Consider the following 68,799-nt stretch of genomic DNA (forward strand, 5'->3'; position numbering starts at 1 on the left):
TGTATGGGGTGAACTTCTTACTGAGATAATAAATGGCTTGCTCCTTCCTCCTGTTTCATCGAGCTGCCCCAGAACGCAACTGAAAGCTCCATCTAACACTGCAAGGTAGAGTAATAAGGGTCTACCTAGCTAGGGCGGGACTAAGACTGGTGGTGTTGACAGGTGTTCCTTGATTTTGTCGAAGGCCTTTTGGCATTCATCGGTCCATTTGGTGGCAGCGTCCTTCTTTAACATCTTAAAGATCAGCTCACAGATAACCGTAGATTGTGCTATGAATCAGCCGATGTAGTTAAGCCTTCCCAAGAAACTCATCACATCCTTCTTGTTCTTTGGCGGTGGTAGTTCCTGAATGGCTTTGAATTTTGATGGATCCAGTTCTATTCCTCGGCGACTCACAATAAACCCAAGCAATTTCCTAGTAGGAACCCCAAATACACACTTTGCGGGGTTTAGTTTCAGGTTATATCTCCGCAGTCTATTGAAGAACTTCCTCATATCTTCTATATGGTCAGTGGCCTTTTTGGATTTGATAATAACATCATCCACATATACCTCTATCTCCTTGTGTATCATATCATGGAAAATGGTAGTCATGGCCCTCATGTAGGTGGCCCCTGCATTCTTCAGGCTAAATGGCATCATCTTGTAACAGTACACTCCCCACGGCGTAATGAAAGCCATTTTCTCAGCATCTTCCTCATCCATCCAGATCTTATGATAACCAGCGAAGCAATCTACGAATGACTGTAGCTAATGCTTGGCACAATTGTCAATCAGGATGTGTATGTTTGGCAAAGGTAAGTCGTCTTTCGGACTGGCCCAACTGAGATCTCGGTAGTCGACACAGACTCTGACCTTCCTATCCTTCTTTGGTACTGGAAAAATGTTGGCTAACCATGTAGGGTATTCTACTACCCTGAGAACCTTAGCGTTGATCTGCTTGGTGACTTCTTCCTTGATTTTCAAACTCATATCAGGCTTGAACTTTCTGAGCTTTTGCTTTACCGGTGGAAACATTGGATTGGTTGGCAGTTTGTGAGCCACAATAGACGTACTCAGACCAGTCATGTCATCATACGACCAGGCGAATATGTCCTCATACTCCTTTAGAAATTCTGTGTATTCTTTCTTCTCTGATGGCGATAGGTGAATGTTGATTCGCGTTTCCTTGACATTTTCTGCATCTCCCAGGTTGACAATTTCGGTCTCGTCCAGGTTGGACTTAGGTCTGTTCTCAGAGTTCTCAACTTCTTTAACAATCTCGTCAGGTATGTCATCTTCCTCTGAATCCATGTCTATTTGTTGCGTTGTCTCATTGCATGTCATAGTTATTGGTTCATCAAGACAAGTAATAATAATGTTGTATTGGTAAAGCAAGGAAAGAAAATGATAGCAATAAATATTAATTTTTAAGAAAAAACAAAAATGCTTTTGATAAATTGAATAACTGTTTTGAACATCGAAGATCTTATTGCGGGAATTGAAAAATGCGAAAAGAAAATCATTTAGTAAAAACAGTGAATAATACTTGTTTTAGCCTTGCTACCCCGAGGCTCGTCGGGCTTTGGTTGTCTTGATGGTCCAATTCTTGAGATGTGCCCCTCTGCTCACAGCCTGTATGGAAGGGCCTTTCTCCCCCTCCTCCTCGAGAATAACACAACAGTCCATATCACTATCCTCTAGAAACAAGTTCTTCACTGCTGCAAGTGCTTCTTCTTCATCCGACCCATAAATAATGTTGGCATGTAGGAAGGTCTGCTCCAAATGCGGTATTGGTTGCTCTAGTGGGTAGTAAGGACTGCGCTATGGTGGCGACCAGCTATTGAATTCTTCCCAGGTGTATTCATATCCCAAACCGAAGGTAGTGCCATGTTTCTTGAGTTTTATGGGTTTAGAGATTCCTTGGAGGTTCTTGCCGAGCCCTTTGCCAGGTTCGTACCCACTCCAACTCAGTATACTCTCGATTTTGCTATCCCACCATTTGTCTTTGTCAATAGCATTGACCCTCTCAATGTGGTGGTAAGTTTCTCCACCCAGCTTCCTTCTTCCCTCGATCACCGGAATGGTCTGGCGACTGTATATAGGGTTACTACCGTCGCCGTAAATGATCTCTTCCTGGTGATTCCATTTGAACTTTACTACCTGATACAACGTTGATGCTACGGCCCTAGCAGCATGAATCCATGGTCGTCCCAGCAGCAAGTTGTAAGACGCTAGTACATCTATTATTTGGAAATCGACCTCGAACCAGGTTGGTCCCATCTGCAGGCATAGACTAATGTCACCAATGGTGGACCTCTGAGAACCATCGAAGGCTTTCACATTGATTGCCTCATCCTTTATCTCATGCAACCATTTACCCAACTTCTTGAGTGTTACCAGCGGACAAATATTAAGACTAGAACCTTTATCGATCAAGATTCTAGTGATGAAATAATCTTCACATTGCACGATGATGTGCAGTGCTTTGTTGTGCCCCAGCCCTTCAGGTGGTAGCTCGTCCTCATAAAAGGTGATCATATAGCTTTCCAGCACTTTTCATACCATATTATCCACTTCTCCTCTAGTGATGTTACTTGGTACGTACACTTCATTCAGCACCCTTAACAAAGCATTCTTGTGCGCTTCAAAATTTTGCAGCAAAGAGAGAATGGATATTTGTGCTGGAATCTTGTTTAATTGGTCGATGACTGAATATTCCTTGGCCTGTATATTCCTCCAAAGGTTGTTAGGACCTGTCTCAATGAGGGGTGGACGATTGGAGACCTGCTTGCTTGATTCATCTATATGTTTAGGGGTATAGACTCTACCAGTTCTCGTCATACCCTGTGCTGCGATAGTTTCTTCAATCCTGACCTTGTTTCCTTCTTGCCTCAGTTGTATAGTCCTATGGTACAATATTTGTATAGAATGATGGCATGGTTGACATTGCCACTGGGATCGGCGCGGCTATCCTTACTTCGAGTGGAACATGTGCTTTGGGTGGCAAAACTGCAACCTCAAATGGTGCGGGTGCATTTGCCGGAGATATGAATTCAACCTTAATTGGTATTGGTGTCTTTGCGGATGGTGCTGTTTCAAACTCAAGAGGTACAGACATATTCACCCCAGCGTCCTCAGACGGTTGGATCTGGACTATGATTGGATTGAGAGTAATTGTTGGTTTCTTCGGGTCATCACCTTCCATGATCAATCTGATTGATCCTTTGGGATCCCAGTCATCTTGTACTTCAATCATGTGGATACCTCCACCCTTATGGTCTGGCAGAGGGTTGTTTCGGATGTTTGGAGCGGGTTCCTTTGCCACAATGATCTTGTTATCAATCAAAGACTGTATGTTGTCTTTCAAGGAGCGGCATTCATTGATGGTGTGCCCTTTCATGCCAGAGTGGTATGCATAAGACTTATTTGGGTTAACCCATTGAGAAGGATTCTCGGGTGTTGCAGTAGGGATAGGGGTGACATAACCAGTAGCTTTGAGCCTCTCATACAGCTGGTTGATGGGTTCAGCGATGGCTGTATATTGTTTTGGAGGTCTGCGATCAAAATTAGGTTGGGGCCTAGGGAAATTTTGGCGTGCAGGGGGTGATTGATAATGGGATGGTGGAGCATTATAAGTTTGGTAGACATGAGCGGGTTGGGAGTATCTGGGTGAAGTAGGTTGATATGTAGGAGGTGAAGATGACTGATAAGTTGTGGCGGAGCTTGGTATGAGGGTGAGGGTGCCTGGTAATTTGGGGTTGGCTGATATGTGAGCGGAGGTGTTGGGTAAGCTTGGTATTTAAGGGGAGACTTGGTCCTTTGTGCAACCATCACGGTCCCTATGTCCCTTTTCTTGGATACACCACTAGACTGTAAAGCCTTATTTGTAGCTTGCAAGGCTTCGAAGTTTGTAACCATACCACTTTTAATACCTTATTCGATTCTTTCACCTAGTTTGATGATGTCGGAGAACTTATGGTTCTCAATTATCATCAGCCGTTCATAGTATTATGGGTCCTGAGCTCGGATAAAGAACTTGTTCATTTGCTCCTCTTCTAAGGCAGGTCTGACCTTAGCAGCTTCCGACCCCCAGCGAGTAGCATACTCGTGAAATGTCTCTATGGGCTTCTTCTTCAAATTTTGTATATAGAACACATCTGGTGTGTTCTATGTATTAAACCTGAATCTGTGCATAAAGTCAGACGCTATGCCTACCCAGCTTGACCACTTCTTGGAATCTTGGCTGATGTACCAAGATAATGCATCTCCTTTCAGACTCCTCATGAACAGCTTCATGCGGATCCTTTCATCCTTCCCTACTCAAACCAGCTTGTCGCAATATGTCCTCAGATGGACCCTTGGATCACCCGTACCATCAAACATTTCGAACTTAGGAGGTTTTGTACCACTCAGGCAGTTCGACATCAGGCTGTATGCAAAGATCCTCATAGTTGAGCCCCTCGATTCTTTTGCTTCCCTCAACGCCCTGAATCCGGCTGGTCAGTTTCTTAAGTTCCTCGGCCAAGTTCCTGATAAGCAGATCCTTTTCATCAGACTCAGGTGTGCATGAAATAGATTGGGTGGAGTGTGGCATGGTCTCCACGTAGATAGGAGTGTTATGGTGGCCTGGTGCATGGGTGTGGAAATGGTCATTTGCGGAGTTCTGAGGTTCTGGGATGAGTAGTGGAGTGTTGTTTGGGGTATGGCAGGTGTTACATTGGTTCTTTGGTAGAGCAATGTGATGGTGAGGAGCGGGATGATTCTATTGTTATGGGATATTTTGAGGAGGTGTAGGGTCTTGAGTGTTGGGGAAGTTGATATCTGGGGTGCTGAGGGAAAATGACTGGCTTGCCAGATTCCGAACCTGATCGAGTTCTTCCTGGAATTTCAACAGTTTCTGTTCAAGTTGTGACACATTGTTGTTAGGAACCCGAATACCCTAGCCATCAGTGGCCTCAACCCGTCAGTTGTGTTCTCCTTTCTGATGTTGTTTAAATCTTCCATTTTGCCTTTGTTCTTGCCTTTAACGGGACTAAGATGAGGAGTGGGTGGAGGGCCCATGGATCTTATGAAATAAGATGATGATGCCAAAGTGCACGAACTAACCTTTGGGGATGAGAATAATAAAAACAAAAACAAACAAAAGGTAATCAAGTCAGTGAGGATTATAAAAAGTATTGCAATATTTAAACACATAGTATGGGAATGTAAAGCGTGTCCTAATTTGGGAACCTCTTTGTGACCGAGGTAGGCCTAGCGACAAATAGATTTGGAGAACTTCGAATGCCAATAAATGCTTCATTTCATAATATAAAATTAGACAAATCCCAAAACGATACTAAGATAATAATAAATCACTACTGGCGCTTGGCCTTATTACATTTGGAAAGCGAGTAAACCTAATCTATTTGGCCTCAGAAGGACCTTCCTCAGGTTGAATGCTCTCGTTGATCAAATCCTCCAGTTTGCATAGGTTCACCAGTAAAAATGCATTTACCAGGTGTTCTCCTTCATTTCCCTCAGTGTTCTGGCAGTCGGTGACTCTCTTCCTCACTTTTCCTTCCAATTCTAGCAGACTATATTCTAGATATTCCAATTTTTCGCTAGCTTTGACGGCCCTCTCTTTTCACTCATTCATTTGCTCATTCGATGGAAGACTCCTCCACCAGTCTAGCAAGAGTGGGGGCGTGCTAACCATACCAAAACTGGGGACCTCGTACCTCTTTTCTGCAAAACAAAAGGGTTAGACCCTACCCCACACCGGACTCGACTATTTATATATTTATGATCAGCACATCGACATTTAGTTCTCCAAATTAATGCACAAAATGTGGTTGCATCCGTTGTGATTAAGGAAAACCCGATGGACTTTGGATAAGTCTTTATCTTAAAGGATCATTATGGGGACAACATAACTGATCCAACTAGGTTTGACCATGATGCATGCACAACTCAAGGGGAAGGCACGGAACTGTCGACTGCACCGTTGATTGACTAGTTTTACTGCAAATAAGCCTTTCCGAATTTAGGGGGTAATGATATAGGAAGAGCGCAACCACTCATCAAGCGTTGCTATAGTATTTGTTTGGCACGAGTGGAGTATGATGTTGAGCATGATTATGCAATAATTAAAAGCATGTTGACATGTATTTGCACGTTAAGAAAGCGATAAATACAACAGTTTCATAATTTAAAGTAGTTATAAAGGAAAGAAACAAGAAAGATATGTCAGTTTTGCTTTTTAAGAAGAAATTAAATGCTTAAAGAAATTAAACAAGTAATTGCACATAGGGAGGTTACAAATTCACAAGAACGGTATGAAATGGTAAAAGCCTAAATGTCCCCAATAGAGTTGCCATGTTGTCGCGCCCCCTTTTTCCTCTGCGGAAATTAGGTTTATGACATTTTGGTATGGGACAACTCACTCCTTTTGGGAAAGGGGGTTTGCAATTTTGAAGAGTCACCACCTAACGATTTTAAGGTGCGTTAGGGCACCTATAGGGTTTGTTTATAACTACGTTTGGTAACCAGAGATAGGGTAAGGGCTTGAAATTATTCTAAAGGAAAGGTGTTAGGCACCCCTCAGGATCCACTAGTGTGGTTCCCGGCCAAACAGTTTTTGTGAATTTGTACAAGTAGCAAATAAACAAGTATGGCTCAAATAGTAGGGGATTTAAATTTAAATACACAGGTGTTTGAAAACAATTAGTGAAAAGCAAAATTTTGAAAAGAATTACAATCTAGCAGGCTTATGAATGTAAAGAGGGGTGTCCTAGGTTTGTTTATAATATGGATCACATCAGTGCAATACACGGTATGACATTCCTCAAAGAGGGGCTACACGTGGTATTAACGCACTGGTCATCATATCCATATCTACCCTTTCCCACCCCGTGAAGATAACTAAAGTGAGGGTTGGTCTCGGCCCCTATTGCATGTTGTTACCCGTCCCTTCCTATCAGTCCCGGAGGAATATAGGACTCCTATCCTATAAGAAGGAGGTTCTAGGCAGACCCTTAGGTTTAAAGGCAAAATACTAAGGCGACATACAATGACAAGTAGGACTTCAATTAAGGGGAGTAGGGAAGACAAACAAAAGGCTCAAATATACCTTCACAGGCAATGTACATAGACATCATGACTCATACACAATTAAAATCTGAATTTAAATCCTATGCATGGTATCTAAGTGATAACAGCAGAAGCACATTTATTATATGACTCAGAAAAGAAGTCTGAATCAGGCTTGCCTACTGATTTAAGAGTTGATAATTAAACACTAATCACATAGACGGTTCTGGTTTTATTTAAAGTTGATTGCCTAAGGCTTGCCTAGGCGTAAAATAATATGCAGCAGTTATTCAGAATTATTAAAACAGTTTGGAAATTATTTTACCACAAGAGCATGTTGTTCTAATTGATACGAATCTAAGAATGCAGGGATTATTACCAGTTTTATTCAGAAAAGCATCACAATGTGAGATTACTTTTTTTTTTATTATTTACCTTTTCATGAATCAATAACTAGGCGTCTTAAACAAAATACAAACAGGATCCTAGAACATGATATTTAATATGCACATGCAGATGGCAGGATTGTTAAAAAATAGAATCCCTAAGGCATGATTTCTAAATGCACTCAAGAGTTGCAGAATTATTGAAGTAAGACTTCTTAAAGTACAAGAGTAATAGCATTTATGCCAATGTTGTTATCGTCCTAGGAGAAGGATTTCTAAGTGATAGACATAAATCATAGATTAGCAAGAAATATGGGACCTAAGAGCATGATTTCTAATGCATGTATGAACCCTAAGCATGGTTTCTATTGCGCAATTAAGAATGTAACCCTAATAACATATTTTCTACCCTTGACAACTATAGCATGCATATTTACCCCATCCCTTTTCACTAGTCAACCCCAATACTTATTTACAACAGGTTATTACAGACCAATATCGAAATGAATTACAAAAGTAGCAATGAAAAATAAAAAGTTACACTATAGAAAGCCTGATTAGGACTTCCTCTCTGAGTTATATAATCAACCACCTCAAGTGCCAAGATGGTTTCATAGCTTTTCCTCGTATCTAGGTGTGTCAGAGTTCCCTAAGGACCTCAAGGGATCCCGGATAGTGCTCACACTCAGATTTCATAGCGAAGACAGAGTAGGTGTAGTGTGAAAAGGCCATCTTTCATGTGTCCAAGTTCAGAGGGAACTCAAGGGTCCCAAGGCAAGGCTCACACAAAAGGGGCAGAACCTAGTGTTCTAAGAGTATAGTGAAAGTGCAAGACACATGTTTGAAAGGAGTTTGTTTAAAAACAAAACTCACAGGTCCATTTTGAAAGAAATCAGTAACAGAGAGGGTTAAAAGAAGGTGTATTAGTAAGACAGAGTTCAAACACTTCAGGGTAAGACCACACATAGCAAGTGGATGAATTTAGTAATCGCACATGGGGAAAAGGGGATTTTGGGATACATATATATTGACTACAGACACCTGACCTCAGCAAGAGTATTAGGACTAGTAGGGACATGCTTAGGGATAGTTGGACACTGGTATAATCACAACCCAGTCATGAAACACATAGAGAAGGGTAGGGGATTTGGGATATATAAAATGGCAAGTGCACAGTGGGTAAAAGAATACAATCGTCCATGCATACTTGAATTACATGAATTTAAAGGTAGGGGAATCATATCAGCATGCTTAGATACAAACTTCACAACAAGACCACAAGTACAAGCAGACCAGAAATAAAAGAAACTAAAGCAGGAATAGAAACATGTTGTTGTTGAGGCTTTAAATTAAACTAGGACATACCAGTGAAGATAGAGGTAAACAAAATGAAGGAACCAAGATTTACAGATGATTATCCTTGGCCTGCAGCCGGTCAATAGTAGCAGAATAACACAGAATTTTTCTTTAAGTAAGAGAGGGGTTTTTGAAAGCCAAGTCTGGTGTCTTGTTAATGAAAGACTTAGGGTATTTATAGCTTTGAAAAATAGGTAGAAAATAAGATAACAAGTAAAGGTTTAGCACAATTATGGAAGTAATCACAATTAGAATCCAATTAATACAAGTACTCCCCTTTAATCAAGGAATTACAGCTTAAACGGATACCAACAGGGATAATTAAGGAAAAAAAATCAATTTGAGAAAGATTGGTTTTTACCAAATAAGGGGTAGTAAAAGTATAGAGCATATGATTGAGTCTAAGTACAAAATATATTAATTTGAGGAAAGGATTCAGCAAGAATGAAGCACCACAGCAAATAAGGGAATGGAATCAATCAACTTAAACAAACGAGTAAAATTTTAGGGGTTTATAAGAAAACCTTGCAATCAAATTGTAATTTAAGGAAATCAGGATCAATCAAGAGGGAGTCATGATTCTGCACTTCGACATATAAATAGGGAAGAATGCACAGGCGTATTAGACATGCAAGGTCAGCCATATCGACAAAAAAAAAGCAAGAGATGAAAAAACTAGATGAACACAATTATACAGAAGTGACACGAGTAGGCTAAGGACCAAAAAGAACCCACTCGAAGCATGGTAATCAATAGAAACTTAACAAAGTCAAGTAGTCATGGCTAACACATAGAACCAGAGTGAAGAAACCAATCCAGCATATAGCAACAGGTAAAGAAGGTCAGGTCAACACGCAGAAACAAGTAAAGAAAACCTTTAAGACTCACAGTAACAAATGAAGAAAATCTTTAAGAAATTAAGGCTTTTAACAGAGTTGAGTTCAAAGCGGTAAGAACTTAGAATTGGTCAAGATAAACAAAGAAAATGGTCTAATCATTAAGAAATCGATCGAATCAAATAAATAAAGATAGTTCTAGAACCCGGATAAAACCAAAATAATTAGTGTTTTCAACATGATGAATCATGTAGAAGAAAAACATAAATAAACCATTCAAACATAGTAAAATCATATGATAGTACTAAAAATCAAAGGGGAAGTCATAAAAAGAAAGGGGTTAAGAAACCCTAGTCTTGAAGACGAAAAGTCGCTTTGAAAAAGTCGGGAAAAACCTTTGAGAAAAACACCAAAAGCCCATGATATATACAGATCTAAAAGAAAATCAGAAAATCTTTAGAGTTAGGGTTTCGAAGAACCCAGAGAAGGTGAGAAAACCTTAAAATTTTACCGGTTTTAGCCGGAAGAGTCCTAGATCTTACTCGAACGGCCATGGATGGCCGGAAAATGGCATGAGAAACCATGGGAGGCGAGTGAACCACCTCTGGTTCACTTGAAGGCCTCAAAACGATGACATACATTCAAGAGAGATCCATAAGGCTGGTAGGTGGCGAGAACACCATGGATTCCAGCAAGGAGATGACCGAAGAAGGTGGATAAGGTACATCAGAGAGGATGGGAGAAGAGGAGGTGCTAGAGAGAACCAGAGATAGAGAGAGGGAGATAAGAGACCGGTTGAGAGAGAATGAGAGGGAGAAATGAGAGATGGGGGGTAGTCTTTAGGGTTTAATATGGTAAGAGTGAATCCGAACCGTTGATCAAAATTGATCAACGATCAGGATTAACTCAGGTCTGGGCCGGGAATGGTTTGGGTTTGGGCTTGGGTCCGGTTGTTTTTTTTTAATTGTGTTAGGGGTCTATGGGTTTGGGCTAGAATTGAAAGCCAATTTTCGCTATAAGTTAAATAACCAGTTTTTCCCTATTTAATTTATAGAAAATAGTAGATAATTTCTAAAAATAATTTTAAAATACTAAAATAATTTATAATACATAATTAGCAATTTAAAAAATATAGGATCCAATTTTATGCATATAAAATATAATTAAATCCTAAAAGGGCTAACATTGCAATTATGTTCAATTTAGCTTTAAAATACTAAATATAATTATAAAAATATGTAAAAATTATCTTAGACATATTTTGGCATAAATATAGAAATCTAATAGATGAATTATCAAAAAAATAATTTTGGAAATAATTATTGGGGATTTTATGGATAAACAAAGAGAAAATAAATCAATTTAAACCTTTAAAATTATATGAGAAATAATAAAAACCTTGGACATGCTTATATATGCTATTTTGAAGGTATATTTCATATTGAAAACATATAGGGAAAAATTGGGTATCAACAGGAGGCGAGTTCCATAAAGGCATCTTTTATTTCATTTTTTGTAGCGATTCCTTAGTTGTCGAACGAGGTCTCTGATCTGGCTGAATGGTCCCACAAGCTGGAAGCTTGTTCGACCTATGATAAGCGTAAGTGGCGAGACCTTTCCAAGGGGAGATGGGAGGCAAAGCGTCACGGTAGGTGTTCAGTGGCTCGTTTCCTCAGTAAGGTACTTTCTTTTCAGCGCACTAACTCTGTCGCCGCAGGTGTTGGAGGTTTTTCCGAGATGAGGCCGTGCCCCTTGGGGGAGGAGGAGAGATTGCCGACCTCGGGGTCGAGGATCGATAATAAACGGAAAGAGTTTTTGAGGTGTGAGGATGCTCACGGCGGCGCGAGTCCTTCTCTAAGGTTCAAAAGAGGCGAGTCGGCCGATCTTTCGGCTTCGGAGGCCTCTATTTTTGAAAGAACATTTCCCGTCCCCATTGAAGGTACTTCGAGGGACAAGGGTCATACGACACCTTCCTCTTCTCTTACCAAAGGCACTTTGGGGGACACTAGGCCATCGGACATTGGCTCGGCCTTTGGTGAGGTTGAGCGGCTTGGCTTTATGGTAAGCTTTGGTAGCTAGTATAGGCTTACCTTGCTTTCACGCCCTCCCTTTCTTATTGAATTTTCTTTTGCAGGCCTTTGACAAGCTTAAATCTGAGTTTTTTCGCCATGAGGCCAGGCTGCGGAAAGCTTTGGATAGGGAGAAATCCCTTAGGCTCCTTTGTACGAGAAAGGAAGGTGAGCTGGTATACCTGCGGCGTAAGGCGGATCGAAGTCGGAACTGCGAAAGCTACCTCGAAAGACAGGTAACCTGAATTTTGTGTTGATGTATGCTCCCCCTTTCATTTTCGGAGATTAATATTTTGATATTTCAGTTGGAGAGCAAAACGGAGGAGCTGGAACGACTTTGGGGCGAAGTTGGTCGGGTCAGACGTGAGTTTAATGAGTTGAAGGCTCAGGTAGATCCCAAGTTACAGCCAGGGAGGGTGTTTTGGCTAAGGCTTCTGCCCTCGAGGTGCAAATTCGGAATGCTCGTGCGAACGATTCTGTCCGAGCAAATATGATCACAAGGCTCGAGTTTGAGCTCTTGAAGGCGAAGGCCGAGGTTGTGAATGCCCAGGCTGAGGCTGTAATGAGCCGCACTAAGGCTGACCAAAAAGTGGTGGCATATTTGAAGGGCACTGCTAATGCTAAAGTTGAGCTGAGGAAGGCTCTTGATCGTGAGAGCAATAATAAAGAGTACGTGAGGTGTAAATCTCGGAGGGAAACCCTCGAGGAAATTCATTCCAGGGGCTTCGACCTCTCGAAAGAGATCAAGCAGGTGAAGGCGGAAGAATACGATGGTAAATTCCTTCTGTCCGATGGCGAGGATGGCGAGGATGGGGCCATCGGGCCATAGTCCCCAAGGGGCACGTATATTTCTTTTTCTGTTTCTGTATATAGTACTTTCCAAGTATGTAGTAAATGGAGCTCGTATTTTTTCGCATGTATGTATAAAGAGGAAACCTCACGGTTTTGTTTATCCTGCATTTCTTTTTGCCTTGATTTTAGCCAGATGAACTAGTCTTTGAGTTGAGAGGAATCCTTAGATTCGTGGTATCCCCTGGGGCTCGTTAGGCTGGCCCGTTGGCTCTTACGCGCTTGGTCGATGCGACATATTAGTATAAGTTGGTGACAATGGCTCTTACGCTTTTGCTCTTAGGCATATTTAGTTAACTATTTTGGGTTCAGTCTCTGAATTGGGTTTCGACTCAAGCTCATTCGACCCTCAAGTTTTTGAATTTAGAGCTGGCCCTTAGGCTCTTACGCGTTGGGTCGGTACGACCTTTTGTATCTGGGATGGCGACAATGGCTCTTATGCCTTGGGTCGATGCGACCTTTTATGTATGTGGGCTGGCGACAGTGGCTCTTACGCCTTGGGTCGATGCGACCTTTTATGTAGGCTTTGTTTTTCCCTCGATAAGGATTTTTTTGAAATAATGTTACAAATTAATAAAAACCTCGATTGTGAGTCGTTATATGGTGATGATCGAGCAACTCGGGAGGTTTGGCTCAGAGGTTGAGTATCTCGAAGCCAATGTTTAGGAGATGACATGGTCGAAGCTCTTTTGCCTATGTCGAGGGTAGCCTGTTTAACCGGTTCTTTCTGAAGTATATTCGAAGTAATTGAAGGCCTGTGATTTATAGCGACGGTCGGGCATCCCCAAGTCGTGTTAGTTTGGCTGGTATAGCCTTGTGACCGGAGTCATTTGTGTTTGGCCGGAGACTTTAAGTCTCGAGTGAAGTAGTTTCGGCGTCTATATCGAGGGTATGCCTTTTTAGGGGTCTTACAGGTTCGATATATAGCCTAAACTTTGAGATCCGGTTTATGCCTTTAGTAAGGTCTTGCAAGTTTTACATGCCTTTGAGGTCTTATAGTTTTGGATACTTGGTATAAGTATAGTTCATGCATTTCTTGAGATCTTACAAATATTGTTGTTGCCTTATATAGGTCTTACAAGACCGAGGTTGCCCGTATGTGGCCTTACAGCCTTGGGTTTTGAAAGGTCGATGGAGATGGTGATTGACGGCAGTCCTTGAGTCATCAAGGTTTTCTTGGCTCGGTAGCCATTACTTGTGAACTTGGTATTTCCTCATTGAGAGCTTGCGATTTTGGAGTTTCCGACCCGGAGGTTATGTGGCCTTGAGTTTTCGACGCCAGTCCCCGAGTGTTCGGGATGTTTTTGGCTCTGGAGTTGTTTTGTGATCTCGTTGTTGCCTCATTGAGGGCTTACGAGTTTGAAGCTTCGACTTGGGGGTCGTACTGTTTCGAGTTGTTGACGTCAGTCCCCGAGTATTCGGGATGTTTTTTGGCTCTGAGGCCGTTTTTTGCAAAAAATGTCGAGCTTCCTTGAAACGCAAAATGCTTTTGGGAAGTATTCTTTGAGTACTTGGTACAAGTATACATGTCTTTGTTGTTAAGGGCCCGGTTATTTTATACGGACACGGTTCGTTCGACCATTTAGCCCGGTACATTATTTTCCTATCGAGCCCCCGTTTGGTGTATCTTGGCTTCTCCGAGTAGGTGGCCTTCCGGGGGGATGCCCCCCAGTATTTGAGGTTGATCACAAAAGAAGCCTTGAGCAACTAACGCCTTTTCCTTTTCTGTACTCAACCGTCAGAAATCCTCCTTTTAATGCTGAAACTTCTTTTCAATCTCCATCATCTCTATAGCCTAAAAACCCTTCTCCGAAGCTTTGCCACACAAAAATTCTCTTCAATGGCCAAACACACCAAAAATCCCTCTGCCTCTACTAGGAAGAGCACTTGCTCCATAGCAAAACCCCCTTCTCAGCCCCTTGAACAGGTAGACCTAGGATCCGATCATTCTGAGGGGTTTGCCTCTTCTCAGGCGGATTTTTCTGATCATTCTCACCCCTTAGGAAAAAAAGCTTTGGGAAAAAGACCTATGGAAGAACCCCTTATTTCCTTCACTCCAAAGAAATCAAAAATAGATCTTTCTATTTCCCAAGAGTCAGACCTAAATTTCTGGGATTCTCCAAATACGGACTTTTTCATCGCCCTAAAAGACAAGCCTATTGCTCATGAGAGGGTAGTCAACCTTGATGACATGGAAGACCTAAATTGTAAGGTGAAATATCTTTTCATTTATCAAGGGTGGTCCAAGTTCTTTTTTGTTCCTCCGCCTAAAGTCTATGAACCCCTAGTGAGAATGTTTTACGCCAATCTTCGTTCCAGTAAGTCTGATAAGTTGGAATCTTTGGTGTTAGGAAAGCGTATTGTTCTTGATTATGCCATGTTTGATTTGATCTTTCAGTGTAAGTGTTCTGGTTTCCCCCATGCTTTTCAAAAATTCCTGGCACAATGATTTTGAAGTTTCTTTTGATCAAGCTAAAAGGCGTATTGCTGAGTGTCCGTCTGAATCTCTCCCAAACCAGTTAGGTCCTAGTGATGTTAGTTTCGAGACTCGAGTTCTGGCCCACATTGTTGCAACCACTCCATTTCCTCATACTGGCTCTTTCTCCACCTTCTCTCAAAGATACGCCTTTCTGGTCTACTACCTTGTGACCAAACTCAAAATCAAGGTGTCCTCCTGGGTCATCAATTTTATGATTGAAATTGCAGATGATCCCACCGGTCTACCCAATAGAATGGCCATCACTCATATTCTGGAAGCTCACAATATTCCCATATTTGCATATCCCTTTACCTCTGTCTCTAAATCTTATAACTCTCGAGCTTTTGCAAGTATAGGGTATGTGTGTGTGAAGGGCTCATTGGTTAAGAAACAAGAAGGAGAAGTCAAGAATGCTCAAACAGACTCCAAACCCAAATCTTCTGCTTCCCATCTTAGCCATAGTGACTCTGACCTTGCTGAAAAGCTTAGTGCCATTGACAATCAGCTCTCTGCAATCAAAAATCTTTTCATTGCCACTCAGTCCACTGTTGGTACTATTCATTCTATCTCTAAAGAAACAAGGTCTGATGTTTGCGGTTCTCAGAGTAAGGGAAAAAGCTATCAAGGCATTCAAGGAGGTTCATGACAGGCTTGATGGAATGAGTGTTTCAGCCAATGCCACCTTTAATCGACTGAAAGAGGCAATCTGCAATACTCTTACATATTTTCTGCATCTTTAATATGGAAGTTTAAGACTTTTTTTGTGTCCTGTTTTTGGACTGAAAAATTTAGTCAGTGGATAATTTTTTTTGTTGTTTTGTTTTCTTTTGTCTTGCTATAACTCTGCCAGCACATCCTGTTATAAACCCTGCTTTCGTATGTTGTGTTTTTTTATTTCCTCTTTTTTGATGTCAAAAAGGGGGAGAAAAAATATATGTATTGTACAGGTACATACAAGAATAAGTTTACTGAAGGGTAAGTCAGCTTGGAACTTTTTGAGGGGGAGTCATAGAACTTGCAGAAGAAGTCGACTACATGCGCGTCAACAACTATCACCAGACAAAGTCAACTACTCTTATTGAGGGGGAGTAAAATATAGGGAAGTCAACTGATGTTTATACATATATATTATTTTGTCATCATCAAAAAGGGGGAGATTGTTAGATCTGATTTTAATGATGAAATTAATATATTTGTTCTTTGTATAGGAACTCATGGATATCATTCAAGATTGAAGGAATCAATCATCAAAGATCAAGGAACTCATGGATGACATATAATATTGACGGAATCAATCAGAGAAAATCAAGAAAGGCAGACGAGATTCAAGGAATCATTGATACTGACGGAATCAATTAAGGCTAAACTGAAGGAATCAAATCAATCAAGAGTATCGAAGATCTTGCAAGAAAACCAATCAAGTATCTAAATTTGGAAGGATCAAGATTCAATGATTATGCATAAGGGAAGTCATTATAGCCTATCGTCAAGACAGAGCCTTTCCTGAATAACCTTATTCTTGGAAAGAATCGATCGCTTTTCAAGGATCAAATTTCTTGGGTTGGCAAATCTCTCCATAATTCAAGCCTCTCTCAAAGTATTTAAACTTGTATTTGTACCTTAGCACATATATTTTGATCGAACCAAATACCCTCTCTTTGTTCTACTACAAACAAACATTATAGCTCTACTATACATGTTGTGTTACAAGTTAGAGAAGAAAGAGAGACCAACACTGGTGAGACATTATATCAAAAGAAATGAGTGATATAGGAACTGAGCTATCAGTGTAGATCATACCATCATTGTGTACTTGAGAAACTCATTTACTGAAAGAGAACTCCCTTGCAACCCAAGAGGACTGGACTATGATTCACATTGAATCCGAACCAGTATAAAAATTCCGGTGTCTTTAATTCCTGCAATTAATATCTGCATCTTGAATTTTATCATTACTGTTATCAAGTTGTTATATCTAGCCGACTAATTAAAAAACTAGTCAACTGGTAGCAACTAATTTTTAAAATAAATAATTCACCCCTCTTGTACTTTCAAATTGAACTCACAAATAATTTGCAAAGGGAGAAGATTCAAAGGATTGATTGATAATTTGACATAAATAACCTCAAATAGATATTTAACAGTTGTTTGACTTATTGTAAGAGAACTCTGCTTGTGGCAACATAAGATCCCGTTGACGAATATGTTTTTCAACATGAAATTTCCCAAGTAAGATAAAATTTTAGAGGTATCTACAATTCCTTAAAATTTTTGAAGTTGTATTTGGTTAATTTCCTTACGTTCAAAATAAAATAATATAGAATCAACAATTATGTCCCTTCGAATATGAGAAGTAAAATCTGCAAGTAATTAAACCAAGACTATACTTTCTTACATAATAATTTTCGCAATATCTACTGAAGCAAGCATCTTGGGACTTGATTGAGAAATTTTCTTTTTTTTCGAACTCATCTTAAAAATATTGTTGGTTATACATTATTGGATTGAATTTTTGAAGATGATTTTTAAAAATTTTTGAAGATGATTTTTAAAAGATTTTGAAGATGAGTTTCAAGTTTGTAAAACTATTTCTTTTTTAAGTAAACAATATTTTTCTCTCATAAAAATACAATATTTTTTCAAATGAAATATATGTTCTTCAATTTTCAAATGCCTACTAATTAAGTGCTACACCGGAAGGAAAAGGGAAAAAAATGTTGTGGGTGCATTTGAGTAGTGCATTTAATGTATTTGTGCAAATACATCAAATTGTACGAGAAAAAATTATAGTAAACCAAAGATGACTAAATAAAAACTTCGTAGATTTATGCTTGGACAAATTATTTATTACTGTAACTTTTTTTTTTATCTATTTCATTCTCCTTTTTGGATTTCAGTAAAAATGAATCCATATTTCTAAGGCTAAGAAAAATTCTTGAAGAGTTAAATGTATGAAGCTCAAGCACTTCTCTTAAGTAAAGTTGAACCTTTGTGTTCTAGTCTTCATTAACAGCTTGTTTGTATGGTTGTTACCTATTACTCCCTCTGTTCACTTTTACTTGGCATGTATACTAAAAATAAAGTTTTATTTTTCCTTATCATTTTACGCATATCAAGAGAAGACAAATTTTTTTCCTATTATATCCACAATATTTATTACTCATTTCAAATCATTTTCTCAAATCTAACAAAATATGCATCAATTAATTTGTGTATCATAGTAAATTATGTACTTCATTTATTATTTCTTAAGGGGCGTAAAAAGTCAAAACGTGTCAAGTAAAAATGAACGGAGGGAGTATATTGTATTGTATTGTTACTTTAAATACTATGATTGTTTTGATTGTTACTTAAATTTTATTGTATCGTATCGTTAAATCCGTCGTTACGTAACGATGAAATTGTGTCACTTTATGTAACGACCGATTTGGTGTAGTCGCGTCGTTACCTTGTCTTTTTCTTTCAATCTCACCGTTTATTATTATTAAATAATTTTATTTTATCATTTACCCTACCTTGTTATATACCGTATCATAATATATTTTTTGGAATATTGCAAGTTTATTCTTCATATTGTTGGCGTGTGATATCATAAAACGACAGCATGACATAATCTATCCAAATATTATATTCATCAAACGATACAGTGCAATACAATACAATACGATACGATACATTATGAAACGATACGTAACAACCATCCAAACAAGCTGTTAATCTTCTAGTAGTTTTAAAATGTGTGCCTTAGAGTTTACGTTTTTATAAATTTAGTTATGAATTTATTAATAATGTATTAGTTTTCTTTAGTATTTAAGTAGTGAAATATGGATATCTTTTGAATATTTAAATTTGAAAGATTTTCTTACCTTTTATACGTAACATTAAACATAGATTTTCACTTTTACTTGTCACTTTTAGCATATTAAGAAAAGATAATTTTTTTTCTTGTTATGCTCATAGTATTAATTACTCAATTTATATTATTTTCTCTAATCTATTAAAAATATACATCAATTAATCTTTATTTATTATTTGTTTAAAGGGTGGGTAAACTTTGGACTAAGTAAAGGGAGTAAATAGTGTGGGAGTGAACAGGTGTCATGACTGAAGGGACTCGCACTGACCTCTAGTTTGTCTGATAATTGATCCCACCACCACCACAGACAGCAACAATAAGCACTCCAATACAAATAGACGCGCTCATCCTCCATTATTCCACCAGCAGCAATCAATAATCATGCCTCTTTCGCCTGCTACCACTGCCACCTGCTTTACTACTTTTTCTTCTACTAATAAAACCCATCGCCTTCCTCCCGCCTCCGCCTCCGCCTCCGCCTCCGCCTCTTCTTATCTTTCAGGTTTGCTCTCTTCGCGCTTCTCTTTTCCTTTACACTTTTAATCAAATTTCAGGCCTACTTTATTTTGGATTTATAGTAGTTCTTAAACCTCGGAGGTTTCATTCCCTTAACGGAACAAATACTGTCACAAACAAATTCAACACTGCTAGTCGCCTGGGTTTCACCCTACCGTCCCATTCCTCTGGTAAGTAGTACTCCTACTACCTACAACTACTGCTATTTCCTTTACGCAAAATTCACTTAGTTTGAAATATAACGAGGAAAAGTGACATGTATATAATATCAGTTGCGTTGGAAGTGATTACGTATCACGCTTTTCTCATTGTCTTCTTTAACGTTCATTTCTTTGTTTTGGCAGCTTGTCTAATTGATTCCACCCAAACAGCACCATCAACTGATTTTGCTCTTCAAGTATGTTTCCCACTAATCAACACACGCTCACACTCTATCAGTTGAGATAATTAATCTTGTAAAACTGAATGCAGAGCAATGAAGCGACCAAGGAAAGAATTAGGGAACTGTTCCATAAAGTTGAAATTTCTGTTTCTTCATACGACACGGCGTGGGTGGCAATGGTCCCTTCTCCACATTCAGCTGAAGTCCCATGTTTCCCTGAGTGCCTTGACTGGGTGTTGCAGAATCAACTGGAAGATGGATCATGGGCGCTTCCGCATCACCGACCCTCATTACTTAAAGATGTTCTTTCGTCTACTTTGGCATGTGTCCTTGCACTCCAAAAATGGGGTGTCGGTGAAGAATTAATCAGCAGGGGTATGGATTAGATTGTTCTTTACCTGAAATTTTCCTTTATGTTCATCAGACTGAAGCAATGCATGTTGCAGGGTTACGTTTTATCGAGTTAAATTTTTCTTCTGCAACTGACGAGGACCAATATTCTCCGATTGGATTTGATGTCATATTCACTGGCATGCTTGAATATGCTAAAGAGTTACCTCTGAAGCTTCATTTAGAATCAAGCGTGTTTAATGAGCTGCTTCATAAAAGGGATATCGAGCTCAAAAGGTAGATTTTAGTCATTAAGATGTTGTAACATTATATCTACTTTTCTAAATGAACTTAAAAGTGGGCTCTAGTTATATAATTTTAATTTCGCTTTTATCGGATTGGGGCTAGCTAAGTGTTTTAAAATATATATTGCATCTTGAGAGGATAATTGACCTGTTCAAAACTTGCAAAAGAGATGGGCATCGTGTAGATTCTCCTAGCTAACTTACTAAGCTTCAATGAGAAAATCAAAGTTCATCAAGAAAGAAAAGCAATTTTTGGAGAAAACATTATAGCATTCTGATTTCATTTTCACCTCAGCTTGTCTGTATTTTCATTGAAGATTCCTTCTTCATGTTAGATTGTACAACAGCAGCTCATTGGAGCTTAATCCTTACCTCGCTTATGTGTCAGAGGGAATGGGAGAACTTCAAGACTGGAAGATGGTTATGAAATATCAAAGGAAGAATGGATCATTGTTCAATTCACCATCTGCTACAGCTGCTTCTCTTGTTCACCTTTATGATTCTTGTTGCCTCAATTACCTTCGCCATGCATTGGAAAAGTTTGGGAATGCCGGTAAGTTTTTGCACATTTATTTATATCGTGAAAGTTTTTATGGCATCTTGAGCAACTTATCTAATGCCTATCGACCTTTCAGTTCCAGCTATCTGTCCAATAGATATACATGGACGCCTTTGTATGGTCGATAATCTCAATAAATTGGGTATTTGTCGCCATTTTGCTGAGGAAATTCAGAGTGTACTGGATGAAACTTACCGGTAACCTTCAAAATCACAGATACTCTTGCGCTTGTACAACAATATTAGTTCTGTTAGATTGACTCTCTCCAAGCCTACACATCGTAAGTTATTACTTCTACAAGTCAATGACATTAGCCAACAAAAAAAAAAGATGTTGGCTGCAGGGGGAGGAAGAAATCTTCACAAATGCTTCCACTTGTGCCATGTCATTCAGGATATTGCGCGTATATGGATACAATGTCTCCTCTGGTACCTCAATGACTTGTAATCGTATCAGCTTGTTTTCTTAGAATACTTTTTGTTGTTCAAATAGTTTTGACGAGTTAGGTGTACATTACAGATCCTGTAGCTCAGTTTCTGGAGCAGGAGCACTGTGGTGGACATTTGAAGGACATATATACTACGTTGGATTTGTATCAAGCGTTAGAAATGATTATTGCTACTGATCAACCTGTTTCTAAGAAATTGAACTCGTCCTTACATTTTCTTAGACAGCGACTGGCAAGTGAGGTTTATCCTCCAAGCATACGTATGAGACAGATCCATGAACAGGTATTTGCCATAAGTTGTGTTATGGTCAGCTCAGATTTCATTGTTATTGTCTCTTTGAGCTAGCTACTGTTACTTATTTTAGGTGGATGATGTTCTCAAGTTTCCTTCTCATGCGAAGTTAGAACGGATAGCCAACAGGAGAAATATAGAGCACTATGACATAGATAATACAAGAGTCCTAAAAACTTCATACTGGTAACTTCTGTCAATTTTCTCAAGGACTGATCTTGTGCTTTTTTGGTTATATGTTCTCCCTTTTGTCAATTACTCAATTCTTCCCCTTTTTGGGACAGTTCATCAAATTTTGGCAACAAAGATTTCTTAACCCTGGCGGTAGAAGACTTCAACTTTTGCCAATCTATTCATCGCAAAGAATTAAAACAACTTGAGAGGTTCGTATCTTTTTGAACCTTGATCATCGTTATGGAACCAGTTGTCAGTTGTCACTAGTTGTTTTACAATAGTCAGATCAGAGATGGTATATTTATTAAATCAAACTGGAAAAGCTTAAACCACATATTACATCTCCCAGATATTTTTTCTTTTCCTTATTTAACTTCTTTCCTTTCGATAACTTCTGAAATTAACAAAAAGAAAGTTGATTTTAACTTATATGCAACCTTTAGTCTTATAGGTTTCCTGGTTCTGTTTTCCTTATTACTTGCCAACGAGTTGGTCTCTACCTTGTTGAGGAAGTTATGATATCAAATGGTGAAGAGCTCTCTTTGTGCTATACTTTTCCTGATGTGCAGACTTGAGTGTTTGTGGTAACAGGTGGTTAATACGAAACAGATTGGACAAATTGAAGTTTGCCAGAGAGAAGTCTGCATACTGCTACTTTTCTGCTGCAGCCACAATTTTTCATCCTGAACTATCTGATGCCCGCATGTCATGGGCCAAGAATGGTGTACTTACTACCGTGGTTGATGACTTCTTTGATGTTGGAGGTTCTATGGAAGAATTGAATAACCTAATTCAGTTGTTTAAGAAGTACATGTCTCCTGTCATATTTTCATTGTTATAAATATTCCTTGGTGATTTCAGCAGTGTCGTCTTATTCAAACCCCTTGGTCTTTTTGGCAGGTGGGATGTAGATATTAGCACTGACTGCTGTTCGGAGAAAGTGGGCATCATATTTTCAGCGCTTCACAGCACTATTTGTGAGATTGGAGATGAGGCATTTAAGTGGCAAGCACGTAGTGTGACAAGAGACATAACTGATATTGTAAGACTCTTTACCTTTTTTATAACTAATAGAGATATTGCACTCTATGACATTCATATTGCTTAATTCTCCCACATATTCTAAACTGTTTGCAGCATGGCATGCCAATCGAGGTTTTTGTTTTTCTGGCATAGGGCATGTCATGCCAAATTAAAGTGTAAAACACAAAAAAAGAAAATGTCAATTACACTGTCATTTATCTTGGTTAAGATTTAGTCTGGGGTCGGACATTGGTTTGTTTATCTTTTGAAAACAGAAATTATATATTTAGAAAGTACGGAAAAAACTATACCAACGACATATTTCTTAACTTAAAAATGATCAAAGGATTAGTAAAATCACTTGAGTCAAGGAAGAATATTGTTGACCCTATGATAGTTACTGGGTCAAATGTTATGATATAGATACAGTCATCTTTAGAAGAATGTAAATATTGAGATAAAGATTCTTTAGCACTGCATGTTTCATAAAGTAAACCGTTAATGTTCATATATTTTCACCATGCTTATTATTAAAATAAGTACTCTATTTTCTCAGGTGTATCTTTTAATATTGGAAGTTCTTTATGTTTCTAATCTGTCATGACTCATGAATCAATTGCATCTGACACGATGAATTGATCCCAGTGAGGAAACTAATTTTCAAGATAAATGAGTTAATCAGATGAGGTGTATAGATTAAGATCAGGTTAGTTGGTTTGGTTATTCGAATCCAATGGTCAGACAAACTCTTTACTAACAGAGGAGGAGTTTTGCAATGAAAATTGCACTAGGAGGGAGGTTATTGCATTTTTAAACTTAAGAGGGAGATCTCCTAAACTATGTAAATGTAGAAGGGAGGTTAATATAAATTAACCCAAGAAAAAAAACTGATAGATGATGCAGCATCAAAGTTTAAAACTACGGAACTCAATGTAGTATTTTATCTTTCTTCAGTAAACTCTCGCTTCCCTTACCGTTTACAACTATACCTGGTTGAGTTTATGACTTTCCAAGATTAATATCCACCTATTACATTTATAAAATAATGACGTCAACCACTTCCTCTCAGCAGTGAGCTCTAAGAAGTGGACCTTTAATCTGCTAGTTATGCTTTGTCTATATATCAACTCACGCCCTACCCGTGCTAAGAAGAGAAATTTTTTATGACACATTTATTAGGGATCCAAGTTTCCCATTTTATCCAATTTGCTGGTCCTGTGCGACAACTTTCTTCGTCTTGATACTTGGTTAATGTACCTTTGGCATAACTGCCTTGCTTTTGGGCACATATTTACATTCAACCATGTTTCATCCAGGTTTCTTTGACAGATGTTCTAGTGTCACCATAGTTTACCATATAGGTCGAACTCAAGATGCTCTTTCTGTCACATAAACAGTATCCCTCAGCAATTGAGCAATTGGTTCCTTTCAGTATTACAAGATTCGCCAATATCCTTTGTTTACCAGTGTTTTTATCTAATTTCAAATTGTGTTTGGAAAATCAAGTTGAAAATTCTTGCAGTTAATCTTTTGATTATTTTATGAGTAAGTTAAAATTATGTTTGCAGTGGTCGAATCTACTGAATGCTATGTTAAGAGAAGCTGAATGGGCTAGAGATATGTCTGTGCCAACTATGGACGAATATATCGCCAATGGTTATGTATCATTTGCCTTAGGACCAATTGTCCTCCCGGCACTTTATTTTGTTGGGCCCAAGCTCCCAAATGATGTTGTGCAACACCCCGAATACCACAGTCTATTCAAGTTAATGAGCACTTGCGGTCGCCTTCTTAATGACATCAGGAGTTTTGAGGTATATATATGCTTCATTATTCCGCACCAGACATTCCCTTGCTGCTTCGTCATTTTCTAAGTTATTTGATCTCTTAAAATATTTTTGCAGAGAGAGTCTAAGGATGGAAAACTAAATGCTGTAGCCTTGAGCGTCATTCATGGGAATGACAGCGTAAGTGAGGAAGCAGCCATTGGAGAATTGAGCCGTACAATTGAAATCAAAAGGAGAGAACTCCTGAACTTGGTTTTGCAAGGAGAGGGGCAAGGAGAGGGCAGCATAGTTCCACGTGCTTGCAAGGATTTGTTTTGGAAAATGAGCAAAGTGCTGCATCACTTTTACATCAAGGACGATGGTTTCAGTTCAATGGGGATGACCGATACTGTGAAGGCAATTATTCATGAACCTATAACTCTTGAGTAAGGTGGACTGGGTATTTTCTGATCAACTGAGTGGATAAAATGGCCAAAATAGTCTTTAAAGTTTAAGGGTTGGATTACCTTAGTTCCCAAATAATCCTTGGCACCATCCTTTTAGATAGGGACTGAGTTCAGTTCCAGTTGTAGCAGCGAAGCTGTCAGCAAAGTAGTCTGCAGTTGGGGTTAGCAGAAACATTGACTAAATTCTGTTACGTTAACAAAATATGTTTGGTGGACTGAAGTTCTCTTAATTTACAAACTTGGACATTTTATGTTCTATGTAATATTTGAGGGACATAGTTAATTCAATTCCTAAATTAATGGATTATCTTGCCCATTTGCCTTTATTTCTGGTTCCAGACTTTTACTGTTTTTAATTCTTTGCCTTCTTTCCCCACCCTTTGTTTTTTTTTTTTTTTTTTGGGGGGGGGGGGAGGGGTGTTGGGGGGCCAGCCACTAATTCTGTCAGTGCTGGAACTGCTGATTAGAGTGGTGGATATTGGATAATTTGCAAGTCAGGAGCACGATACTGCTGAAGTTCTCTGCTCACTGGTGTAACTTTTAGGTATGTGTCACTTCTTATTGATATCTTACTAGCAGCTTGCTATACTTTATTAGTTCTATCATTAACAACTACTAATCAAAATTTCCTGGTACTCTTTAAATACGTAATAGATATATTGATGATAGCCCTTTATTCAAGAAATGATAGTGAGCTATATTAATGAAACTAATACAACTGAGTTCCTACCCGACCTGCTTTCAGATTGTAAACAAAAAAGAATGTCAACATAAGCATTTTGTTGAAATATTATTCATGCCCATTTAGCCATCACAGACATGCACCCAGCTCCAAGAAGAAGTGAAATGTGTGCCCCGCATAGAAGTCTGACATTGTTCTGCATCTTTGGATTCATAAAATCTGATGCTAGTATATCAACGAGGGCCATGTAGATTAAAATCCCTGAAGATGCAGAATTCAGAATCCCTTCGACTATTAGAGAAATAGAGCTATGGGCATTATACACCCTCGATATTCCGATCCCAATCCCAATTCCTGCTGGCGTTGTGAGAGAAAAAAGAACTGCCATGATTGCTGTTGATACAGACTTGAATTTTGCCTGGAAAATGCAACCAAGAGAGATGTATTGTAATATATATTAGGTGTCGTCAACAATTAAAAACTTTTCGAGTCACTTATTTTTATGCCAACCTAAGCTCTTCGTCAGCTTTATGTTATTGGAATATTCTTTGATTCTGTCAAAAACTTTATATAGTATACAAATTAAAATACTTCTAGAGATCATGTACCTGTGAAATACAGCCTCCAAGCCCCATGCCTTCAAAGAATTGGTGGAATGACAGAGCAACCAATAGAGGCTTTATCATTTGGGTATTTTGTGAAGCACCTAAGGAAACTCCAATTATTATGGAGTGGACCAGAATTCCTAGCTCCAACACCTGATTAAGCAGCGGTAATCACATTAGTTCATAATGTTAAATGCATGTTCTTAGTTTAACCTCTTCTGTGGCAGTACATATCTCATGGAGCTTACTTGTGATATGATGCGATTTCGTATATTTTCAGACAGAATCAATTCTTGATCAGATCCGATGGAATATGTCGCCCCATGTGCATGACCATGGACATGGCTGGTATGACTATGACTGTGCTGTATATCATCTCTAGCTGCTTCTTCGTCCGCAATATTGACCTGCTTAGCTATGTGAAAGTGCCTCTTTTGGTAAATACTCGTTGCAAATGTATCAATCATCAAACATCCAATAGAGGCGACCATGGCAAAGAAACCTGTGAAAGGGAATTTCCCCCAAGGGTTCATGCCTTGCAGGCAAGGTGATGTTAGTGTCTGAAATGCATCAGGCAATATGTGGATGAAGCCAGTGGCTAGAATGACACCAGCAGCAAAGGCCTTGATCATGAAGAAAATATCATTTTCGGGCCTCAGAGCTTCAATTTTCCTTGCCAAAAGTGGGAGACTGACCCCAATTGCACCAGCAAGCAGTATTGAAACTATTGATATGAGTCTGTATCTGAGGGAAACACTACTGTTTTTGGTGTTTCGCGGTTGATCAACTTTGATGTTGCAAGTGCATTCACCTGAAATTCCAGGCGCGAAGACTACAATGACAAGGCATGTTAATACTACAGCTTTATAGCAGTAAGAACAAACTTGGACATTGTGGTTATTCATGGTTAGATGAAGCTAAATAGAGGAGAAAAAAAGAGGTTAAAAATTTAAAGTTCCAGATTCTATGTTCTAAAGGACGCGGGAGATTGTGCAGATCCTTGCTGTTTTCTGTGGGTGTGAGAGTCCAGTTAAACAAAAAAAATCTAGTAAAAGGAGACTGGCATTGAGAGATCAGGCCAGAAAGAAAGTGTTCATTTATATAGTGTCACTGCATGGGAAGAACGTCCTTAGATGTAATTGGATCGATGATGTGGCCATCAGAGTTGGAGTTATCACCAAATATTTTGTGCTTTTTTTACTTTAAGAGTGGGAGTGGGAAGGTTCAATTGAGTCATGAAGAGTGCCAAGGACTTAACTACATGACATCAAGGGCGGACCTAGAGCATTGAATACAAGTTTCCGGGAACTAGTGATTCTTGCGTAGACCATGTATTTATATTAAGAAATTCACTAAATATTAATAAATATCTAACTATGAACCCAAATACTATTGCATATTAATTTGAAATTACAGTAGGAACTCATAAGCCTCAAATCCTGAATCCTGAATCCGCACCTGCATGACATCAACTTTTCAGGTAAAATTGCTATTGGATCCCACAGCTTTTTGAGTAGTAACAAGCTGAGTAAATTAAGATTAGTGAGAAGGACTTTAGTAGTTAGTGGTGGTGGGAGGTGTAGACAAAGTGTTGTCATGCAAAAATGCAATTGCCTTTGAAGAAAGGCTTCACTGTTTCTCAACTTTGCATTTAGCACACACTGTTCTGTTGATTTTGTTCATATCTGGCCTCAGAATGTCGTTATTATGTCGGGCTATATTAATCTTAAACTAACACTACTACTCTTAAAGCAGAAAAGGCTTTCTCCTTTCTTGATTTCTCCTTTCTTGAGCTTTTCGCTTGTAAAGTAACCTATTGAGGATATGCTTTCGTGTCCCAACCCCACACAAATTTTATTAACATAATGCGGGTGCTGTGCAAAAGTTATACAACTTTTTTAGCATCTTTGTTTTAGTTTTTAGTGACCAGCCTTCATGCCTAATTCATGATTTCAACCTTTATATTAGTATTGAATTTATTATAATTTTAAAATTATGAATTTAAATCTAACTACTATATGTATTCGCGCGATGCGCGGATCGTATAAAAGAATATTAAATTATTGTCGGGTTTATTTGAACGTATTAAAGTGTATTGTTTCAATAAATTTCCACGATCATTTATCGATAATCAATAATATTTTTTGATTTACTTCATCTTATTTTTAAAATTAAAGTATAACATCGTCAGTATTTCTATCTCTTACTTTGTGCATTTTTCTTATTTATTTTATCGACAATTATTTTTTCCAGTTAGAATTACCTATAATCTAAATAATGCCATATTTAAAATCCTAGTTCTTTTGAGAAAACCCTCGGTGAAATACAAAATTGAATTGATCCATGCTTAATGTTAAAAATTTTGGTAACCAACTCTATGAAGAAATCATAAAGTGGAAGCTAATCAATTGTTGCAAAAAGAATAATTCAATCAATTCATGCACTGACAATATGACTTTTGTTTGGTGTAAGTATCACAAAAAAAAATTTCTCCGTAAGTTTATTAAGTAGATAAACTTTTTGAATTTGATGTAGTTGATGAGCCATATGAAATGACACATAAATTACTTCTAAAAAGTATAGTCACTATAGTTTACCTTTCTACACATGAAAACTTGAAAATTGCACAATATACCTCCAATGTGAGGAACTTGAACATTTTTTCCTCGCATAAACTGCATAATTTTAAACTCTAATCTTTCACAAATCTTTGCAAAAGGTAAACTTCAATACATTAAATAATAGAATTTAGGATAAACATATTATAAAAGAAACTAAATGAAAGACATCTCGGAAAAAATGAGACTCTTGTTGAAGATCTGATCTCCACTCAATACCCATAAAAGCTTTATTTTTGCAATGACTGTTAGAGTTTCCTAAACCAAAAAATTATGAATGTATAGTATCTTTAACAAAGTAAAAACCGAGACGATACAAATAAAGAAGAAAATATAAGAAATCATATTGAAGCCACTCTAATTTTATCATCTTTGCAAATTTCACAACACATCACTTTCATCATGAATTGCTAAAATTACAAACCTAGAAGGACAAAACCTACAAAAGACAATGCTCAAAATTACCACTAGCATCTACTACTAAATAGCATTTGAAAAAAAAAAACAATTATTTTCTTAACCAAGATTGAGCCTTTTTAAAATCCGAATACGTGCCGATTGGATGACAACATAATCAGTAAGAGAAAGAAGAACAAAAATTTGTTGACTTGAGAATTCCGCATGGCAACCACAATTATTATATAAAATTAGAAATATGATATCTCTTATGTAGCATATCGTGTAATATTACAGTCATTCACTTTAGTACTCAAACTTCACTAAATAAATGCTTGCATAACAATTTAGGTTAAATAAAATATAACGTTTACAGTTCAAATGAAGTGAAAAAATATTCTTATTTTTATTCTGAAAGTTGTTGGCTCGTAAAAACAATCGTGTGCCAGAACTCTTATTTCAGATTTAGAACTTCTATCACCAAGACAAATTTCAGAAAAATTAATACTGAAGAATCAATTTCTCATCTCATGTTGAGCGAATACAACTGTAATCAAAATTCGTTTATTTATCCATTTGCAAAGCAAAATCTCCTTATCCATCTCTTTACCCCTCTCCTTAATAATATATCTCGACAAAAACTTCGGAAAATGATGAACTATTATTTGCGTCGAATTTTTAAACAAATCAAAGAAAAAAGAAACAGAATATACCCTTTGCATAAAGCCATAAATAGAGATTAAAGTAGTCAATATAATCACACTCTCCATGTAGCAATATAGTTCTGTACATTTTAAAATATTTAAGATAAAAAATAATTAAAAGAGATTGTGTACATTCTTCAAGTGAGAAGGGCAACAGAGATAACTTACTTGGTTGTAAGTATATCTATCACGATCAGGAATTCCCATTTTCGGGACCGTAATGGTGCATAATATTTCACTTGCTAGGCAAGCTAACGTTAGAGAATTCTCAAGTCAACTTCAGTCAATTTCAATAGTAAGAACAGTTAAGCTAAACAGAAACTAAAACAACTTTGCGGGATAACATAAACTCGAAATATCTTAAACATTTAGGATCCGGAGTCACAACTCACGAGCTACTACGATTTACTACAAACAGAGTCTGAAAGAAGGTACACTATTTTGAAAGAGAAAGAAACAGTGAAGTAATAAGTCTAGGAAGAGACTCCAGGGTCTGCGGACGCCAGCAAATCTACCTTGGTCTCCTAACGATCAAATTCAGCTGCTAACCTCACGATCAACTAGGGCCGATACCCAAAATCTGCACAGAAGTACAATGTAGTATTAGTACAACCGATCCCATGTATTGGTAAGTGTCGAGCCTAACCTCGACGAAGTAGTGACGAGGCTATGACAAGACACCCACATAATAAACATGTACAATTTAACAGTATATGTACAAAATAACGGCAAGTAAAAGATAAACAGGTAATATCGGGAAGGGGGGCATATTGAGGGGATTACAAGATAGAGAATCACAACAGTAATGAGAACTTGATCAACCAATATACCTTGAACCAATAATAATAAGTAAACACAGTAAAGAAAAATGCACGGCATCACTCTTCGTACTTTCACTCTCAACCTCACCATATAATCAATAAAAACAGTACGGCATCACCCGTCGTGCATTAACTCTCATAACATGGCACGACATCACCTTTCGTGCTTTTACTCTCTCATAACATGGCACGGCATCACCCTTCGTGCATTAACACTCTCCCTTACCATAAAGCAAAGAACAAAAGATAACAGGGAGATAGAAATAACAAGAACAAGTTTTACTTCAACATTTGGTTCCAAAATACCAACCTCAACTTCGAAATCAATACTCAATTATCACCAAAGGATCCGTAAACAAGATAAGAACGATCAACTTAATCATACTAGTCTAAACCTGGATAAAATGATCAAAGAAAGCAATAATTACAAGAAACCAAGTCTCACCCTCATGCTTTAACCCGACAACAACACATAGATACTCGTCACATCACCTATATGTTGTACCCAACATCTAAACACGTAGAAAATAGACAAATAAGTCCTAATACCAAACTCAAACTCAACCAGTGCTTTGCCTTTCAAAGAAGCCTCTGAACCAATAGAATCTAGCATTTACCAACCAAACGATTCAAATTAAGCCTTATGAACTATCCGTGATTGTAAAGAATTTCAATTTAGGTCATTATTAAAAAAGTCAACAAAAGTCAACACCCAGGCACGCTTGGTCCAAACCCGAAATTCGGACCAAAATCCGATTACCCATTCATCCCCAAGCCCCGTTATGTGATTTCTTTTGGAATCCAACCTCAATTTGAGGTCTAAATTTCCAATTTACCAAATTTCTAATTTCTACCCAAAACCCCTCAATTCCCACCATGATAACTCTAGATTTTAGGTTGAAATCTTAGGAAAAGTAGTGAAAAATTGAAAGAAACTAGTTTAGAATCACTTACTAATAATTTGGGAAAGAAAAGTTCTTTGGAAAATCGTCACTAGGATTCTTGAGTTTGAAAATTTGAAGAATGAACCAAAAATCCCATCTAAGTCATATTTTATTCAACTGCAGATGTCGCATTTACGACCTGAGCTTCTCAAATGTGAAACCTGCAAATGCGAGAAATCCATTGCATTTGCGAAGACTCCCACACCTCTGCATTCATCGCGTTTGCGATAAAAAGTTCGCAAATAGGAACACTGACCAATCCGCAATTGCGACCGTTTGATCGCAATTGCGACCACTGCCTGGCCCAGCTCCCTTTCGCAAATACAAAGACTTGATCGCAAATGTGATCACTAGCTCCCGCAAATGCGACCTCTTTTATTTACATATGCTGCTCCACTTTCGTGTATTTTGGGTTATCCTAAGGGATGGTTGGTTACATTTTTTTCTGAAATTTTTTGCATACTTCTTTTAAAATTATTGGGTAATCACTTCTTCCCGTCTAGTGGAAAGTAAATACATTTTCGTTGTCACAAAAGTTAAAAGATTGAGTTTAACGAACAAACATAATACTATATAAAAAAATTACGCTATCAATTGTTGCAATAATATAATTTTTTTTATGGTAACACATACCATACCAACAAAATCAATTCAATACACCTAAAGAGCATTCATAGTCTTGCCCCCTTCCAGGAAAGTTGCCAGAACTAATGAGTCTCAAATATCTCTAGTTACATAAATGCTGTATAAGAAAAGCACTCTTCTGTCCTCTTTTTGATCCTCTATACATGTCTAATCTCTCCATAATTACTGCCTGTATTTGTTGTAACACAAAACTGCTATTTACACTTTATTTTTGGTATGTTTCGGTATTGATTGTAGAAGTTGGAAATTCATTAGTTTCAATAGGCTTGAATTGGGGTGCGATTCACATTTTTGATGTTGTTTGATATTATCTGAGGCCTCGACTATGTTCGTATGATGTTTTAGGATGGATTGGTATGTTTGGATGGGGTCCCTAGGCCCTCGGGAGTGATTCAGGTTGAAATCGAAATGAATTATGAACTTAAGGAGTTGCTGATCTGCCCTAGTATGGCCTCATGAGCATAGGTGCGGAAGTGAGTGGGGGCACTGGGATCGCAGAAGCGAGAAAATTCTCCGCATAAGCAAGGTCGCTTCTGCGATAAAGTGAAGTGCAGGAGCGGGCATGGTCGCAGGTGCGACCTTTTCTCCGCTGGCGCGCATGCGCAGATGTGGGTGAACCTCCGCAGAAGCGGAGGGCAGGACTTGAGTGGGATGTGCAGGTCTTCTGGTCGCGGAAACGAAAATCGCTAGGCAGATAAGGTATGTTTGAGGGTTTGAGTTCATTCTTCATCTTTTGGAACTAGAGAGCTTAGTTTGTGGCGAGTTTTAGAGAAATTTTCAAGGAAATCATTGGTGTAAGTGATTCTAACTCAGATTTAGCTATTATTCATGAATCAATCGTTATTTTTATTATTTAATTAGTGATTGGAGTTGGAAAATTTGGGAAAACATTGTGAAACTTCATAGACCGAATTTTGGGGATTTGAAAGGTGATTTGAAGTCAGATTTGAATAATTTTTGTATGTTTGGACTCACCATTGAATAGGTGTTCGGATTTTATAAGTTTTGGTGGATGCTGAGATGTGAGCCCGGGGTTGACTTTTTGACTTTGGTTAAGGATTTTATCTTTATCATTTGGAGTCAATTCATATAGTTATTTATTGATAGTATTACGTTATTTTTTACTAGATTCGAGCCTTCTAGAGGTCAATACGTGTGGGAAGGGCTTGCTAGAGGAGTGATCTTATTTGTTTAAGGTAAGTATCTTATCTAAACTTAGTTGAGACACTAGTTTCCTGAATTATTGTGATAGCTATGTGCTATTGGGTGCAGGGATGAACCTATGTGCGGGCACCAGGATTATTTATTCATGTTCAGGTTATGCTTAGGCTCTTATAAGCATAGAATTTGACTATTAAACCTTAAGGTGTGATGCTTCGCACATTTGTGACATTGTTGTGAACTATTTGAGCCATGTTTGAGGCTACATACAGGCTTAATCACGAAATGAACTGATAAATGTTATTCTTTGATGAAATTGTCGGTTTGAGTTATGATAGTACACTTGCACATGCCTACACTTTAGCATGTCATTTATACCATTCCAGGAGCATAAGATTTGGTATTCACTCGCTTTATAAATGTATACTTGTTTATTTGCTCCTGTGTGATATTATTGTACCGTGTGCTTGTGACCACACCTGGCAGATCGTGTTATTGTGTCTGTGATCACGCCGGGCGGATTATGTTTGTTGGCACGTGAGTTGTCAGTGCGGATTCAGATATTGATTTTATTAGCACGTGAGTTGTTCGTGCAACACGTGAGTTATCCGTGTGGGTTCTATTATTAGCACGTAGTTGTCCGTGCAGTGTGTGTGGATACAGAGCCATCCCCCTAGAGTCACCCTCTCATGTTTCTCTCTTGATGGTGTACACACAGATATTGGGAATACGGATCAATGATTTGGAACAGATATGGAAAAGTGAGGGAATCCAACCAGTGTTTTTGTTGGATTTTGCATTTCATCTTTACTTTCAATTTTCTTGATCATTTATCTGATTTTATTGCATATCACCTCTATATGCCAAGATATTGTCTGAGCACAGTATTTGAGAAATTGTACACATACACACATAAATTTTCTTACTAAACTTTATGACTTGATTTCAATATTGATCTGTACTGGTTTAAAGGATTGAAACTACAGGTGACAGCTAGTATCATTAATAATTTGTGTTTTTCTTACCTTGTCGTGTCTATTTGCGATACTTATTGATTACATTGGGTCAGTTGTACTCATACTAAACTCTGCACTTAATTATGCAGATCCAAATATGGGGACCAGTCATCAGCAGTAGGTTGCTTTTCAGACTATCTGCTAGAGGCAAGGTAGAGCTGCATCATTGATCACAGTTTGACTTGTCTTTTTCTTTCATATTGTTGTTATAGTTCATACAGTGTATTTATTGCTCAGTTTTAGACTTGTATCCCGTTGTAGTAGCTCATGACTCCGTACTTACCAATTTCTGTGGGAATTTACTTTGTATTAGGAGTTTAATTGTAATGAGACCGCATACTTTATGCTATTTCAATAAATTTTTGTTATCCTGTTGCTTTCGTTATTATGTTTCGGCTTGCCTAGCCAGTGTGTTAGGTGCCATCGCGACAGGTAGGGATTTTGGGTTGCGACAAATTCCTACCAAGGTCGTGATGGCACCTAATGTGTCGACTAAGCGAATCAACACTTATTATTTTCTCATAACAAGATAATATAAATAAAGTCTATCTGCATCATTATAGATAAAAATTGACAAAAATAAATCTAATCCAAAACAAAACATGTTTAAACAACTCCCAAGACTAGTGTCACAACGTCATGAGTATCTATAACTAAAATACATCATAGCCTCAAAATACAAAAGATAATATTTGAAACAAGAAACAGTAAAGAGGGTAGAGGGGGGCTTTATAAGTTGCGAAACCAAGCATAGCATCTTACCACGACATCTCTTGTATGTCAACAACTAAGTGGCCTCCTAGGTCCCGCTAGTACCAGACTCAAGATCTGCACAAAAATTTACAAAAGCATAGTATGAGTACAAAATTAATTTATACTTAGTACGTACCAAGTCTAACCCCAACGAAGTAGTGGTGAAATTTGACAAAAGATACTCGCTTCTTATAACCTGTACAGTTCATAAGTTTGCACAATAACAAAGAAATAACTAAAAATAGTGGATATAAATAACATGGTGTATAGTCAAACAAATATATCATGGACATGCTTTGTAGATAGTATGATCGAAGCTTAAATCAATGCAATAAATCTACATATAAAAGAGATATGCATCAATGAAATTATTTACGAATGCTTCTAATGAGTTTACAATGTCTGCGCATGATAAAAACTCAAACTTTATATTTCTCCGACACCCTCCAAGTATCCAACAAACTCGCATACACACGACCAAGGTAACATGACTAATCACGTGATTCCGAAGGATGGATTCAATCCATGCGCCGTATCAGTATTAATATCTCAAAAATTGGTTATCAATCTACACGGAAACATCTATCTTGGAATCCATGCGCCATATCAATATCAATATCTCGAAAACTAGTCATCAATCTACATGGAAACATCTATCGTGCCAAAATCTCTTTCATCATCATTATGTATATGTAACAATCTGCACGGAAACACCTATCATGATAATATCTTGCTCATTCTCGCCATGCATATATATAAGAGACGGGCATGCACGATGAAAGGCATAAGAAGTTTGTAAGGCTACAATTATACAAGTCAATCAACATACGATAAGTCCGTCATATCCACGTAAAGAATCAAGACCTTAGCCATAATCTCTAGTATGAATAAAATGCTAAGTTGTCATACAAAACAAGTTAGGCATTTACAAGAAGAACACGAATCAAAACAAGATATAAAATGCCTAAATTCTACCCCCAAACATGATAATCATTGGAGTACGCATATACGCTCGTCATCAAGCGCATACATCACCTCCAAACACGTAGCATGTAGCACATAAGCTCATTTTGGGAGAAATTCCTTTAAGTCAAGGTGAGCCAGGATATTTATCTTATCCAAATTAGGCTTCAACATTCAAAAATACAATTTTCTCTAATTCACTCTTCAAATGCCCAAAATATAGCTAAAGAATACTTAACGAGATCAAATAATATTATAGGAATTAATTCCACATGAGAAAAATAATCTTTATAAAATTCTCAAAAGTCAACAAAAATGGCCCGCATAGTCAAAACTCGAGACCAAGATCAAATCTCGGTGATCAATAACCTTTTGAGTCATACCATAAAAGTTTAGGAGAGGGTGGTAGAAGCGAGGTGAGGAGGACAATGTCTATATCTAACAACCAGTTCGGGTTCATGTCGGGTCGTTATACTACAGAAGTTATCCACCTTATTGGGAGGTTGGTAGAACAATATAGGGATAGGAAGAAGGATTTGCACATGGTGTTCATTGATCTAGAGAAAACGTATGACATTAGGGCGATTAAGGACATGTATGATGGAGCTAAGACTTGGGTTAGGACAGTAGGAGGCGACTCTGAGCATTTTTTAGTTGTTATGGGCTTACATCAAGGATCTGCGCTCAACCCATTATTATTTTCCCTGGTGATGGACGCACTGACACACCATATTCAAGGGCATAGTTCTGATTGACGAGACATGGAGTGGTGTTAACGAGAGGCTGGAGGTTTGGAGACAGGCCCTTGAGTTTAAGGATTTCAAGTTGAACAGGATGAAGACAGAATATTTTGAGTGCAAGTTCAGTGTCGAGCCGAGAGAAGCGGGCATGGATGTGAGGCTTGGATCGCAGGTCATTTCCAATAGAGGCAGTTTCAAGTACCTTGGGTCAGTTATCCAGGGGGATGGGGAGATCGACAAGGATGTCACACACCGTATAGGGATAGGGTGGATGGAATGGAGGTTAGCATCTGGAGACCTGTATGACAAGAAAGTGTCACCGCTACTCAAAGGTAAGTTTTATAGCGCAATGGTTAGATCATTCATGTTGTATGGGGCTGAGTGTTGTCCAGTTAAGAACTCATATATCTAGAAGATGAAAGTAGCATAAATGAGGATGTTGAGGTGGATATGCGAGCACACTAGGATGGATAAGATTAGGAATGAAGATATTCAGGAGAAGGTGGGTGTGGCTCCCACGGATACAAGATGCGGGAAGCGAGGCTCAGATGGTTCGGGCACGTACATAGGAGAAGCATGGATGCCCAGAGTAAGGAAATGCGAGTGGTTAGTGTTGGTGGGTACGACGAGAGGTAGAAGGCGGCCTAAGAAATATTGGAAAGAGGTGATCAGGCAGGATATGACGACGCTTCAGATCTCCGAGGACATGGCCTTCGATAGGAAGCTGTAGAGGTCAGGCATTAAGGCTGTAGGTTAGGAGGTAGTTGAGCATATTTCTAACTCGTACCAGTGTGACGCTAGGCTGATGGGATTTAGTCTTAGACTGCTAGTGGTCAATATTGTGTTCACACTACTCTTCCGTTTTCATAGTGTCGGGCCTTATTTACTGGTTATTATTTTTGATTTCCATCGAGCTACTGGTTTTTCACGACCCCCAACCCCGGTCATGATGGCGCCCAACACACTGCTAGGCAAGCCCGACCATTCAACAACATTATCCCAAATTCTTATTCAGATTATAGATAAATATCACAGAGAATTTACTAAGTCATTTCATTCAAGTGTATAATTAATAATAAAATCTGCGGAAGTTCAATTAAAATACCACACCATAGCCCAACAGAATCCGGTGTCACGAATATGAGCCTCTAATACAGAATATCCACCTATTACAAGTCTGTCTAGGAAAAATACGGAATAAAAGATAGAGATAGAGGGGAGAGATCAAGGTTGCGAATGCCATGCAGCTACCTCAATACTCCTGGATACTGTTGTTCAGCTAAACAAATCCTCACTCAGCCTGTGGTATACCTGGATCTGCACGCAAGGTGCAGGGAGTAATGTGAGTACTCTCACCCAGTGAGTAATAAACATAAATAAAGGCTAAGAATAAGAAATCATGAAAAAATACAAAGTAAACTATAACTGACAGTTTAGAACAACAAATAGTGAAGCAACAAGTCAATTAAGTCAGAGTACCAAATACTGAGACAGGTATAACAGATAAAAATAAATGCATGAGTGCAATGCAATGCATATGATGGTACACTCTAGTACCCACTGCGGCGTGCAGCCCGAGCCATCCATTTATTTATCGTCGATGACGCTCACTAGGGGTGTGTGCAGACTCCGGAGGGATCCTACAGCCCAAACTCAATATCAAGCCATCTCGTGGCATCAAATCTAGGCCCTTGGCCTCATATCAATCTCAGTATAATCACCCAGGCTCTCGGCTTCAATATCAATGTAATCAACCAGGCTCTCGGCCTCAATATCAATGTAATCAACCAGGCTCTCGGCCTCAATATCAATATAACACTGCTGCGGCGCGTAGCCCGATCCATGCTCAGTCCAGAAATCATCATAAGCCCCTTGGGCATTTGTAAAACAGTAGTTCTCAGCCCGAAATATCATTTAGAAATATCATTTAAGTTTTCAAATCTTAGAAAGATGGCTGAGTTTGCAAAACAGTATTTAAAACCTTGGACTAAGGTCAAATGATATGCAAAATATGCGAAAGCAGTGATATCAATCCGGGAAGGATTCAAATAATTGGCAAGAAGCCCAAATGTAACAATTAAATCCAAGTAAGGATGATTCTCAATTTAGTTCAAGTAGAAAACACGGTAAAAATATCTCTCGGGACGTACCAAGTCACAATCCCCAACAGTGCTCTACCCCACGCCCGTTATCCGGCATGCAAGTCACCTCAATATAGCGTTACGATGTGAAATTCCGAGGTTTCAAACCCTCAGGACATCATTTACATAAATTACTCACCTCAAGACGGTCAAAGTCTAGCTCGATATGCCCTTGCCTCTCAAATTACCCTCCTCGTGCGACGAATCTGCCCAAAATCACAACGAATATGTCGCATTATGCTAAAGAGACAATACCCAATCGAAAGCAATCGAAAAATATCAAAATTCACGAATTTGACAAAACCCGAGCCCCGGTCCCACGTCTCGAAAAATCAAAAAATTAAAATCACCGGATTCCTTGTCTCGCCACGAGTCTATACATACCAAGAACTCCCAAATCCGAGTTCAAATGACCCATCAAATCCTAATTGTTTGGTTTCAAAATTCAAGCCCTAGTTCTTGATTTGTAGGCTTATATTTCATGAATCTCTAGGTGGAATTCACAATAAAAACGAGTTCTAAGTCCAAGAAACTTACCTCAAGTCGTTCCCCCTTGAATCCCTCTTTAATCTCCACCAAGAAGCTCTCAAAATGATCAACCATGGAGGAAAAATGACCCAAAATCGCGGATGAAGTGTTTTATAAACTCAGTGTCCTGAATTTTTCGGAAGTACTATTCACACGTGCGGTTACTGTTCACGCGCGTGGTCACTGTTCACCCGCGCTGTTACTGTTCACGTTGCTAAAAAAAATACAGCAGCAGCCAAAGAAATTGCAGCACTTTTCTTTTTACTAAAATGGCTCTAACTCCATCATACGGACTCGGAATTCGATGATTCTTGTTCCTATGAGTCACAGATAATGATACGAACATAGTCCTTTTAATCAAAACTCAATTCGGAGCTCGTTTGCTCAGTGCGATATCTATTTCGCTCGTTAAACAATTAACTCATGTTTCATGTCAAAAACCCAATCGCGACTTGATGAAATTAGACCAAACTTTCTAGATCACTCCTATAATTCATTATTTAAATTCTTGAAATCTTGAAATAAAATTTCGATCTCTAGAACTAAAAATGGACCTTTGGATCATTACATGCTTATGCTCAAACGGCAAAAACTCTTCCAAAACTTATCTGAGCCTCATGGGATCCCGACCAAACATGCCAACATAATTCATAACATTATTCAAACCTCTTCCAATCATCAAAACACCTCAAACAACATCAAATTACCCAAAACTCATCGAATTCAAGCCTAATTTTCTAAAAACTTCCGAAATACACTTTCGATCAAAAACCCGACCAAACCACGTCCGAATTACTTGAAATTTAGCACACATATCCCAAATCACCTAACGAAACTACAAAAACTCTCGGAATTCCATTCCGACTCTCGGATCAAAATCTCACCTATCAACCGGAATTCGCCAAAACACTAACTTCGCCAATTCAAGCCTAATTCTACACCGGACCTCCAAAATTACTTCCGATCACACTCCTAAGTCACAAATCATCCCCCGAAGCTAACCGAATCATCGGGATTCAAATTCGAGCCCTCTAACACATAAGTCAACGTCCGGTTGACTTTTCCAAAACAAACCTTCCTTAAATAGACTAAGTGTCTCATTTCCTACTAAAACCAATCCAAATCAACTCGTTCACACCCAACACTGATAATGAAGCATAAAGAAATAGGAAATGGGGAAAATGGGGCGGTAACTCACGAGACGACGGGTCGGATCGTCACATGGTTTTTGTGATGTTATTATTATTTTTACGATTTCTTATTGATGGTACTGATATATTATCTCTTTTTTTGTCTTCTTGGTCTATCAGAAATAGCCTCTCAACCCTTCGGGGTAGAGGTAAGTTCTGCGTACACGCTACCTTCCCCAGACCCCACTTATGAGATTTTACTGGGTCGTCGTCGTCGTCGTCTTTATTGTTGTTGTTGTTTCAAATCAATGTCTAAATACACTGTCTTATCATTCAATTCAAAAACTCACTTTTATTCTATCTTTAGATTCCTTAATTCTAAGGCAAAATTGGTGTTAGAATCATGTAATAATCTTAGATCTAAGTTATGAGTACTTACTCGAATAAAGTAGATAAAAAGTTTCTCAAATATTACTTCAATTCGCGTCCCTACCTCCCAAAATAATAAAAATAAAGTCCAAAGTATTAAATGAGGTTATATAATAGTTGCAGAACTTTTTAGAAACAACAATATACCCTCCCTTCACTAAAATAGGTATAACTTTGTATAGATGTCGGAATGACAAATGATTTAAAGTTTTGAAAACTAGATTCAAATGGCTACAAATTTTTTTCAATTTTATTCCCAAGTTCTTTATAGATTTGGAGAATTACTCTTATAAAGTCAAATCAAGTGCAAAAAAGCCCCCGTTTCAGCACTTGCAAGTCTTCCAATACTCGCTTCAAACGCGCCGAAACCCGTCCGAGCCTCTCGGAACCGTGTCCAATAATGTCAACAAGTTTGTAAACCATATAAAATCTTATTCAAGGGCTCAAAACACATTCAGAAATATCACAACTAAGAATCAAGTTCCAAACTAAATTTGACCTTTCTTAAGTTCTTCAAGCTTCAAATTTCACAAAATTGGCCCGAATCACTTTCAAACCCTTTGAATCAGTTCCAAACCACCCTAACAAGTTCAAATAACCTATACGAACATATCAAAAGCTCAAAACACAAAGCACACGCAATAAAACAAAAGTCAGACTTAGAGGGATTGGAGGAAAGCACCTGAGTATATTATTAACTACCTTTTTTCAACTTCAATTTCAAATACTACTTTTCATATCTCAACCAAATCATGTGAAATGCTATCCGAGGTGGAGCCAGAGTATAGTTCGCGGGTTGGACCAAGCCAATTAGCTTTAGTCTAAATTTTGAATTTCTCTTAAAAAGTTCAATTAATATGTATAAATTATTAATTTAAAACTCACTAACTTAAAAGAACTAAAATTTCAAATCCGTAAGTTCAAAATCCTGAGTGCGCCTCTAACTGATATCTTGTTTTATTTTATTTTTGTTTTTGTTTTCGACTGTTTAGAATTAAGTCGACTAGTAAATAAAGATGTTTAATTGATTTTTCACGTAATATCATGAAAATGTCTATAATGTTTCTGACTTAAGTGATACTTTTTCAAATGACTATGACACAAATAATTAAATTACTTTTTCAAAGTCAAAGCATAGACACAAAATTGTTTTTAGAAACCAAACCTAAAGAATTCTTCCAAAACACTATCGGGTTGCGGATTTACCGAAGATTGTGGGAGAAATTCAAAAATAGTCAGATTTACAAGTGGTCATTCAAGTATAGTCATAGTTTTAAAAGTACTCAAAATTTAGCCACTTTTCATGTAATGATAAATCTGAACGAAAACACTATTTAAAATTCGGAAAATACTCCAGCATAATATACTGGAGTTCCAGCATAAGTATACTGGAACTCCAGCATATTATAATGGAGTTTCAGCATAATATACTGGAGTTCCAGTATAATATACCGGTCCAGCATAATATGCTGGAAGTTCATACACAGGTGCTCCAATTTCTAGTATAGTATGTTGGAACTTTCCGCGTGTTGGAGTTCCAGCATAATATGCTAGAAGTTCATACACAGGTGCACCGATCTCCAGTATATTATTGTTTACAGTGAAAATGGTAATAACAATTAAATTTATTAATGGGGCTCTAAAAATATGTGATCTGTTTTTATGCTAGTTGTTTATGCAGTTGATGCTTAGTATGTGAAGATGAGAGATGAAATGCGAGCTAAAATATAGTTATAATCGAACCGGGGGGTTAGCTGTTCAGGTCTCGGGCTAACCGATGAGGGGCCTCAAGGTTGATGCCTGGACCTGGGCTCGAGCTATCGGGGATAATCGGGAATGGGCTAACAGCTGGGATATAATCAAGGGAGGCTCTTTATGGCCAATAACAAGCAATAAATGAAGAACAAATATGAAGGCAATAAATACGAGCAATAATACCGAGAGAATATGTTAGAGAGAAAATATATATATATATATATAGAGAGAGAGAGAGAGAGAGAGTTGTTATTTATCTGGTTTAGAATGGTTGGAACAACAACAACCCCCTACAAAATGGTAAGGATCCCCTTTATATAGGAGGGGAATCCCATCATAGTACAAAATGCATTAATTGTAAAAGCATGAAGATGGGACGGCTAGACGTGACACCTTGATACAAGTTTCGGGCAGGCCGGCTTTGTCAGACTTAGCCGCGTGCCTTGGGAATTTCCCATCTTTACTCTAATCCTCGATCGACATTCCCTTTAGGTCGGGCCTCGATGAGCTTCGAGGGAGGGAACTCGATCACAGCTTCGTGTCCTCGAGGCTCGAGGTGTTCTTTTGAAACGAATTAGTAGCAAGAAATTGGACCCTCTAATTTGCCGCATACAGACAGTCTATGAGTTTCCTAGAACGAAGCGATGGGAAATATTCTGATACCCGATTCCTCGGGTTTCCCGTGACGACGTCATGCCGATGATGCAACCTATGGCACAAGTTTTTACGATAATCGAGACATCCCATGGACTTTTCTTTTCGACGCCATTCAATGCGCTGTCAATTCCCGTTCTTCAAAGTGATAGTACCACTGTCGATTCAATTCTTCAAGAATGCATTGATTGTATCTGCCTGTTAGTCTTCCAAAGGCATTGATGGTCGTGTTATTACCTCCTATAAATGGGGGTGTTCTGGCGTTATCTTTCTATCTAAGTACCTTGTCGTTATCTTTCTATCCAAGTGCCTTCCTCCATTCATTCATCCCTTTCTTCTCGCCATCTTTATTTATTATTAATCATCATGTTTGGAGTTCATGGCTTTAAGGCTGTTTGGCAGCATTCCCATCGGCTGTATGGTGGCCTTCTGTCTGAGCCTCCCCTTGTCGAGCGAAATCATACTACCTTGTTGTTGTTATTGTTGTTGTTACACCTGTTGATGTTGTCCCTATTGGCTCGAGATGGCGATACGGGGGTGGCCGACTTTCTACGATCTAGAAGGGTGTTTGGACTCTACATCACTGCTCGGGAGGGTATTCGGACTATATACCGCTGCTCACTCTCCTACCTTGGCCTGGTGTGACACTTCATCCCTTGGGTTTTTTCTCCCAAGGGATAAAATGGCACAACTGGCCGTTGAGGTTGGGGCCCGCCGAATATTCAACCTTTGGCTTCGGCGGGCTATGTCTCTTTTTTCTACCTCTTCTGCATCCTCCCCCTTTCCTCCTCTTCATCTTCTCCCTCAGTTGTGTTATTCTGCGGGATCGAGCTGGGAACCTATAGGAGACGGCGAACGAAGGAGTTGCCTTTGAGGATGCGAGCTCAAGGAGGTGGCGCTCGGAGACACTGCTATTGGAGATGAACCTTCGAAGGTAGACTAGATCCTTATGCTTTTATTATATGTACACTCTTCTGCTTCTTTGTTCCCGTATAAGGACCCCTCGTGGGCTTTGTAATCATATGTAAGGACCCCTTGTGGGATTTTGTAATGGAATAATTCGTGAATACAAAGATTTTTTCCCGATGTGTCTTCGATGCTTGCTACATTCTTTTATGTTTGTGGAGACTCTGAATGCATGACTCTGTTGACGATTGTCAATATCTAACTCGGATGCTAGTATTCCTTTCGGTCTTTGGTTGATAGAAATGGCTCCTTTCTGAGCCCATCGTTGTTCCTTAGACAAAGCTTGAAATAGTCTGATAGACTCGGGTCATCGGGACCTTCGGGTCACATGAAGACAGAGCATCGAACCTTGAAATTTTTGAGAGTGGTCTCTGAGCGAAGGTCAGCTTCATGCACCTGGAAATTTACTTTGAACTTGATATAGGTAACTTTTTAAGGTGTTGTAGGTAGGTCCCCGAGGAGGGGTTACCTATATTTAGGCGATGTGCTGAGGCCGAGCCCTTATGGACGGGGCTCGAAGTGTTTACTTTTCTTCTTGAGAGGAACCCTCGAGGTCGGATACCACCTCAGAACTAGAGATGATGTTGTTGACCTTTTAAAGCCTAACTTCCTTTTAATGGAGGTCCTCGAGGTCGGGTACCACCTCAGGACTAGAGATGATGTTGTTGGCCTTTTGAAGCCTAAATTCTCTTTGATGGAGATCCTCGAGGTCGTGTACCACCTCGGGACTGGAGATGATGTCACTAGCCTCCCGGGGCCTAACTTGGGTAATACCCCATATATATATGGGGTTGCTCCCATTTTAGTTTGCTAGTTCCGCCATAGCCATGACTGTTACTTCAGGGTTTGCCCGGTAGAGAGGGGAGAGTTCCACTCCCAATGCTCAGGATCCACGGTAGTTTACTTTGAAGACTATGTCTTCGATAAGAGAGGAGCACCTTGAGCTAGTGAGAAGAGAGTGCGGATGGAGGGAGAGGGTAGCATTGCAGGTGCTTCCTCCGGATGAGGCTATCACGGACTTTGCCGATGGATTCCTGAACGTGTACTTGTACCTTTTCACACTAGGCCCCCTTGATAGGGTCGTGCTCGATTTTTGTTTAAAGTATCGGGTTACTTTGGCACAGATACATCCGTCGTTTTGGCGAATAGTGCTGATAAGGAGGTTCTTTGTGGAGAAGACAGGGCTTGAATTCACGCTCAGTCATCTTGTCAGGTTGTACCAGTCGTTTCATCATCGAGGTCTGCTAACCTTACGGTGCCATTGTCGTGCCCCCTTTTTCTCGCGAAATCGGGTTTATGACATTTGGAAGGACAACTCATTCCCTCTTTTGGGAATTTTTGGGTTTGAATTGAAGAGTCACCACCTAATGATTAAGGTGCATTAGGACACCAAGAAGATTTGATCTGAGTAACCAGAGATTGAGTAAGGGCTTGAAATTATCCCAAGGGGAAGGTGTTAGGCACCCCTCAGGATCCACTAGTGTGGTTCCCGACCAGACTATTGCTGTGAATTTAGGTGCAAATAACATGTAGGCAAATAAAGCTTCAAATAAGAGGGGATTTTCACATAATGGTTACAAACAAAATTGGAAAGAATTAAAAGGAAGCTGATTTTCTTATAACAAATAGTTTGAAATCTTTAGAAGAAACAAAGAAACAAAGGGAAAAGGGGGGTCCTAGGTTTATTAATAATATGGATCACCCCACACAACATCCGGTAATCACTCCTCAGTGAGGGGCTACACAAGACGTTATCGCGTGGTCATCAGATCCATATCTACCCTTTCCCACACGTTAAGGTATTAAAGCGCTGAATGGTTTCGTTTACTTATACCCGTACCAATCCTATCAGTCCCGGAGGTATTTAGGACTACTAATCCTAAGGAGGAGAGATATTAGGCTTATTTGTAGTTTCAAAGGCAAAATTCTAAGGCGATATACAAAAACATGTATAGCAAGTTGGGGGAAAGCACATAACAAGAAAAGGCTCAAATATACCTCCTTGAACAAAGAAAGCACATAATTAGCATTACTTTCACATACTGTTTATGGTCTGATTAAGAACTTAAAGGTTGAGGCAGACTGATTTATTACATAATTCAGATAAGAAGCCCGAATCAGGTCTGCCTACTGGTTGTAGTTAATAGCACAGATTCAGTTTATAACTTTGCCCTAAGACTTGCCTAAGTGTTAGACAAGGATCCTATAGGCATGGTATCTACTGAATTCAGAAAGCAATAATAATAAACTGAATACATACTGGTTAAAAAGGTTGTCGGATTATTAAAGAAAGCAAGTTTTTACGAAGGTCATGAGTTCTGCAATGATCCTTGTTATTACTGGTTAGCTCTAGACGTGAATGAAGCGATTCAGATTCGCTTAATAATTCCTATAGACATGCTTTCTACGCATAGTTGATCAGAAGCCTTATAGACATGGTAAAAGTGCAGAAACCTTATAGACATGATATCTAAATGCATAAGACGAGTTTTAACCTCTAAACATGGTATCTAACTAGCAAAATTTATTTTAAGACATGAACATGATATCTATATGCAGTTGATTGTTTAAAACATATGAACATGATTTCTAGATAAAAATGAATATACAAGATTCAGAAGGACCTATAGGCATATTTTCTATATGCATATGCAGAATTCAGATTTCCTTACTTATGGACATGATTCCTATAATCATGATTTCTATATGCATGCAGATTTCAGAATGATTTATAGGCATGATTTCTATATGAGAGTTGCAGAATTTAGAATGACCTATATGCATGGTATCTACCCTTTGCATACATAGTTACCCGCCTTTTTCACTAGTTATCCCCAAGAGTTTATTACAAATTATTACAGCCCAAAATAAAGTAAAATACATCAGAAAAATGTAAATAAAAGTACAACCAAAGGAGATATTGATTCAGACTTCATGTCTGAAATATGAGGTAAACCAACTCCATAAGATCAAGATCCAAAGCCTTTCTCCCCTTCGAGTATGTCAAAGTTCCCTAAGAGCCTCAAAAAGGACTTCGGGCAATGCTCACACCCAAATGTATTATTAGATTAGGACAAGTGCAGTGTGGAAGGGTCATCCTTCAAGTGTCCAAGTTCAAAGGGAGCTCAAAGGATCCCAAGGCAAGGCTTACAAGAGAGGGGCAGAACTTAAAGACTAAGAGAGTGTCCAAGTGCAGAAACAGAATTCTAAAAGGGGAAAAGGAGGGGGAAATAGCTACAGATAAGTACACATAAGGGGTTCAGGGGGAATAGGGAAATTAAAAGAGGCATGGGCAGGCTGTGGGCATGCCCGACAATAGAGAATGCCAGCATACCCATAAGCCTGTTAGAATACACTATTTAGAGGCTAGGATCCTAAGGGATTAAATTTAATTCATGGACAATAATTTGCATATTGCCATGCCTTAAACCATAGCTCAAACACATAGGGGGCAGGGGTTTGGGATTCAGAATAGAACAGGCAGAAAGAAATTAACATGGTAAAATAAGTGTTGAACTACACAGAAACAGTGAGTAGACATAGATACGAAAACAGTAAATAAACACTTTGTTGTGATGCTAAAGCTTAAATCAGGACATACCAGTTTCAAAGAAACAAATAGAGAAAAGCAGTAGGTCTTGTAAACAGGAAACAATGCAGACAATAAACGAGAATACTATTGCGTGTAAGTGTAAGTTCAGAAAGACTATGAGTGATGGTGTGCTAATGAAAAAGTCATGTATTATAGTGTGAAAAATAGGTAGAAATAAGGTAAGAAAACGATTAAGGAACTGGATGCCAATTAAGAATCAATCAACACAAGACTTCCTTTAATTAAGGAATTCGGACTCAAAAGGTAAAACTATTTAAGGAAAGAAATCAAATAAACATCTTGTGCAAAGTAGGCAATTAGGGGTGTCACACCTCCTTTTTCCGGCACCGCGAGGTGCGTAGGGAGTTTTTTCCAATTAAAGGACAGTCGAAACGGGATTGGTTTAATTATTTCAGAGTCGCCACTTGGGAGATTTAGGGTGTCCCAAGTCACCAATTTTAATCCCGAATCGAGGAAAAGAATGACTCTATATTACAGTCTGCGTACCAGAAATCTGGATAAGGAATTCTGTTAACCCGGGAGAAGGTGTTAGGCATTCCCGAGTTCCGTGGTTCTAGCACGGTCGCTCAACTGTTATATTCGGCTTATTTATCTGATTTTTAATACAATTATGAACCATGTGCAAATTTTATCTTTTACCGCTTTATTATTATAATTATTATTTTTTTAGGAATGTGAACATCGCTTAAAACATATCTTTGGATTGTGTCACATGAAATGCACCCACAATACGAAACATATTTTATTTGATGTTTTAGGATTTAGATTTGGGTCGCATGAAATGCGCATCCGAGTTTAAGAAGGTAAAATTAATTAAATCGCGCCTAAAGAGTCTAACGCGTCATCATCTTTGGGGAAGGAAGTGAAATTCACTAAACAATCCATCCCTAATTCTAAGTAATTTTTTTTAATAATTAAATAAATAAATGAGAATGGAGAATCCTATACATTTGTATTATTTACATCTATTTATTTTTAGCGAACTCCTTTAATAATATCCCTAATGACTACCTTTTTATTATTACTAAGTTTTTTATAAATATAAAATCAATATCTACATTCTTGAAAATGACATATTAAATAGAAGAGAAAAACAAATATTAGCAGAAAATAATAAAATTATAATCATAGATACAACATGGAATTATCGAAAAGTAAAAATAAAAAAATAAAAAAAACTAATTATCCCATAGTTGGATTAAAATTCAAATTGTTAGTAAGACTTAAGCTTATTGAAACTAATTATTTACAAATACTGAAAATTGAAAGAAATAAAAATAAAAACTTGAGTACTAAATCATATTTCTAAAAATTTAAACAATTTAACATTAACTAACTTTGTTTTAATTCATCATGTCCTAATACTTGTTTGCAAACTAATTCATGTTATAACTGAAATTGACTACATGATTCGGATTAACTTATCGTTGACGAAAAACCTTATGAATAAGGAACTTAGTTAATTTTTGCCAAACTGATTCAATAACGCCATTTTTACGTTATTTCTTCTATTTTTTTTTATTTAAACAATTTTAATTAATAATCAGGCTTAACTATATTTCCTAATAATCTGGTAAAGGCGTTATTTAATACGTCGCTATAATATGCCTAGTTATGCCGATGACAGTGATTTACAGAATAATAATACATGAATAACCTAAATACAATACAAAAATTAAATTAAACTAAATTAAAAATTTAACACTCCATTCTTCATTTCAGCTTACAAAATGCCAAAATTACAGTTGTGTACCTGATATTGTCAATATAAGAAGAAGAAAGTCAGCAACGTAATACGTAACACAGCAACAGCAACAATAACCAGCAATAACCAGTCAACGAAAATCCCAGTGACAGCTTTGAAAAATTCAAAATAAAATCCAGGAATGCCGAAAATAATGGACAGAAACCAAAGGAAATTTTCAGATTTTTGAAAGGCTAGTTAATCTTCAACCCTTAATTTCTACACCTGTATACCAGAATATTTCTCAGGTGTGTACTACTTTCTCTTATAATTTTTCAAATTTTTTTTTTCTTTGTATGTTTTTCTTTTCTTGAGAGTTTCAATGTTTTTTTTTTTCGGAATAGATGTTCAGCTTTTTTTCAATCTCTTTTTTTTCTGTCTGTATTTCTTCTCCCTTTTGTGTTCAAGACTTCACATATATATATCCCATCCCATAAATCAATTAAAATCAATCCCTTTCTCTACCAAACCCATTATCTTCCCACTCATCCCCATTACATTAAATAAATATATCACACCACCCCATTATATTTTGTCCCCCATGCTTTATTTAAAATAATGCAAGATTCCCCTTTAATTTAAATCTTGTCCCCCCTTTATATTAAATAATCATATCACAACCCACCCCATTTCATTTTGTCCCCCATGCTTCAAATAAACAATTACAAAATGTACAATTCCTAAACTACCCCTTCCGATCCTACTGAAATTACCAAACTACCCCTGAACGTATTACAAATTTACCAAACTACCCATCAGCTATAACACATCAATTAATCAAACTTAACCAAAATATAGACAATATGATCAATTTCTAACAATGTTCAAACAACAATATGAACATGGATGAACATCATAACAACAATATCACATGAACATGATTTTAACAACATTTCAACAACAAATCACATGAACACAAATTGAACAACAAAGAACAACTAAAATTTGATTGAACAATATTTTGGCAACAAACAATTCTATTTTCGGATTCAACAACAACAACAAACAAAGTATGAAGATTTCTAAATTCAATCATATTGAACTTAAAATCAACTCTAACAATATTACAACCAACAATTCCTATATTAAACTTAAACAACAAGATTATGAGACAAATTCAAGAAATAATCATAAATGATAAACAAGAAATCAAACTATACAAATTTCGGATTCAAGAACAATCAAACAAAGTATGAACATGAATTGAATCTATTTTAAGACAACAAACATGACGGATTAAACGATTAAAGCAATATATTCCTTTAATACAACTAAATTCTTTAAACAAATAACAAGATCGACGAAGAAACAATTATGAACTTAAACTTGAACTTAACAATATTAACAATTTCTAACAATACATACACATGAAACAAATTGAAGAAATAGTTGATTAAATTTCAATTTGAATCTAACAAACAATCAAACTAACAAATACTTACTTAAACAATAATACAAACATGAAATAAACATGAAAACAACTAATTAAACTTTTATTTTGAAATCTGAAAATTAATTTAACAAACAACATGAACATGAACAAAACAAAAAAAAATCAAATATCTAACCATAGACATGAACAAAGCAAACATTCGCCGATTTTAGATTCGAAAAATATCAAAACAAAATAACAGACGAAATAAAATTTAAAAACTACTAACCGGATTGAAACGACAAACAACGAGCAAACAGACAATGAATCTTGACGAACCTCGACCAAAGCTCAAACCAACGATGAATAAAATGAGCAGACGACGATGAACTTGGCCATGGAAGCAACGGAGACGCGACAGAAAGCGATGGACAATGATGAACGGAGGCAGCTGGAGCTTCGACGAGCAGCATGAGCTTCAACGAGCAGCAGTAGCTTCGACGAGCAGCAGTAGAAGAAGGCTGAAGCAGAAGCAGCGGGGAGCAAAATGGCTGCGTCAATGGCGGGTCCGGGCAGCAGCTGCGACGGAGAAGCAGCATCGTGGTCTTCTTGGTCGATGACGAAGCAGTGGCGACGGGGAAGATGAAAGCAGATATCGCAGCAGCATGAAGTGAGGAAGAAGCAGCAACAACGTGGGTTACACCATAACGAAGACGATGAAGCAAAGGCAACGATGGTTATAGCTCGACGAAGATGATGAAGCCAAAACAACGATGGTGTTCTGGTGGAGCTGGGGACGGCATGGTCGCAACTGAGGATGACAGGCGAAGCTATGGGAGGCAGCCATGGATGGGGTGTGAGGAAAGCTTGGAGAAGAAGAAGCAAAGGGAGGGGGGCGGATGTGTTCTTTAGGTTTTTTTAGGGTTTTTGTTTTTTTTTTCTTTTGTTTTGTTTTGTTTTTGTTTTTGTTTTGTAAAAATGAAAGACAAAAGGGGGTTTGGGTCTTTTGGGTTATGGACTGGGTCGACCCAGTTCGAAATGGACTGGGTCGTAGGGAAGATTGGGCCATTTTTTGGGCTTATGGCTTAAATTTGAAGAAGAGGCCCAATTCCGACTTTCTTTATATTTTCGCTCTTTTTTCTTCTTTTATTTCTCTAAAACTAAATTATAAAAATACTTAAACTATTATTAAGAATTAAATTAAGTTATAAAAGCGCAAATTAACTCCCAATAATAATTAACGCACAATTAAGTAATAATTAAGCATAAAATTGTATATTTGGACATTAAATGCTAAAAATGCAAACGATGCCTATTTTTGTAATTTTTAATTTTTGTAAAACAAATTTAATTACTAACAATTGTAGAATTAAATCCTACATGCAAAATGCGACATATTTTTGTATTTTTTATTAATTTAGCAAATAAACACGCACAGACAACTACAAATAATTATTCAAAATATCACAAAAGTGCACACCAAAGAAAATCATTTTATTTTTGAATTTTTGGGAGTAATTCTCATATTGGGCAAAAATCACGTGCTTACAGCTGCCCCTCTTTGCCCGAAGACACGAAGGGTTTTCGTGCAAAGATAAAGCGAGCGATTTTTTGCCCATCCGAGTACTCCGTGTGAAGCATTTTTTGAAAAAGATTTGACCGAACCTTTGCTTCAAAGGTTTCCTACATATCCTGGGCTAAACAGGAATCAGGTCAATGTAGTTCGGGAAGTCTTGGTAGCTGGGACTACCATGGGACTGCAATGTTACTGCTGTTGCATGCTACTTTTACTGTTTGCTGACCTCCTTATTACACCATGCTTAAAAAATAAGAAGCTAGACTAAGCTAGAAATTACAGAATCTTATCTGTTTTCCCCTTTTCTCCGGTTGCCTTGCTTTTTGTCGGTTTGTGTTTCCTCTGGTGCCTTTTACTAAGACTTCTAGCCCTTGGCTTTTTTCTTTTTTTTTTTTTTTTTTAATACCAGTTTTCGTCATTTTGTTCGGTCCGCTGGGTACATGGCTTTCTTCATTAAGCTTTTTTTTTGGCGGTTCCTCGGGGGACACGATTATCTTCATCAGATTCATCAAGACACGTCTTTTCTTTCTTTTGACTCATGCGCTTGAATTTGCGCTGGGACTTCTTGTTGCCACCTTCTGCCTTCTGGTGCTGGGATTTTATCGTTTCCTGCTGGGGATTCTTGTTGTAACCTTTACCTTCCGGTGGGGTTACTGACTTCAAAATCTATAGTATAAGACTGAAAAGTATTCCCGCATTATACTGGTGGGCGACCTAGAACCTAAATGTATTCCCGCATTATACTTGTGGGCGACCTAGAACATGAAATGAAAACATAAATGTATACCCGCATTATACTGGTGGGTGACCTAGAAATGGAAAACTGAAATGTATGCCCGCATTATACTGGTGGGCGACCTAGAATATGGAATGAACAGACAAAATGTATTCCCTCATTATACTAGTGGGCGACCTAGAACTGAAATGTATTCCCGCATTATACTGGTGGGCGACCTAGAACTTAAATGTATTCCCGCATTTTACTGGTGGGCGACCTAGAACTTAAATGTATTCCCACATTTTACTGGTGGGCGACCTAGAACTGAAATGTATTCCCGCATTATACTGGTGGGCGACCTAGAACTTAAATGTATTCCCACATTTTACTGGTGGGCGACCTAGAACTTAAATGTATTCCCGCATTTTACTGGTGGGCGACCTAGAACTGAAATGTATTCCCGCATTATACTGGTGGGCGACCTAGAACTTAAATGTATTCCCACATTTTACTGGTGGGCGACCTAGAACTTAAATGTATTCCCGCATTTTACTGGTGGGCGACCTAGAACTTAAATGTATTCCCGCATTTTACTGGTGGGCGACCTAGAACTGAAATGTATTCCCGCATTATACTGGTGGGCGACCTAGAACTTAAATGTATTCCCACATTTTACTGGTGGGCGACCTAGAACTTAAATGTATTCCCGCATTTTACTGGTGGGCGACCTAGAACTTAAATGTATTCCCGCATTTTACTGGTGGGCGACCTAGAACTGAAATGTATTCCCGCATTATACTGGTGGGCGACCTAGAACTTAAATGTATTCCCGCATTTTACTGGTGGGCGACCTAGAGCATGAAATGAGAACATAAATGCATACCCGCATTATACTGGTGGGTGACCTAGAACTGAAATGTATTCCCGCATTATACTGGTGGGCGACCTAGAACATGAAATGAAAACATAAATGCATACCCGCATTATACTGGTGGGTGACCTAGAACATGAAATGAAAAGACAGAAATGTATTCCCGCATTATACTGGTGGGCGCCTAATTGGTAAAGAATAATTTGAATTTGTTTCCTCGATTCTCCGAGAAAATTTCCACTTGTGGCAGAAAATTTTATGCCCCAATTCTGGCGATCTTTCTTATGGCGTATCTTTAGGCCATCATCAACACTTTATTTTCCTGTTCAAATCAAAGAAAATTTAGTTAGTTTTTTTTTTTTTTTTTTTTTATTTGAAATATGGCGAATGGTCATGTCACTCCTGATGGGGATGATTGTTCCCTTTCCCTTATTCTTGTTCGGCGTTCTCAAAACTTGTTGGGGATGATGTTATTTGCTGGGGATAACATTCTGCTGGGGACGGTTTTTCCATTTATCCCTTCACCATTTTGTATCTCAAAAATTTCTGGAGGTTATTTTGCCGAAGATGAATTTTCCTTTCTTCCCTTCCCCTTCTGTGTTGTCCGACCACCTCGTAGCTTGGTCGATATTCGGTCGGAGTACTCTGGGGATCGTCTTGGAACTTGGCTTACAATTTCCTCAACATATTTTTTTTTTCGGCTCTTCCCCGTACTTTCCTTGCCATTTTAGGACAATATTATTCGGCCTAGCAACCAACGTCTTTTGCCTTATTGCCTTGTCTCTTGCCTGCCCTTTTCACTTTTTATGTTGTACCATTTTGGCAACTGGTAGTAAGCTCTGAAAGACCTTCCTTAAAACATAAATTTCTAGAAAAATTCTTTTAAACAACAAAATGAAAAGATAGAAAAATGAGAAAATCTTTCTGAACAAAAAAATGAACTTATCTGGGTGATACAACCGATTCCAATGATCATGTTGTGCATTCCGGATTAATCAACCCAGTCTATTTGTGTCGATCAAACTTTCTGATGTCTTCACTTGCTGGGGATAAATAGGTGCCCAATTCTTCGCAAAATACGGATCTTTTCCGTCAATCTATCTTGTCGCCTTATAGTGCCCTTCGCGGGGTTTTCACTAACAAGGCTCTCTCATTTCTCACAACTCCCGTCGCCTTATGGTGCCTGTGAAGGTTTTCACCGATAAGACTCTCTCATTTTGTATTTCTCAGCTTACGTCGCCTTATGGCGCCTGTGAAGGTTTTCGCCGATAAGACTCTCTCATCTTATTTTCTCAGCTTGGGATTGGAGTGTTGCCGATAAGATTTATCTCTGCCGGGAATTCTTTTGGCTAAAAATTCTTTCAATTCATGATCCTCATTCAGTCAGGGACCGATGTTTTATTCTTGGTTTTCATTTGCCTATCTTAACACCTCTCGGATACTGATCGGGAGGTCTTTTTTGGATATCAATATAGGTTTTAGAAGAAAAGGATATAAAATTCAAAATAACTTTGATGGGTAAAGTATTACAACTCTTGGAATCAAACTCTTTTTTTTTTTTTTCAAAATTTAGAAACATAATTTCTGCCCCAGTTTTCTTACTTGGGGATTTTTCTTTTGATTTTTTTTTCTTTTTTTATTTTTTTATTTTATTACCTTATGACCGAGCCGTGAGGCGCCTACGTATCCTCTTTGAGGAATCAGGTCGAACGTAGTTCACTGACTCCTTTGTTTTCTTGCGACCTTCAAAAAGTTTTTTTTTTCATACATTTTTTCATTAATGATTCCAAGAGAGGGGTATAAAAAGATAAGTATGGCTCAAAGGGGTAAAGCAAAGGTTAAAAGTGTTTGGATAGAAGAAAGAATTGCCTCCGTCATTTCATTATCCGATAAGCACTAAGTACAAACAAACAAATAAACAACAAAAGAAATTACACATAATATCTTTTGACTGCATCAGAATTGATAGCCATGTCGACGCATCTTCCTTCAACATCCGTCAGACGTAAAGCGCCATTGGATAATACTCTGGTCACAATATACGGCCCTTGCCAATTCGGGGCGAACTTGCCTTTTGCCTCAATCTGATGTGGGAGGATCCGTTTCAATACTTGTTGCCCTACTTCAAATTTTCTGGGGCGCACCTTCTTATTGTATGCTCTTGCCATTCTCTTTTGATACAACTGGCCATGACATACTGCTGCCAATCTTTTTTCATCCATTAAACTCAGCTGCTCTAGTCGGGTTTTGACCCATTCATCATCGTCAATCCCGGCCTCAGCGATAATTCGAAGGGAAGGAATTTCAACTTCTGCTGGTATTACTGCTTCGGTTCCGTATACCAACAAATAAGGAGTCGCACCTATTGAAGTACGAACAGTAGTGCGGTATCCTAACAACGCAAATGGTAGCTTTTCATGCCATTGTCTGGATCCTTCAATCATTTTCCTCAATATCTTCTTTATATTTTTGTTGGCTGCCTCAACTGCTCCATTCGCCTTGGGCCGATACGGAGTGGAATTACGGTGTGTAATCTTAAACTGTTCACATACTTCTCTCATCAAGTTGCTGTTAAGATTAGCACCATTGTCCGTGATTATTATATTTGGGATCCCAAATCTACAAATGATATGGGAATGGACGAAATCCACCACTGCCTTCTTGGTTACAGACTTAAAAGTTTTGGCTTCAACCCACTTAGTGAAATAATCGATGGCTACCAGAATGAACCTGTGACCGTTCGAAGCTGCCGGCTCGATAGGCCCAATGACATCCATGCCCCATGCTACAAATGGCCATGGTGCGGACATTGTGTGCAATTCCATTGGTGGAGAATGAATCAGATCTCCGTGTATCTGACACTGATGGCATTTTCGTACGAAACTGATACAATCATGCTCCATAGTGAGCCAATAATATCCCGCTCGCAGAATCTTCTTTGCCAACACATATCCGCTCATATGGGGCCCACAGACTCCAGCATGTACCTCTGTCATCACTATCGTGGCTTGACCTGCATCAATACATCTCAGCAATCCCAGATCTGGGGTTCTTTTGTACAACATTCCTCCACTGAGGAAAAATCCATTTGCCAGTCGTCGAATGGCCCTCTTTTGATCTCCGGTTGCCTGCTCCGGGTATATCCCCATCCTGAGGTATTCCTTGATATCATAAAACCATGGCTCGCCATCCATTTCTTCTTCTATTATGTTGCAGTAGGCATGCTGATCACGAACCTGAATATACAATGGGTCAACATGGATTTTGTCTGGATGGTGCAACATCGATGCTAAAGTGGCCAAAGCATCGGCAACCTCATTGTGAACTCTCGGGATGTGTCTGAACTCCACTGATCGAAATCGCTTGCTCAAATCGTGCAAACATTGTCGGTATGGTATAAGCTTCAAATCCCGTGTTTCCCATTCACCCTGGATCTGATGTACTAGGAGGTCCGAGTCTCCCAAGACCAAGACGTCCTGAACATCCATGTCTGCAGCCAATCGTAGGCCCAAAATACATGCCTCATATTCAGCCATGTTGTTGGTACAATAGAAACGTAGCTGAGCTGTAACAGGATAGTGATGTCCTGTTTCTGAAATAAGTACTGCTCCTACTCCAACTCCTTTTGCATTAGCAGCCCCGTCAAAGAAAAGCTTCCACCCTGGTTTCTCATTCAGTTCTAACTCCTCTATATGTATCACTTCTTCATCTGGAAAATACGTCCTCAAAGGCTCGTATTCTTCATCAATAGGATTCTCAGCCAAGTGATCGGCCAATGCTTGAGCTTTCATGGCCGTCCTCGTCACATAGACAATGTCGAACTCTGTGAGTAATATCTGCCATTTTGCCAATCTTCCTGTGGGCATAGGCTTCTGGAAAATATACTTTAATGGATCCAGACGTGAAATAAGGTAAGTAGTATGTGACGACAGATAATGCTTAAACTTCTGTGCTACCCAAGTTAGAGCACAACATGTTTTCTCAAGTTGAGTGTACTTATTCTCATAGACTGTAAACTTCTTGCTGAGATAATAGATGGCTTGCTCTTTTCTTCCTGTGATGTCGTGTTGACCCAACACGCAACCAAACGAATGATCCAGGACCGTTAGATAAAGGATTAATGGCCTCCCCGACTCAGGTGGAACCAATACAGGTGGATTAGATAAATAACCTTTGATCTGGTCAAATGCCTCCTGACATTCTGCCGTCCATTCTATCGCGGCATCTTTTCCTCAACAATCGAAAGATGGGTTCACAAGTTGTTGTGAGCTGAGCGATGAATCTGCTGATATAGTTCAACCTTCCCAACAGACTCATTACTTCTGTTTTGTTCCTCGGTGGCGGCAATTCCTGGATGGATTTGATCTTTGACGGATCCAACTCAATGCCTCGCCGACTGACGATAAATCCTAACAGCTTTCCAGATGGAACACCAAATGCACATTTGGCTGGGTTGAGCTTAATGTCGTACCTTCGAAGTCTTTGGAAAAACTTCCTAAGGTCTGCTACGTGGTCTTCCTGACGCTTGGATTTGATGATCACATCATCTACGTACACTTCGATCTCTTTATGTATCATATCATGGAACACAGTAGTCATTGCTCTCATGTACGTTGCCCCAGCGTTCTTCAAACCGAATGGCATTACCCGATAACAATAAGTCCCCCATGGCGTAATGAAAGCTGTTTTCTCTGCATCTTCTTCATCCATCAAAATCTGATGATACCCAGCGTAGCAATCCACAAAGGAGCCGATTTCTTTCCCGGCGCAATTGTCGATCAAGATATGGATATTGGGCAATGGAAAGTTATCCTTTGGGCTTGCCCTGTTCAGATTACGGTAGTCGACGCATACCCTGATCTTCCCATCTTTCTTTGGTACTGGCACTACATTAGCCAACCAATCAGGATATCGAGAGACCCGAATAACCTTTGCTTGCAGCTGCTTGGTTACTTCTTCTTTAATCTTCACACTCATATCTGTCTTGAACTTCCTCAGTTTCTGCTTGACAGGAAGACAGGCCGGGTCAATGGGCAATTTGTGAACCACTAGCTTGGTGCTTAAACCCGGCATGTCGTCATATGACCATGCAAAAATATCTTTAAACTCAATGAGTGCTTTGATTAATTCTTCCCTGATGCCAGGCTCAATGTGGATGCTGATTTTGGTTTCTCGGACATTATCCGCATCCCCTAGATTTACAGCCTCGGTGTCATTCAGATTAGGCTTGGGTTTCTCTTCAAATTGGCATAGTTCTCGGTTTATTTCCTCGAAGGCTTTATCCTCATCATATTCAGACTCATAATCGATCTCTTGTATCATTAAATCAGAGTCAGATTGATTTATTAGACTAGGTCGAAGATCCGTCGTGCATGCCATGTCATTAGAACCAGTAAAAAGAGAACTGTTCAGAAAGAGAAAAGAATAAAACAAAATTAAAATGAGACAAGAAAAGAGTTTTATTAAAATGCGGGATAACAGGGTTCACACTTTTACAAGATAAAATGAGATTTGGATTACACCCTGAATAATCCGAAAAATAAAAAAGCAAAAATCAAAGCCTACTACCAGGACTCTCCCCGAGTAGGAAGAGGAGTAACCGTCCAATTGTTGGTTTTGGCTTCAGGCCCCATAAACTGTATGTCTGTTCCACTGGAACCCTCTCCGACTTCTACCATATTGACATTAGTGAACAATCTTTCGAAACTCTGATTCAGATCCCCGTCAATCCCAATCAATCGCCCGAGAACTTTCGGGACTGGTGACCCCTTGGCGCTTGCTCTAACAAAAGATCTTGAGAGACGTGGCACAGGTTTGGGAAGAAACCAAACTTTCTTCTTCATTTTCCGAGCTCGTTTTACATCTGCCGCAGTCGGTTTGAACCCCAACCCAAAGGTCTCCAAATTCTTGGGCAAGGAAACAGGTTGAACAATTCCCTGAAGTTCAGCTCCCAAGCCTTTTCCTGGCATAAACCCATTACCTAGCATTTCTGAAACCATCATAACCGTTGCGGAAGCTATCCTAGGATGCTGAATGATTTCACCCTCGGGGATCTTGTTTGCCGACACTGCATCAAAAATCTGGTAGACCCAGGGACCTTTGTCATCATTAGTCTCTATGAAGGGTACAATGGCGCCTCCTACGGTGCACGCAGTGTCCTCGCCGTGCAATACGACCTCTTGTCTATCCCACTCGAACTTGACCATCTGATGCAAGGTGGATGGCACTGCTTTGGCTGCATGGATCCACGGACGTCCCAACAGAAAAGTTATAAGATACCGTAGCATCTAATACCTGGAATTCCATGGTAAACTGGACTGGACCGATGGTCAACTCAAGTATAATATCCCCCACGGTGGCTGTTCCATTTCCGTCAAATCCTCGGACGCAAATGCTATTCTTTTGGATTCTTCCGTGGTCGATCTTCAATTGGTTCAGGGTGGATAATGGACAAATATTGGCACTTGAGCCGTTATCCACTAATGCCCGAGTAACTGCCGAATCTTCACATTTGACAGTTAGGTAGAGAGCTTTATTATGCTCCGTGCCCTCCACTGGCAGATCATCATCTGAAAATGTTACCCTGTTCACCTCGAAAATTTTGTTGGCAATCGTTTCCAGGTGATTTACAGAAATTTCATTGGGCACATGAGCTTCATTCAGTATCTTCATCAGGGCCCGACGATGTTCATCCGAATGGATTAATAATGATAACAGTGAGATCTGGGCCGGTGTTTTCTTCAACTGTTCGACCACGGAGTAATCCTGCACTTTCATCTTCTTTAAGAAATCCTCAGCTTCTTCTTCTGACACAGGTTTCTTTATTGCAGCGGGATTGGGTCTTCTCAACTCCGCCGGAGCAAAATACCGTCCTGATCGAGTCAGTCCCTGCGCCTCACAACTATTCTCCTCCACTTGTTGTCCCTTGTACATCACCACTGCCTTCTCATACTTCCAAGGCACAGCCTTGGTATCAATCATTGGTGTTTGGACTACTGGTTTTATGATGACCGGTTCCCTGCAGACCCCTTTCACAACAACCACGGGTGTAGATGATGCTCCCGTTATTACCAACTTGGCTGGTTCTGGTTTCCTTGTAGCGGCAGATGGATTCTTCCCCAATATCACCACTGGCTTGACATCTTCCCCCTTCAACTGTACCCCTGCTTCCTCATTGATCGATTTTTCTTTTGGAGTGGCACGGATCATCATCACTGTCTGTGGGGGTTTCTTCGTCTCCCCTCCTTCGTGCACAAGCTCGATCATGTGGGCTTCAGGGTGCTTTGGCAATGGGTTCTGGTTAATGTTGGGTGCCTCCGGTGCCTGTACCTCGATCTTGTTGGTATCAATAAGATCTTGTATTGCATGTTTCAGCCTCCAACATTTCTCGGTATCATGTCCGGGAGCTCCCGAACAATATTCACATCTTACCGAGTGATCCATATTTTGGGGTAAGGGATTTGGTAATCTAGGCTCAACAGGATTTAATAAACCCAACTGCCTCAATTTGTGGAACAAGGCAATATAAGTTTCCCCCAACTCAGTAAAAGTTCTTTGCCTCTGCAATCTTTCATTTCTGGCGGCCGGATTTCCCCTGAAACCCATCCCTGGAGGGTTCCTGTAGGCTCTTGGTGGTGGATAGGTGTTTTGTGGTGGTGGGTATGTGTTATGTGGAGGTGGGTATGTATTGTGGGGAACCGGCGTGCGCCATTGTGGGCGAACCGGAGGTTGGGTGTATGTCTGGGCTTGATGGACGGTGAAATGTTGTTCTTGTGGTTGGTAGTAGGGTTGTGGAGGGTAATTTGGAATGTGTGGGTAGTTTAGACGATGGGGTCTGGGTTGGTAATGAGGGGAAGGACCTCTAGATCTGGACCAATTGTCGGCCTCTAATGTCGTGACCTCCTCTCTCCTTTTCTTCCCTAGCGCACCTCCCGTGCCGCTCTGAATGGCCTGAGTTGTTGCCTTAATTGCCGAATAACTCAGGATTTTATTAGACTTAAGTCCCTCTTCTATCATACCTCCCATTTTCACAACTTCATTAAATGATTTGCCAACTGACGTCACCAAGTGACCAAAGTAAGTTGGCTCGAGAGTTTGTAAGAAGTAATCCACCATTTCTCCTTCTCTCATTGGGGGATCAACTCTGGCTGCCTGTTCTCTCCATCGGAACCCAAATTCCCGGAAGCTCTCTCCGGGTTTCTTCTCGAGCTTTAGCAATGTGAGACGGTCTGGGACTATCTCAAGGTTGTATTGGAAATGTCCTGCGAAAGCCTGTGCCAAGTCATCCCAGGTGTACCACCTGCTCGGATCTTGTCTTGTATACCACTCTAACGCCGACCCGCTCAAACTCTGGCCAAAGTAAGCTATTAATAGCTCATCTTTGCCCCCTGCTCCCCTCATTTTGCTACAAAAACCTCGTAGATGTGCCATAGGATCACCATGCCCTTCGTATAAATCGAACTTGGGCATTTTGAACCCTGCTGGTAATTGAACGTCAGGGAAAGGGCATAGATCCTTGTAAGCCACGCTGACTTGGTTACCTAACCCGTGTATGTTCCTGAAGGATTGCTCCAGGCTTTTAAATTTCCGCATCACCTCGTCCTGCTCTGGGCTCTTAGCCGGCTTTTCAATCTCCGCCGGGACCTCAAAGTGGGGATTATAGGTATGTGGCTCGGGTGCTTTGAATGTGAGTTCAGGGGGGTAGTATTGTGTATCGTGAGCCTGAAACAATGGCTCACTAGATGATCTGTGCAATGGGGCTGGGGGAGGTGCCACAAAGACGGGAACATTTGGTGGAGGAGGGTTTTGAGTGGGTGGTGGAGCTTGGGAATCATAAGCCTCTCTTCCCTGATAATAATGATGGCTTGGGAAACTTGTTGAAGGACCGGGAGAAGGGTATTCCGGCGTGTGTGTTGGTTGGAGGGTAGGAGTAACGGGTAGTTCTTGCCCCTTCTGGGCTCTAGCTAAGGCTATCTGCATTTCATTCATTTCTAGCCTCATTTTTTCCATTTTCTCCAGGGCTTCTTTCAGCATCTGGTTGGCCGTTTTTTCTGACTCAACGCTGTTGTCTGACCCAGTCATGCTTTCTGGTATAGGACCTTTTGATCTTGTCTGATAATGGTACGGTGCCAGTACGCTCTAACAACTAACTGATATTGATTGGAAAAACAACAAACTTGTCAGTGGTAGAGTCTTAACAGATATTGTAATTGCACGTTAGGGGGATGCAATGCTCCTAGGCAGTTAATCATTTCTAACATGCTTTTGCTCCGACCGCATGCATCATCCCGGCTTATTTTTGCTCTGACAAATATATATTCTTCCTCTTTTTTTTTTTTCTTTTTTTTTCTTTTTAATTACGGTCGAATCCTATAGAGATTGCCTACGTATCGTGACCCCGCACGAATCAGACCAAGCGTAGTTCGTGCCATAAGACCAAATATTTTTTTTTTTTTTTATATTACTCAAAAATAATGCTATTACAAGCCATCACAGAAAAAACAAAAAATACAGACTTTATATATATATATATATATATATATATATATATTTTTTTTTTTTTTTTTTTTTGAGAATGTTTGAAGAAAAGGAAAAAAACATATGGGTAGACAACAGACTCGAAAAACAAACAAGTGCAAGATTGAACTAGGGATACATTAAAGCTTTGAATTTTGGTGCCCGCGAGGCATCATTCGGCCTTTCCGCGGGCTTGGGGGCCAGGCTTCTTTGCAAGCTTTTTAGTTCCTCCATGATCTGATGGACATAGCCCATGATTGAGGCAAATAGGACATCACGAGGCATCTCTTCACATGTTAGGCACTTTGTGGTGATATAGCGCCCTATATCATTGATCCTACCCCTGATTCTATCCCTCTCTATGCACAGTTGTTCTATCCGTTGATTCTTTAGTCCCAATATTCGAGTATTGTCAATGAGCTGCTCTTGGAACCTCTCCATTTGTTCTTCCATCCGGGCTATCGACTCATGGTAGTGTTCTCTATATGTTCTAGCATCCTGGGCTTGTTTGAGGACCCGATTATTGAGAATGGTGTTTATCTCTCTCAATGTCGCAACACTCATTTCGTAGTCCCTTTTTACTTGCCATAGGTGCTCTCTCCGTGATGTTGTAACTGTAGCCCATCTGACCCGCATTCTTGTTATACAAGCCTGGGATCTCTCCAAGTCTTCTCGGCTTTGGCTGACTTGATTTCTCAATTCCGCTATCAACCTTTCATCAGATAGACGTTTCTGTCGGTCGCTATCACTCTTACTGACTCGGCGAATTCGGGCTTTCAGTGCCTGGTTTTCTTTGGCTAATTTGTTCTTCTCACCCTGCTCTGAGGCTACTTGAACGTTGTTTTCAAACATAAGCCTTTCAATTTGTCGCTTCAGCTGCCCGATTTCAACCCGGTAGCCTTCCTCTCTCACTAACCAGCCCCACTGTTCCTGCGAATCATCCGTAAATTGTTGGACGTGAGCTCTTTTGGCAGGCCTCTGACGAATCTGGAACCTTTTCCCGAACCAAACATCGTATTTTGGGTCTACCTCACCCTTAGCCAGCTCTCGAACCATAGTCTTGGGTTCAAGGAATCTACATTCGTGCCACAACTTTCTAATTTTTCCTTCGGGGAACACGACTCCTGGACTCAACTCAATGGCGTGCTTGCTTAGATCCTCATCAGTGGGAATTACCTGAAATCTTCCTAGTTGGCGCAGTACCCGATGAGGAGCATATGGTTGGATGCTACGAAGTCCCATCAAAAGAACATGACATTCCTCGGCCGCCATGTATATTACCTCAGTATCATTCAACCACCCAAATGCCCATTCAACTTGGTCGGCTGTTGTTGACCTCAATTGTGCAAGCCATGCTTCGACGCCTTCGGGAAATATGACGCCTGTCATTCGTTTCTCAAAGCCGCTAATGCAGTTTTTCTCAGTCAACCCGTGGTTCATGTATCCCACTCGGTGATGGAGGTGTTCTTGCATCCACAACTGGAGTAACAGATTGCATCCCTGAAAGAACTTGCCTCCTTCTCGGCATATAGTTAAAGCTCGGTAGATTTCAGACAAAATCAAAGGAACCACAGTACTGTCGGTTCTTTTGATTGCAACATCGGCCATCCCTACAAGGCCTATCTCTATTTTTTTATCTTTGCGGGGACAGACCACAATTCCCAGAAATGCTGTGATAAATGCCAAAGTACGTCTTGCTTCCCACCTGATTCTGTTCCCAGTGTGAATTAATCCGAGGTTTGGTTCTTCCAAACCCTGAGGAATTCCGTACCGTTGATACAAGAATTGGAGAGTACAACATCCCTTCGACAAATCATCATTCTGTACCTTCCGACTAATGCTTAGCAAATCCAAGAACGCGTGCGGAGATACTGGTCTTGGTGAAAGTAAATACTGCCCTCTTAGTTTCCCATTCAACCCCGCATATCCGGCGACTTCCTCTAGTGTAGGTGAAAGTTCAAAGTCAGCAAAACGAAACACGTTGCGTGTTGGATCCCAGAACGGTATTAGAGCCTCGATGATATCTGTCCTTGGCTTGATATTCAACAGATCGACAAAACCTCCCAAAACTCTTTCCACTATCTTTATACTATCCTTTCCCATATCATTCCACCACATGTAGAGTTGCGAAGGGACCTCGCTACACACTGAGAATGGTTCATTTTGACTTGTGCTCATCCTGCACATTTATTATAGTGATTAAAGAAGGAAAAACTTTTATTTGACTTAAAAACTATCTATATTCTAAAGAAATATTTTTTGGATTTTAATAATTTTTTTTCTTGAAAAAAAAACTTTTAAGGAGAAAGGAAATATTTTTGAACCAATATTCTGAATTTATGAAAGAAATACTACAGAAAAAATATTTTTGAATTTTATTTTGAATATCTTTTAAACAAATAATTGGGATTTTGAGATTAAAAGGAAATATATATTTTTTTTTAAAAAAAAATTGAGGTCTAAAAGAAAAACTTTCTAAAGAAGTGAGTAATGTTAAATATTTTTGGATTTTTTTTTTGAATATGGTGAGCCGAAACCAAAGAGGTTTGCCTCTGATCTCACATCCGGTGAGAATCATACCCGCGTAGTTCAGGCTATAAACTAACTAATTTTTTTTTTTTTTTTTTTTTGAAAACAAACAAATTTTTCCACTTCCTTTTATATAAAAAAAAACTATTTTCATTTTTCATTTTTTTTTTAAATAAAGCAAATTAAAATAAAAGACTTATTCCTACACACTTTCTGCTTTCTAGGCAAACCAACAATTCTAAAAGTAAAAATATATATATGTTTTTTTTTAAAAAAAATTCGGCAGTACTTCGACAGTACTTGGACACTGATTTTTTCTAAATTAATCAAATAACTTTTCACTTGCTATTTTTATTTTATTTTATTTTTTACACTCCCGAGACTCAGAAGCCGGTCAACATGCAAGACCGAGCAAATAAATGCACATAAAACAAATAAGATGCATCAGGATGGTCATTTTCATTTTTGGTGCACCTGTCCTAGACAGACCCAACCCCTGTGTTGAGCCTCCAAAGTCAGATGCACGTGATGCAAACAAACGTTCCTACTAGGGATCCGACATGTGGTTTTGTTATACTAGGTTCAGAACCTGGGTGTTTGTTCTAGACCTGGCTTACCCGAGCGGACAGCTCGAGCCGAGGGGGGGTAGCGTACCGGGAATACAGAAGCTTCACCGGCTTAGCAACTTGTCCGAACCTCGTTCTAAATTGGGATTTGACACTATACAGAAAAGAAGTCGTACGAAGTACACCCTTCTTCATGATTTAGAAGACTCAGAGAGGAGATGGGTTTCGGCACAGTTTATACACAGTTCACGTAATATCAAAGCGGTAAAAGCAGCATTTAGCACATTAGGCTCAATCATGTAAAAATCAGATAAAACCAAATATAACAATTTATATGAGCTCGAATTTCTAACCCTGAACCACTGGTTCTGGGTTAAGTTCCCCAGCAGAGTCGCCAGAGCTGTCACACCTCCTTTTTCCGGCACCGCGAGGTGCGTAGGGAGTTTTTTCCAATTAAAGGACAGTCGAAACGGGATTGGTTTAATTATTTCAGAGTCGCCACTTGGGAGATTTAGGGTGTCCCAAGTCACCAATTTTAATCCCGAATCGAGGAAAAGAATGACTCTATATTACAGTCTGCGTACCAGAAATCTGGATAAGGAATTCTGTTAACCCGGGAGAAGGTGTTAGGCATTCCCGAGTTCCGTGGTTCTAGCACGGTCGCTCAACTGTTATATTCGGCTTATTTATCTGATTTTTAATACAATTATGAACCATGTGCAAATTTTATCTTTTACCGCTTTATTATTATAATTATTATTTTTTTAGGAATGTGAACATCGCTTAAAACATATCTTTGGATTGTGTCACATGAAATGCACCCACAATACGAAACATATTTTATTTGATGTTTTAGGATTTAGATTTGGGTCGCATGAAATGCGCATCCGAGTTTAAGAAGGTAAAATTAATTAAATCGCGCCTAAAGAGTCTAACGCGTCATCATCTTTGGGGAAGGAAGTGAAATTCACTAAACAATCCATCCCTAATTCTAAGTAATTTTTTTTTAATAATTAAATAAATAAATGAGAATGGAGAATCCTATACATTTGTATTATTTACATCTATTTATTTTTAGCGAACTCCTTTAATAATATCCCTAATGACTACCTTTTTATTATTACTAAGTTTTTTATAAATATAAAATCAATATCTACATTCTTGAAAATGACATATTAAATAGAAGAGAAAAACAAATATTAGCAGAAAATAATAAAATTATAATCATAGATACAACATGGAATTATCGAAAAGTAAAAATAAAAAAATAAAAAAAACTAATTATCCCATAGTTGGATTAAAATTCAAATTGTTAGTAAGACTTAAGCTTATTGAAACTAATTATTTACAAATACTGAAAATTGAAAGAAATAAAAATAAAAACTTGAGTACTAAATCATATTTCTAAAAATTTAAACAATTTAACATTAACTAACTTTGTTTTAATTCATCATGTCCTAATACTTGTTTGCAAACTAATTCATGTTATAACTGAAA

General features: G+C 38.8%; 2 protein-coding genes across 3 annotated transcripts; one reads left to right on the forward strand and one right to left on the reverse strand.

Moving 5' to 3' along the window:
* Positions 1–19,165: 19,165 nt before the first annotated feature.
* LOC104222495 (ent-kaurene synthase TSP4, chloroplastic) lies at positions 19,166–25,472 on the forward strand. 2 transcript variants are annotated; one of them, XM_009773725.2, is made up of 15 exons: positions 19,166–19,386; positions 19,463–19,570; positions 19,745–19,797; positions 19,872–20,157; positions 20,229–20,409; positions 20,753–20,970; positions 21,053–21,173; positions 21,307–21,404; positions 21,496–21,707; positions 21,790–21,902; positions 22,001–22,099; positions 22,482–22,697; positions 22,791–22,932; positions 24,482–24,727; positions 24,818–25,472. In XM_009773725.2, exons 1-15 carry the CDS (start codon positions 19,266–19,268, stop codon positions 25,127–25,129), a joined length of 2,526 nt encoding a protein of 841 aa, XP_009772027.1. In that variant the 5' UTR covers positions 19,166–19,265; the 3' UTR covers positions 25,130–25,472. The 2 variants fall into 2 exon arrangements, with proteins under 2 accessions (XP_009772027.1, XP_070018610.1); XM_070162509.1 differs by having other exon boundaries at positions 19,173–19,386; positions 19,466–19,570.
* Positions 25,473–25,803: 331 nt separating this feature from the next.
* LOC104222494 (zinc transporter 1-like) lies at positions 25,804–27,748 on the reverse strand. Its single transcript, XM_009773722.2, has 3 exons — positions 26,682–27,748; positions 26,437–26,586; positions 25,804–26,246 (listed from the first exon to the last, which is right to left on the reverse strand). The coding sequence occupies exons 1-3, from the start codon at positions 27,336–27,338 to the stop codon at positions 25,941–25,943; spliced, it is 1,113 nt and encodes a 370-aa protein (XP_009772024.1). The 5' UTR covers positions 27,339–27,748; the 3' UTR covers positions 25,804–25,940.
* Positions 27,749–68,799: the final 41,051 nt, after the last annotated feature.

The sequence above is a fragment of the Nicotiana sylvestris genome, chromosome 11, assembly GCF_000393655.2.
Source record: "Nicotiana sylvestris chromosome 11, ASM39365v2, whole genome shotgun sequence".
Taxonomy (NCBI): domain Eukaryota; kingdom Viridiplantae; phylum Streptophyta; class Magnoliopsida; order Solanales; family Solanaceae; genus Nicotiana; species Nicotiana sylvestris.

Coding starts and splice junctions, on each gene's coding strand:
- LOC104222495 (XM_009773725.2), top strand. CDS start 19,266: ATGCCTCTTTCGCCTGCTACCACTGCCACCTGCTTTACTACTTTTTCT. Junction 19,387..19,462: donor CGCCTCTTCTTATCTTTCAG/GTTTGCTCTCTT, acceptor TTGGATTTATAG/TAGTTCTTAAACCTCGGAGG. Junction 19,571..19,744: donor CCTACCGTCCCATTCCTCTG/GTAAGTAGTACT, acceptor TTGTTTTGGCAG/CTTGTCTAATTGATTCCACC.
- LOC104222494 (XM_009773722.2), bottom strand. CDS start 27,338: ATGAATAACCACAATGTCCAAGTTTGTTCTTACTGCTATAAAGCTGTA. Junction 26,587..26,681: donor GAAATCGCATCATATCACAA/GTAAGCTCCATG, acceptor CTGCTTAATCAG/GTGTTGGAGCTAGGAATTCT. Junction 26,247..26,436: donor TTGGAGGCTGTATTTCACAG/GTACATGATCTC, acceptor TGCATTTTCCAG/GCAAAATTCAAGTCTGTATC.